Consider the following 61,035-nt stretch of genomic DNA (forward strand, 5'->3'; position numbering starts at 1 on the left):
CAATATGTCATCAATATTGTGTCTCTAGACTTCTATAACCGTAGATAGACTCAATACGTCATCAATATTGTGTCTCTAGACTTCTATACCCGTAGATAGACTCAATATGTCATCAATATTGTGTCTCTAGACTTCTATAACCGTAGATAGCCTCAATATGTCATCAATATTGTGTCTCTAGACTTCTATAACTGTAGATAGCCTCAATATGTCATCAATATTGTGTCTCTAGACTTCTATAACCATAGATAGACTCAATATGTCAACAATATTGCCTCTTCCCAATCTGGAACACCGACATCAGAAGCACAAAGGGAACACGGCGGAGGATGACATTAAACTGACTGACAGACTAACAGCTACATCAACTGAATGTCTCTGACCGACAGATTAACAGCTACATCAACTGAATGTCTCTGACTGACTGGACAGACTAACAGCTACATCAACTGAATGTCTCTGACTGACAGACTAACAGCTACATCAACTGAATGTCTCTTTATCTGACCGACAGACTAACAGCTACATCAACTGAATGTCTCTTTATCTGACTGACAGACTAACAGCTACATCAACTGAATGTCTCTTTATCTGACTGACAGACTAACAGCTACATCAACTGAATGTCTCTTTATCTGACTAACAGCTACATCAACTGAATGTCTCTGACCGACAGACTAACAGCTACATCAACTGAATGTCTCTTTATCTGACTGACTGACTAACAGCTACATCAACTGAATGTCTCTGACCGACAGACTAACAGCTACATCAACTGAATGTCTCTTTATCTGACCGACAGACTAACAGCTACATCAACTGAATGTCTCTTTATCTGACTGACAGACTAACAGCTACATCAACTGAATGTCTCTTTATCTGACTGACAGACTAACAGCTACATCAACTGAATGTCTCTGACCGACAGACTAACAGCTACATCAACTCAATGTCTCTGACTGACTGACAGACTAACAGCTACATCAACTGAATGTCTCTGACTGACAGACTAACAGCTACATCAACTGAATGTCTCTGACTGACAGACTAACAGCTACATCAACTGAATGTCTCTTTATCTGACTGACAGACTAACAGCTACATCAACTGAATGTCTCTGACTGACAGACTAACAGCTACATCAACTGAATGTCTCTGACCGACAGACTAACAGCTACATCAACTGAATGTCTCTTTATCTGACTGGCAGACTAACAGCTACATCAACTGAATGTCTCTGACTGACAGACTAACAGCTACATCAACTGAATGTCTCTTTATCTGACTGACTGACTAACAGCTACATCAACTGAATGTCTCTTTATCTGACTGACAGACTAACAGCTACATCAACTGCATGTCTCTGACTGACAGACTAACAGCTACATCAACTGAATGTCTCTGACTGACAGACTAACAGCTACATCAACTGCATGTCTCTGACTGACAGACAGACTAACAGCTACATCAACTGAATGTCTCTTTATCTGACTGACAGACTAACAGCTACATCAACTGAATGTCTCTTTATCTGACTGACAGACTAACAGCTACATCAACTGAATGTCTCTTTATCTGACTGACAGACTAACAGCTACATCAACTGAATGTCTCTGACTGACAGACCAACAGCTACATCAACTGAATGTCTCTGACTGACAGACTAACAGCTACATCAACTGAATGTCTCTGACTGACAGACTAACAGCTACATCAACTGAATGTCTCTTTATCTGACTGACAGACTAACAGCTACATCAACTGAATGTCTCTTTATCTGACTGACAGACTAACAGCTACATCAACTGAATGTCTCTTTATCTGACTGACAGACTAACAGCTACATCAACTGAATGTCTCTGACTGACAAACTAACAGCTACATCAACTGAATGTCTCTTTATCTGACTGACAGACTAACAGCTACATCAACTGATTGTCTCTATCTGACTGACAGACTAACAGCTACATCAACTGAATGTCTCTTTATCTGACTGGCAGACTAACAGCTACATCAACTGAATGTCTCTTTATCTGACTGACAGACTAACAGCTACATCAACTGATTGTCTCTATCTGACTGACAGACTAACAGCTACATCAACTGAATGTCTCTTTATCTGACTGACAGACTAACAGCTACATCAACTGAATGTCTCTTTATCTGACTGACAGACTAACAGCTACATCAACTGAATGTCTCTGACCGACAGACTAACAGCTACATCAACTCAATGTCTCTGACTGACAGACTAACAGCTACATCAACTGAATGTCTCTGACTGACAGACTAACAGCTACATCAACTGAATGTCTCTTTATCTGACTAACAGCTACATCAACTTAATGTCTCTGACCGACAGACTAACAGCTACATCAACTGAATGTCTCTTTATCTGACTGACTGACTAACAGCTACATCAACTGAATGTCTCTGACCGACAGACTAACAGCTACATCAACTGAATGTCTCTTTATCTGACCGACAGACTAACAGCTACATCAACTGAATGTCTCTGACCGACAGACTAACAGCTACATCAACTGAATGTCTCTTTATCTGACCGACAGACTAACAGCTACATCAACTGAATGTCTCTTTATCTGACTGACAGACTAACAGCTACATCAACTGAATGTCTCTTTATCTGACTGACAGACTAACAGCTACATCAACTGAATGTCTCTGACTGACAGACTAACAGCTACATCAACTGAATGTCTCTGACTGACAGACTAACAGCTACATCAACTGAATGTCTCTTTATCTGTCTGACAGACTAACAGCTACATCAACTGAATGTCTCTGACTGACAGACTAACAGCTACATCAACTGAATGTCTCTTTATCTGACTGACAGACTAACAGCTACATCAACTGAATGTCTCTGACTGACAGACTAACAGCTACATCAACTGAATGTCTCTGACTGACTGACAGACTAACAGCTACATCAACTGAATGTCTCTTTATCTGACTGACAGACTAACAGCTACATCAACTGAATGTCTCTGACTGACTGACAGACTAACAGCTACATCAACTGAATGTCTCTTTATCTGACTGACAGACTAACAGCTACATCAACTGAATGTCTCTTTATCTGACTGACAGACTAACAGCTACATCAACTGAATGTCTCTTTATCTGTCTGACAGACTAACAGCTACATCAACTGAATGTCTCTGACTGACAGACTAACAGCTACATCAACTGAATGTCTCTTTATCTGACTGACAGACTAACAGCTACATCAACTGAATGTCTCTGACTGACAGACTAACAGCTACATCAACTGAATGTCTCTTTATCTGACTGACAGACTAACAGCTACATCAACTGAATGTCTCTTTATCTGACTGACAGACTAACAGCTACATCAACTGAATGTCTCTTTATCTGACTGACAGACTAACAGCTACATCAACTGAATGTCTCTGACTGACAGACTAACAGCTACATCAACTGAATGTCTCTCTATCTGACTGACAGACTAACAGCTACATCAACTGAATGTCTCTTTATCTGACTGACAGACTAACAGCTACATCAACTGAATGTCTCTGACTGACAGACTAACAGCTACATCAACTGAATGTCTCTTTATCTGACTGACAGACTAACAGCTACATCAACTGAATGTCTCTGACTGACAGACTAACAGCTACGTCAACTGAATGTCTCTTTATCGCTGACTTCTCACCAGTGATGTCATCATATCATAACCAGTCACCGTGTCTATTTTTGCTCCAGGCCTGACTTGACCCTGACATCCTGATCCTTTAGTTCTCCAGAACCCGATACGTGTTTGAGGAGTGCCAGTTCATTAGTAGACAAACGGAAGATGGTCCTCCTCCTCCATCGCCTCCTTTTGGCGATGAAGCACAAGTGTATCCTCCTACGTCCTTCAAGGAAGAGTTTTGAAATCTGTCAAAAGCCATTTAAATCAAGGACAAAAGCATGCAAGCATTTTAAAAGGATAAGTCATCAATATCACTGCAGGTGTCATATCTGTCTCTAACTGGGGCGCCACTGAGCGAAACAAGCCTACTGTCATGAAGAGAGGAAAACACTGCTGGGCTATATGACTCCTATGTCATTATGTCTTTGACGCGAGAAACTTCTTAGCAACTTATCTTGGATCGGTGGTTGAACCCAGCGACCGACATCAAACTGATCTGTTTTGAAAACCCCAACAGGAAGCTGATGACAGAGCAGCAACATTTCACATAGTGTGCTAAAATATCTTCTGGTATTATTAGTGCATGACTTGGGGAAAGTCTGGGGGTAGAAGCTAGAGGTCTGCTGCTAACCTGAGTGTCTTCTACAGAGGAGAGTGGTCAGGTCTATGTTCTAGGTGGTGGAGCATGAGAGAGAGACTAAGGTTGTGTGTCGAGAGCTGGACTGTGGGAATCCTGTCGCTGAATCGAGAGTTCTGATTGAAGAGGAAGAGGAGGAGTCAGACTAAGTGGTTGCTATGGAAATGAGTCTTCTATTAGACAGTGTGACCTCATAGGAGGACGTGGTGTCTGTAATGGTGAATATTATGGTCATGTGATCTGTTCAGGTAAGAGACTGGTCACATTGAGAGATTTATTTGTACATTATACAATATTTCCATGTATCATGTCTTATGATCTCTTGTATTGTTCCAGAAAGCCTGTGTTGTGTGGTCAACTGCATTACTACACAATAGACCCACACACTACCAACACAAGATAGGATTTCAAGGGCTGTGTCATCATTTAGATCGTGTTAAAGGGAATTTTCTCAAATGTTCAACTTCATATTCATCATCAACATCAACATATGTGAAAATGGCACGTTTCTATATTTAGTAGTAAACAGGATTGCATATAAGCGTTTCCAATGACATCATCAACCAATGGGTAGAACATTAATACGTGATTAGTAGGCCATGCCTACATGTAATTGGTTAAAAATCACACTATGCACACTGATGATGTCATTGGAAACACTTATCTTCCTCTGTCTTGTTTACTACTAAACAAAGAAACACCATTTTGACGTATGTTGATGTTGCTGGAGAGGATGAATATGAAGTTGGAAAACATCTGAAATTTGTCTTCGACTGCCTTTCCTGTTTACTTACAGCTCTCTCTCCAACCCTACAGCTACTCAGAATGACTACAACTATGTTAAGGTATGGAACCCATCGACCCCCACCTCTGTTAAACCCAGCTTGGCTACTTCCACCCAGGATCCCAGCGGTCGTCTGACCAGCCAGGTTTCAGACACCTCAGCCAGACTCCAAGAGAGAGACATCACCTCTGATCCTACCATCAACACCTCAGCCAGACTCCAAGAGAGACATCACCTCTGATCCCACCATCAACACCTCAGCCAGACTCCAAAGAGAGACATCACCTCTGATCCCACCATCAACACCTCAGCCAGACTCCAAGAGAGAGACATCACCTCTGATCCCACCATCAACACCTCAGCCAGACTCCAAGAGAGTGACATCACCTCTGATCCCACCATCAACACCTCAGCCAGACTCCAAGAGAGAGACATCACCTCTGATCTAACCATCAACACCTCAGCCAGACTCCAAGAGAGAGACATCACCTCTGATCCTACCATCAACACCTCAGCCAGACTCCAGAGAGACATCACCTCTGATCTAACCATCAACACCTCAGCCAGACTCCAAAGAGAGACATCACCTCTGATCCTACCATCAACACCTCAGCCAGACTCCAAGAGAGAGACATCACCTCTGATCCCCCATCAACACCTCAGCCAGACTCCAAGAGAGAGACATCACCTCTGATCCCACCATCAACACCTCAGCCAGACTCCAGAGAGACATCACCTCTGATCCCACCATCAACACCTCAGCCAGACTCCAAGAGAGAGACATCACCTCTGATCCCACCATCAACACCTCAGCCAGACTCCAAGAGAGAGACATCACCTCTGATCCCACCATCAACACCTCAGCCAGACTCCAAGAGAGAGACATCACCTCTGATCCCACCATCAACACCTCAGCCAGACTCCAAGAGAGAGACATCACCTCTGATCCCACCATCAACACCTCAGCCAGACTCCAAGAGAGTCTACTCACCTCTGATCCTACCATCAACACCTCAGCCAGACTCCAAGAGAGTGACATCACCTCTGATCCCACCATCAACACCTCAGCCAGACTCCAAGAGAGAGACATCACCTCTGATCCCACCATCAACACCTCAGCCAGACTCCAAGAGAGAGACATCACCTCTGATCCTACCATCAACACCTCAGCCAGACTCCAAGAGAGAGACATCACCTCTGATCCTACCATCAGCACTTCAGCCAGACTCCAAGAGAGTGACATCACCTCTGATCCTACCATCAACACCTCAGCCAGACTCCAAGAGAGTGACATCACCTCTGATCCTACCATCAACACCTCAGCCAGACTCCAAGAGAGAGACATCACCTCTGATCCTACCATCAACACCTCAGCCAGACTCAAAGAGAGTGACATCACCTCTGATCCTACCATCAACACCTCAGCCAGACTCCAAGAGAGAGACATCACCTCTGATCCTACCATCAACACCTCAGCCAGACTCCAAGAGAGACATCACCTCTGATCCTACCATCAACACCTCAGCCAGACTCCAAGAGAGAGACATCACCTCTGATCCTACCATCAACACCTCAGCCAGACTCCAAGAGAGAGACATCACCTCTGATCCCACCATCAACACCTCAGCCAGACTCCAAGAGAGTGACATCACCTCTGATCCTACCATCAACACCTCAGCCAGACTCCAAGAGAGACATCACCTCTGATCCTACCATCAACACCTCAGCCAGACTCCAAGAGAGAGACATCACCTCTGATCCCACCATCAACACCTCAGCCAGACTCCAAAGAGAGACATCACCTCTGATCCTACCATCAACACCTCAGCCAGACTCCAAGAGAGAGACATCACCTCTGATCCTACCATCAACACCTCAGCCAGACTCCAAGAGAGAGACATCACCTCTGATCCTACCATCAACACCTCAGCCAGACTCCAAGAGAGAGACATCACCTCTGATCCTACCATCAACACCTCAGCCAGACTCCAAGAGAGAGACATCACCTCTGATCCCACCATCAACACCTCAGCCAGACTCCAAGAGAGAGACATCACCTCTGATCCTACCATCAACACCTCAGCCAGACTCCAAGAGAGAGACATCACCTCTGATCCCACCATCAACACCTCAGCCAGACTCCAAGAGAGTGACATCACCTCTGATCCTACCATCAACACCTCAGCCAGACTCCAAGAGAGAGACATCACCTCTGATCCTACCATCAACACCTCAGCCAGACTCCAAGAGTGACATCACCTCTGATCCTACCATCAACACCTCAGCCAGACTCCAAGAGAGTGACATCACCTCTGATCCCACCATCAGCACCTCAAGTCTACCTCGTACCACACCAACCCAATCAACACCATCACAGGGTGACTGTATACACTACGTACCTGTTCAACAGGAGTACTTAAATCAAATACAACTTAAATATCCCAGAATGCTTTTGTATGTGAGTGTTATCTCACTACCACTGTCACATGTCATGTTATTGTCACATCTAAATGAGGAGAGTAGTTGAGGAGCTACGTTTTCTTTTTCTCTCCTCTTGTTCCAGATGTCCTGCTTCAGCCTGATATCAACATATGTTGTCTCAGTGACTGTAGGCCCACTACTCATGTTGCCCTGTGAGGGAGGGTGGCTGGCTCTGTTACATGCTGATGTTATTGTCATATCTATAGGAAACTAGTTGAAGAGGTTTTCTTGTTCTCTTTTATTGTTACAGATCTCCTGGTCCAGCCTGATATCTTCCTGACTGACCCAATGGGGAGGGGTCTTCAGGGGCCACCAGGGGCCCGAGATGTTCAGGGGCTACAACTTCACCATCACCTGCTCCACTCAGCCACAGTACCCAGAAGGCTCCTTCCTCCTCACGTTCACCGCTCCAACAGAACCCAGACCCAGCCAGCTGTCAATCACTCTGCTGCCTTCCTCTTCCCTGCTGCAGATGACTCCCACCAAGGGAACTACAGCTGTGTTTATGAGAATGATGTTTTCTCTCACAACTTCTCCTCTGAGAGTGAGCTCCTCTTTCTCACCATCACAGGTAACTGAACATGAACCAGACTTATAACTTTGTCATTGACAGATTTCCCATCTATGTGATGATGATCAGTCCCCTCATCAAAGGTGTTTCTGTTTGCAGCCTCTCCTCTGCCAGCCTTCATCATCAGACACGTTGTAGTGCTGCTGATCCTACTGACAACAATCACCACCTCCTACCTGTACTACAAGGTAAAGACATTTACTCAGACGTTACAAGTCATTTAAACTAGAGGGAGAGGGTGAGGGGGAGAGAGAATGGAGATACGAGAGAGTAAATGTCTGACTGTTGGTGCTGTGTCTCCCTAGCCCACCAGGAGGCAGAAGAGAGTGAACAGGGTGAGCAGCATGGATCTTTATGTCAATGCCATAGAGATGGTCTCTCTGAGCTCCAGAGCTGAAGCTGGACCGGGAGAGGAGAGAGCAGCCCAGGGACGGAGTAGGAGTAGAATGAATCTGACCCTACATGCTGATCTTAGGTCAGTTTTGTATTTTAAATCGATGGTCAGAAGTTGACTGGTGTTTAAAATGTGGTGACAAACCTGAAGTGATTCTAATTTTAATAACAAGTTCAGAATTAGTTTATTTTTCTAGAACCTTGTAAGAAATCTAAAAGGAGTGACTGCAACCACCATTATTCATTTAGTTTGTTTTTTTACCACCAGAGAAACATGGGGTTATGGGTAACATGGGGTTTTGGGTAACATGGGGTTCTGGGTAACATGGGGTTTTGGGTAACATGGGGTTCTGGGTAACATGGGGTTTTAATTATTTTAAGAGAGTAGCTCAATTACATCTGTTTTGTGTCCAGAATGTATTGATTTTTGTTTTTCTATTTATCTTATTTAGTGTCTCTTAGATTCTTTATCTTATTTAGTGTCTCTTAGATTCTTCATCTTATTTAGTGTCTCTTAGATTCTTTATCTTATTTAGTGTCTCTTAGATTCTTTATCTTATTAAGGGTTCTAGAAAACCCCATGTGTATCAAGAATGGTCCACCACCCAAAGGACATCCAGCCAACTGGACACAAGTGTAGGAAGCTTTGGAGTCAACATGTTCTGGGGTCAAAAGGTCCAACTGAATATCAGGAAGGCGTTCCTAATGTTTAGTCAACTCAGTGGACAGTTGATGTGAGTTCAGATGATGTTGCTGTTCTGCTGTTTACTCTTTCCAGATAAACACCTGTTGGTCTCTAAACTGTCATGGAGTCTCTGAATGTTTTAATAAACTCCCAGGCTGTCAGTCTTGTGTGATTTCCCCTCCTGTGTTTTATTTCCCAGTGGTCAAAGGGTTATGGATCATTAGTGATTCCATCAGTGACACCTGATATCAGCTCAGCCCAGAACCTTGACCCTTAGTGACCTCTCAGACAGACAGACAGGCCTACTAGTCACCCCTCCACAGAGACCTACCTACCTAACTAACTAACTAACTAACTAACTAGTCACCCCTCCACTCTCTGCCTGAGTCCAGGCCCCAGACACACAGACAGACAGACAGGCCTACTAGTCACCCCTCCACAGAGACCTACCTACCTACCTAACTAACTAACTAACTAACTAACTAACTAACTAACTAACTAACTAACTAGTCACCCCTCCACTCTCTCCCTGAGTCCAGGCCCCAGACAGACAGACAGGCCTACTAGTCACCCCTCCACAGAGACCTACCTACCTAACTAACTAACTAACTAGTCACCCCTCCACTCTCTCCCTGAGTCCAGGCCCCAGACAGACAAACAGACCTAGTAGTCACCCCTCCACAGAGACCTACCTACCTAACTAACTAACTAACTAGTCACACCTCCACTCTCTCCCTGAGTCCAGGCCCCAGACAGACAGAACAGCAACACATTCAGAACTATAGCAGTCTTCATTCTGAAATGACTCTGGTCTTCTTCAGAAGTAGTGCAGTCGTCTACAGGGTTCAGAACTCACCTTTTTAAACACTTCTTATCACTCACATCATGAGGTTTCACATGTGTTTGGGGCGGCAGGGTAGCCTAGTGGTTAGAGCGTTGGATTAATAACCGAAAGGTTGGAAGTTCAAACCCCGAGCTGACAAGGTACAGATCTGTCGTTCTGCCCTGAACAGGCAGTTAACCCACTGTTCCCAGGCCGTCATTGAAAATAAGAATTTGTTCTTAACTGACTTGCCTGGTTAAAGAAAGGTAAAATTAAACATAGTTCCCAATGTGTCACACCTGCTCCCCAGCATTATGCAGTCCTGCACCATCATTACACACAAACAATAAGAGTGTTTACTTATCCGACCCACATATATAATAAATATACTGTAATATACTATATTCATGTGCTTTTAGTACTCACACATGAATCATATCCTGTTTGCAGGTCATGTGTTGTTTTTGAGCCAGCAGTAAAAACACACTGACAGGACAGTTCCTCTTATGGCCACTAGGTGGTAATCTGGTGTCACAGACGCAGGACTGGAGACCAGAAGGAATCATTGTCCCAATTATCTCTCCTTTCTCCTGAAGTGTGCACTTGTTCCCTTCACAGAAATGACTGGTAAACTAAATATAGTGGAAATGCCCACTTGAGTGGAACGGTGGGAGACAAACAGTACCTCCTCCCCTTCTCCCATTCTCCTCTTATCTCTCTCCTCTTTTCTACCCCTCTCTCCTCTCCTCTCCTCTCCTCCCCTTCCCTCCCCATCAAATTAATATATTTTCATTAGTGACTTCTCACCAGTGATGCCATCATAACCAGTAACCTGTTCCTCTCTTGGCCCAGCCCAGCCTGACCCTGACATATAGCATCAGGCCTGTTGAGTTGACTTGGGTAACAGACCTCTAGCTTCTACACCACATCCCCCCTTCTCCTGCTCTAACATGAGACCTCATCAGTACTCATTTTGGGTGCTGGTACTGTTTCTATTTAGGTGCTGGAACATTAAGCCAATATTCTATAAGAGGTGAACTCAAGCAGTAGAAAGATAGAGGTGATATTATAGGACACTATGTGTAACGTTGCTGCTCTGTCAGCAGTTTCCTGTGGAGTTTTTTTTAACATATCAGTTTGCTGTAGTGTGTTCAACCACTGATCCAAGATAAGTTGCTAAGAAGTTAATCTCACATCATTGAAGTTAGGACGTAATGAGAGAGAAGTCATATAGCCTAGCAGTATTTTCCACTCTTCAGTCCAAATGTCAGTTAAGTTGTGATGGTGTCAAGCATCTGACAGTTTTATATTCAGCGTGTCAATGATTGATTGTATCTGTCTCTATGTAAATGCATGAGAGTATATATTATGTATTATATATTATATTGGTGTTAAGTTAGAGTAGGAGAAGGGAGGGGTGTAGATGCTAGAGGTCTATGAGCTGAGTCAAGAATCAACAGGTCCAACACTATATGTCAAGAAGAGAGAGAGATGAGCAGAGGGACAGGGAGGAGAGAGGAGGAGTGGGGAGAGCAGAGAGTAGTGGAGGGGAGGAGAGAGGAGAGTAGAGAGTAGTGGAGGGGAGAGCAGAGTAGAGAGTAGTGGAGGGGGACAGAGGAGGGGAGAGCAGAGTAGAGAGTAGTGGAGGGGGAGGGGACAGAGGAGGGGGTGGAGAGAGCAGAGTAGAGAGTAGTGGAGGGGGACAGAGGAGGGGAGAGCAGAGTAGAGAGTAGTAGAGGGGAGGGGGACAGAGGAGTGGAGGGGAGAGCAGAGTAGAGAGTAGTGGAAGGGAGGGAGACAGAGGAGTGGAGGGGAGAGCAGAGTAGAGAGTAGTGGAGTGGAGGTGGACAGAGGAGGAGTGGGGAGAGCAGAGTAGAGAGTAGTGGAGGGGAGGGGGACAGAGGAGGGGAGGGGATGGGAGAGCAGAGTAGAGAGTAGTGGAGGGGAGGGGGACAGAGGAGGGGGAGAGAAAAGGGGAGGGGAGAGAGAGATTTGTGGAGGAAAGAGAAAGAGAGAGAAGGGGAGAGGAAAGAGAAGAGGAGAGAGATATACTGACATACACTATATGATATACACGATATGTCAGGATGAAAGGGAAAGATGAGCAGAGCAACAGGGAGGAGAGAGGAGGGGTGGGGAGAGCAGAAGGGGAGAGGAGAGAGATTTGTGGCAGAGAGTAATAGTAAGGGAAGGGCTCCACTATGGCCCTCTCAGCCACCTGGCTCCACTAGGGCCCTCTCAGCCACCTGGCTCCACTAGGGCCCTCTCAGCCACCTGGCTCCACTAGGGCCCTCTCAGCCACCTGGTTCCACTAGGGCCCTCTCAGCCACCTGGTTCCACTATGGCCCTCTCAGCCAGCCTGCTCCTCCCGGGCCCTCACAGCCAGCCTGCACCACTAGGGCCCTCTCAGCCACCTGGTTCCACTAGGGCCCTCTCAGCCACCTGGCTCCACTAGGGCCCTCTCAGCCACCTGGCTCCACTAGGGCCCTCTCAGCCACCTGGCTCCACTAGGGCCCTGTCAGCCACCTGGCTCCACTAGGGCCCACTCAGTCAGCTGGTTCCACTAGGGCTCTCTCAGTCAGCTGGTTCCACTAGGGCCCTCTCAGCTAGCTGGCTCCACTAGGCCCTCTCAGCCACCTGGCTCCACTAGGGCCCACTCAGTCAGCTGGTTCCACTAGGGCTCTCTCAGTCAGCTGGTTCCACTAGGGCCCTCTCATCCATCTGGTTACACTAGGGCCCACTCAGTCAGCTGGTTCCTCTTAGGCCCTCTTAGCCAAGCTGGCTCCTCTAGGGCTCTCTCCAGCCAAGCTGGCTCCTCTTGGGCCCTCACAGCCAGCCTGCACCACTAGGGCCCTCACAGCCATCCTGCACCACTAGGGCCCACTCAGCCATCTGGTTACACTAGGCCCACTCAGTCAGCTGGCTCCTCTAGGGCCCTCACAGCCATCCGGCACCACTCGGGCCCTCCTCTTATCTCTCTCCTCTTTCCTCTCCACCATCTCCTCTCCTCTCCTCCCTCCTCTTCATCCTTTTACCACTGACCTCTCACCAGTGATGTCATCATAACCAGTAACCTGTTCCTCTCTTGGCCCAGCCCAGCCTGACCCTGACATATAGCATCAGGCCTGTTGAGTTGACTTGGGTAACAGACTCTAGCTTCTACACCACATCCCCCTTCTCCTGCTCTAACATGAGACCTCATCAGTACTCATTTTGGGTGCTGGTACTGTTTATATTTAGGTGCTGGAACATTAAGCCAATATTCTATAAGAGGTGAACTCAAGCAGTAGAAAGTTAGAGGTGATATTATAGGACACTATGTGAAATGTTGCTGCTTTGTCAGCAGTTTCCTGTGGAGTTTTTTTAACATATCAGTTTGCTGTAGTGTGTTCAACCACTGATCCAAGATAAGTTGCTAAGAAGTTAATCTCACATCATTGACGTTAGGACGTAATGAGAGAGAAGTCATATAGCCTAGCAGTATTTTCCACTCTTCAGTCCACTCTTTATGACAGCAGACTGTGGAGCCCCAGTTAGAGACAGACATGATACCTGCAGTGGTACTGATGACCCTGTTGTGGAGCACAGGTAGGATGCTGTTATACTGATATACACTTGTGACAGTGACTGAGATATGATTTGATATTGTAAGATATATTATAATTTATTATAATTATAACATTCAACTGGAAGCAGACAGTAAAACTGTGTCTCAAAGCAGGACAATGATGTGATCACCTGTAAATGTACTTTACTGTAGTCTAACTCTCCATCTGGGGACAGGCACGAATGTCAGTTAAGTTGTGATGGTGTCATGTATCTGACTGTTGTATATTCAGTGTGTCAATGATTGATTGTATCTGTCTCTATGTAAATGAATGAGATCATATATTATGTATTATATATTATATTGGTGTTATGTTAGAGTAGGAGAAGGGAGGGGTGTAGATGCTAGAGGTCTATGAGCTGAGTCAAGATCAACAGGTCCAAACCTATATGTCACGAAAAGAGAGAGAATGAGAGAGAGAACATGTGCGCAAGACAGAGATGAGCAGAGCGAGAGGGAGGAGAGAGGAGGGGTGGGGAGAGCAGAGGATGGGAGGGGACAGAGGAGGGACGGGGAGAAAGGAGGGTAGGGGGAGGGAGGAGGGTAATGGAAAGAACGGGAGAGGGGGAGAGAGATTTGCGGAAGAAAGAGAAGAAGAGAGAAATAGTAAAGGAAGAGCTCTACTGGGCCCTCTCAGCCAGCAGGCTCCACTAGGGCCCTCTCACCCAGCAGGCTCCACTATGGCCCTCTCAGCCACCTGGCTCCACTAGGGCCCTCTCACCCAGCAGGCTCCACTATGGCCCTCTCACCCAGCAGGCTCCACTATGGCCCTCTCAGCCACCTGGCTCCACTAGGGCCCTCTCAGCCACCTGGCTCCACTAGGGCCCTCTCACCCAGCAGGCTCCACTAGGGCCCTCTCAGCCAGGCGGCTCCACTAGGGCCCTCTCAGCCAGGCGGCTCCACTGGGCCCTCTCAGCCAGGCGGCTCCACTAGGGCCCTCTCAGCCAGGCGGCTCCACTAGGGCCCTCTCAGCCAGGCGGCTCCACTAGGGCCTTCTCAGCCAGGCGGCTCCACTAGGGGCCTCTCAGCCAGACGGCTCCACTAAGGCCCTCTCAGCCAGGCGGCTCCACTAGGGCTCTCTCAGCCAGACGGCTCCACTAGGGCCCTCTCAGCCAGCCGGCTCCACTAGGGCCCTCTCAGCCAGACGGCTCCACTAAGGCCCTCTCAGCCAGGCGGCTCCACTAGGGCCCTCTCAGCCAGGCGGCTCCACTAGGGCCCTCTCAGCCAGGCGGCTCCACTAGGGCTCTCTCAGCCAGACGGCTCCACAAGGGCCCTCTCAGCCAGACGGCTCCACTAAGGCCCTCTCAGCCATGCGGCTCCACTAGGGCTCTCTCAGCCAGACGGCTCCACAAGGGCCCTCTCAGCCAGACGGCTCCACTAAGGCCCTCTCAGCCAGACGGCTCCACAAGGGCCCTCTCAGCCAGGCGGCTCCACTAAGGCCCTCTCAGCCAGGCGGCTCCACTAGGGCTCTCTCAGCCAGGCGGCTCCACTAGGGCCCTCTCAGCCAGCCGGCTCCACTAGGGCCCTCTCAGCCAGCCGGCTCCACTAGGGCCCTCTCAGCCAGGCGGCTCCACTAGGGCCCTCTCAGCCAGGCGGCTCCACTAGGGCCCTCTCAGCCAGGCGGCTCCACTAGGGCCCTCTCAGCCAGGCGGCTCCACTAGGGCCCTCTCAGCCAGACGGCTCCACTAGGGCCCTCTCAGCCAGGCGGCTCCACTAGGGCCCTCTCAGCCAGGCGGCTCCACTAGGGCCCTCTCAGCCAGGCGGCTCCACTAGGGCTCTCTCAGCCAGGCGGCTCCACTAGGGCCCTCTCAGCCAGCCGGCTCCACTAAGGCCCTCTCAGCCAGGCGGCTCCACTAGGGCCCTCTCAGCCAGACGGCTCCACTAGGGCCCTCTCAGCCAGCCGGCTCCACTAAGGCCCTCTCAGCCAGGCGGCTCCACTAGGGCTCTCTCAGCCAGGCGGCTCCACTAGGGCCCTCTCAGCCAGGCGGCTCCACTAGGGCCCTCTCAGCCAGCCGGCTCCACTAGGGCTCTCTCAGCCAGACGGCTCCACTAGGGCCCTCTCAGCCAGGCGGCTCCACTAGGGCCCTCTCAGCCAGGCGGCTCCACTAGGGCCCTCTCAGCCAGACGGCTCCACTAGGGCCCTCTCAGCCAGACGGCTCCACTAGGGCCCTCTCAGCCAGGCGGCTCCACTAGGGCCCTCTCAGCCAGGCGGCTCCACTAGGGCCCTCTCAGCCAGACGGCTCCACTAGGGCCCTCTCAGCCAGACGGCTCCACTAAGGCCCTCTCAGCCAGCCGGCTCCACTAGGGCCCTCTCAGCCAGGCGGCTCCACTAAGGCCCTCTCAGCCAGGCGGCTCCACTAGGGCCCTCTCAGCCAGGCGGCTCCACTAGGGCCCTCTCAGCCAGACGGCTCCACAAGGGCCCTCTCAGCCAGACGGCTCCACTAGGGCCCTCTCAGCCAGGCGGCTCCACTAGGGCCCTCTCAGCCAGCCGGCTCCACTAGGGCCCTCTCAGCCAGACGGCTCCACTAGGGCCCTCTCAGCCAGGCGGCTCCACTAGGGCCCTCTCAGCCAGCTGGCTCCACTAAGGCCCTCTCAGCCAGCCGGCTCCACTAGGGCCCTCTCAGCCAGCCGGCTCCACTAGGGCCCTCTCAGCCAGACGGCTCCACTAAGGCCCTCTCAGCCAGGCGGCTCCACTAAGGCCCTCTCAGCCAGCCGGCTCCACTAAGGCCCTCTCAGCCAGGCGGCTCCACTAAGGCCCTCTCAGCCAGGCGGCTCCACTAGGGCCCTCTCAGCCAGCCGGCTCCACTAAGGCCCTCTCAGCCAGGCGGCTCCACTAAGGCCCTCTCAGCCAGGCGGCTCCACTAGGGCTCTCTCAGCCAGACGGCTCCACTAGGGCTCTCTCAGCCAGACGGCTCCACTAAGGCCCTCTCAGCCAGGCGGCTCCACTAAGGCCCTCTCAGCCAGCCGGCTCCGCTAAGGCCCTCACAGCCAGGCGGCTCCACTAAGGCCCTCTCAGCCAGCTGGTGTTTAGGAGAGTGTGAGCTGTGTGTAGAAAAAGTAGAAGTACAAATGTCAAGGGAAATGTCCTGAAGTGATAAATCTAGTCCTCGGTTTTATTTACTGTGGTGTTTGTTCTCCACTGGTTCCCCTGTTCTCATCACAACAGGTCACACATTCTGCTGACATGATTACACACTGTGGTATTTCACCTAACAGATACAGGAGTTGTCAATATTATATTTGTTTGTGGGCAGTGGGCACACAGTGGGCTCAATAGCAAGGCCATGCTCACTGAGTCTGTACATTGTCCATTTCTTCTCTGGAGAAGGGGAGAGGGGAGGAGATGAGGGGGAAAAGAGGAGGAGAAGATGGGAGAAGAGGAGAGACGAGTATAATTGAAAGGGGAGAAGAGGGAGAGGGGGAGAGGGGAGAGGGGGAGGAGAGGGAGAGAAGAGGAGATTAGGAGAAGAGAGAGGGGGAGATGATAAGAAGGGCGGAGGAGAGGAGAGGGTGGAGAAGAGGGAATGGGAGAGGAGGAGGTGAGTAGATGGGAAAGTAGAGGGGGAGAGGAGAGGGGAGAAGGCGAGAAGATGAGGGGGAGAAGAGGAAGAGAAGATAAGAGACGGGGAGAAGAGGAGAGACGGGGATAAGAGGAGAGGAAGAGACGGGGATAAGAGGAGAGGAAGAGACGGGGATAAGAGGAGAGGAAGAGACGGGGATAAGAGGAGAGGAAGAGAGAGGATAAGAGGAGAGGAAGAGACGGGGAGAAGAGGAGAGGAAGAGACGGGGAGAAGAGGAGAGGAAGAGAGAGGATAAGAGGAGAGGAAGAGACGGGGATAAGAGGAGAGGAAGAGAGAGGATAAGAGGAGAGGAAGAGACGGGGATAAGAGGAGAGGAAGAGACGGGGAGAAGAGGAGAGGAAGAGAGAGGATAAGAGGAGAGGAAGAGAGAGGATAAGAGGAGAGGAAGAGACGGGGATAAGAGGAGAGGAAGAGACGGGGATAAGAGGAGAGGAAGAGAGAGGATAAGAGGAGAGGAAGAGACGGGGATAAGAGGAGAGGAAGAGACGGGGATAAGAGGAGAGGAAGAGACGGGGATAAGAGGAGAGGAAGAGAGGATAAGAGGAGAGGAAGAGACGGGGATAAGAGGAGAGGAAGAGAGAGGATAAGAGGAGAGGAAGAGACGGGGATAAGAGGAGAGGAAGAGAGGATAAGAGGAGAGGAAGAGACGGGGATAAGAGGAGAGGAAGAGACGGGGATAAGAGGAGAGGAAGAGACGGGGATAAGAGGAGAGGAAGAGACGGGGAGAAGAGGAGAGACGGGGATAAGAGGAGAGGAAGAGACGGGGATAAGAGGAGAGGAGAGACGGGGATAAGAGGAGAGACGGGGATAAGAGGAGAGGAAGAGACGGGGATAAGAGGAGAGGAAGAGACGGGGAGAAGAGGAGAGACGGGGATAAGAGGAGAGGAAGAGAGAGGATAAGAGGAGAGGAAGAGACGAGGATAAGAGGAGAGGAAGAGAGAGGATAAGAGGAGAGGAAGAGACGAGGATAAGAGGAGAGGAAGAGACGGGGATAAGAGGAGAGGAAGAGACGGGGATAAGAGGAGAGGAAAGAGAGGATAAGAGGAGAGGAAGAGACGGGGGAGAAGGAGAGGAAGAGACGGGGAGAGAGAGGGAGAGGAAGAGACGGGGATAAGAGGAGAGGAAGAGACGGGGATAAGAGGAGAGGAAGAGACGGGGAGAAGAGGAGAGGAAGAGAGGATAAGAGGAGAGGAAGAGACGGGGATAAGAGGAGAGGAAGAGACGGGGATAAGAGGAGAGGAAGAGAGAGGATAAGAGGAGAGGAAGAGACGGGGGGAGAAGGAGAGGAAGAGACGGGGATAAGAGGAGAGGAAGAGACGGGGAGAAGAGGAGAGGAAGAGACGGGGAGAAGAGGAGAGGAAGAGACGGGGATAAGAGGAGAGGAAAGAGAGGATAAGAGGAGAGGAAGAGGCGGGGATAAGAGGAGAGGAAGAGGCGGGGATAAGAGGAGAGACGGGGAGAAGAGGAGAGGAAGAGACGGGGAGAAGAGGAGAGGAAGAGACGGGGGATAAGAGGAGAGGAAGAGGGCGGGGATAAGAGGAGAGACGGGGATAAGAGGAGAGACGGGGATAAGAGGAGAGGAAGAGAAGAGGAGAGGAAGAGACGGGGATAAGAGGAGAGGAAGAGACGGGGATAAGAGGAGAGGAAGAGACGGGGAGAAGAGGAGAGGAAGAGACGGGGGAGAAGAGGAGAGGAAGAGACGGGGATAAGAGGAGAGACGGGGGATAAGAGGAGAGGAAGAGACGGGGAGAAGAGGAGAGGAAGAGACGGGGAGAAGAGGAGAGGAAGAGACGGGGATAAGAGGAGAGGAAGAGACGGGGGAAGAGGAGAGACGGGGGATAAGAGGAGAGGAAGAGACGGGGGAGAAGAGGAGAGGAAGAGACGGGGAGAAGAGGAGAGGAAGAGACGGGGATAAGAGGAGAGGAAGAGACGGGGAGAAGAGGAGAGGAAGACGGGGGATAAGAGGAGAGGAAGAACGGGGATAAGAGGAGAGGAAGAGACGGGGATAAGAGGAGAGGAAGAGACGGGGATAAGAGGAGAGGAAGAGAGAGGATAAGAGGAGAGGAAGAGACGGGGATAAGAGGAGAGGAAGAGACGGGGATAAGAGGAGAGGAAGAGACGGGGGAGAAGAGGAGAGGAAGAGACGGGGATAAGAGGAGAGGAAGAGACGGGGATAAGAGGAGAGGAAGAGACGGGGATAAGAGGAGAGGAAGAGACGGGGATAAGAGGAGAGGAAGAGACGGGGATAAGAGGAGAGGAAGAGACGAGGATAAGAGGAGAGGAAAAGAGACGGGGATAAGAGGAGAGGAAGAGACGGGGATAAGAGGAGAGGAAGAGAGAGGATAAGAGGAGAGGAAGAGACGGGGATAGAGGAGAGGAAGAGACGGGGATAAGAGGAGAGGAAGAGAGAGGATAAGAGGAGAGGAAGAGACGGGGATAAGAGGAGAGGAAGAGACGGGGAGAAGAGGAGAGGAAGAGACGGGGATAAGAGGAGAGGAAGAGACGGGGATAAGAGGAGAGGAAGAGACGGGGATAAGAGGAGAGGAAGAGAGAGGATAAGAGGAGAGGAAGAGACGGGGATAAGAGGAGAGGAAGAGACGGGGATAAGAGGAGAGGAAGAGACGGGGAGAAGAGGAGAGGAAGAGACGGGGATAAGAGGAGAGGAAGAGACGGGGATAAGAGGAGAGGAAGAGACGGGGATAAGAGGAGAGGAAGAGACGGGGATAAGAGGAGAGGAGAGACGGGGATAAGAGGAGAGGAAGAGACGGGGGAGAAGAGGAGAGGAAGAGACGGGGATAAGAGGAGAGGAGAGAGAGGATAAGAGGAGAGGAAGAGACGGGGATAAGAGGAGAGACGGGGATAAGAGGAGAGGAAGAGACGGGGATAAGAGGAGAGGAAGAGAGAGGATAAGAGGAGAGGAAGAGACGGGGATAAGAGGAGAGGAAGAGACGGGGATAAGAGGAGAGGAAGAGAGAGGATAAGAGGAGAGGAAGAGACGGGGAGAAGAGGAGAGGAAGAGACGGGGATAAGAGGAGAGGAAGAGACGGGGGGAGAAGAGGAGAGGAAGAGACGGGGATAAGAGGAGAGGAAGAGACGGGGATAAGAGGAGAGGAAGAGACGGGGATAAGAGGAGAGGAAGAGAGAGGATAAGAGGAGAGGAAGAGACGGGGAGAAGAGGAGAGGAAGAGACGGGGATAAGAGGAGAGGAAGAGACGGGGATAAGAGGAGAGGAAGAGAGAGGATAAGAGGAGAGGAAGAGACGGGAGAAGAGGAGAGGAAGAGACGGGGATAAGAGGAGAGGAGAGACGGGGATAAGAGGAGAGGAAAGAGACGGGGATAAGAGGAGAGGAAGAGAGAGGATAAGAGGAGAGGAAGAGACGGGGGAGAAGAGGAGAGGAAGAGACGGGGATAAGAGGAGAGGAGAGACGGGGATAGAGGAGAGGAAGAGACGGGGATAAGAGGAGAGGAAGAGAGAGGATAAGAGGAGAGGAAGAGACGGGGATAAGAGGAGAGGAAGAGAGAGGATAAGAGGGAGAGGAAGAGAGAGGATAAGAGGAGAGGAAGAGAGAGGATAAGAGGAGAGGAAAGAGAGGATAAGAGGAGAGGAAGAGACGGGGAGAAGAGGAGAGGAAGAGAGAGGATAAGAGGAGAGGAAGAGACGGGGATAAGAGGAGAGGAAGAGACGGGGATAAGAGGAGAGGAAGAGACGGGGATAAGAGGAGAGACGGGGAGAAGAGGAGAGGAAGAGACGGGGAGAAGAGGAGAGGAAGAGACGGGGATAAGAGGAGAGGAAGAGACGGGGAGAAGAGGAGAGGAAGAGAGAGGATAAGAGGAGAGGAAGAGAGAGGATAAGAGGAGAGGAAGAGAGGATAAGAGGAGAGGAAGAGAGAGGATAAGAGGAGAGGAAGAGACGGGGAGAAGAGGAGAGGAAGAGAGAGGATAAGAGGAGAGGAAGAGACGGGGATAAGAGGAGAGGAAGAGACGGGGATAAGAGGAGAGGAAGAGACGGGGATAAGAGGAGAGGAAGAGACGGGGAGAAGAGGAGAGGAAGAGACGGGGAGAAGAGGAGAGGAAGAGACGGGGATAAGAGGAGAGGAAGAGACGGGGATAAGAGGAGAGGAAGAGAGGGGATAAGAGGAGAGGAAGAGACGGGGATAAGAGGAGAGGAAGAGACGGGGATAAGAGGAGAGGAAGAGACGGGGATAAGAGGAGAGGAAGAGAGGATAAGAGGAGAGGAAGAGACGGGGATAAGAGGAGAGGAAGAGACGGGGATAAGAGGAGAGGAAGAGAGAGGATAAGAGGAGAGGAAGAGAGAGGATAAGAGGAGAGGAAGAGAGAGGATAAGAGGAGAGGAAGAGAGAGGATAAGAGGAGAGGAAGAGACGGGGATAAGAGGAGAGGAAGAGAGAGGATAAGAGGAGAGGAAGAGAGAGGATAAGAGGAGAGGAAGAGACGGGGATAAGAGGAGAGGAAGAGAGAGGATAAGAGGAGAGGAAGAGACGGGGAGAAGAGGAGAGGAAGAGACGGGGATAAGAGGAGAGGAGAGACGGGGATAAGAGGAGAGGAAGAGACGGGGATAAGAGGAGAGGAAGAGAGAGGATAAGAGGAGAGGAAGAGACGGGGATAAGAGGAGAGGAAGAGAGAGGATAAGAGGAGAGGAAGAGAGAGGATAAGAGGAGAGGAAGAGAGAGGATAAGAGGAGAGAGGAAGAGAGAGGATAAGAGGAGAGGAAGAGACGGGGAGAAGAGGAGAGGAAGAGACGGGGATAAGAGGAGAGGAAGAGACGGGGAGAAGAGGAGAGGAAGAGACGGGGATAAGAGGAGAGGAAGAGACGGGGAGAAGAGGAGAGGAAGAGACGGGGATAAGAGGAGAGGAAGAGACGGGGAGAAGAGGAGAGGAAGAGACGGGGATAAGAGGAGAGGAAGAGACGGGGATAAGAGGAGAGGAAGAGACGGGGATAAGAGGAGAGACGGGGATAAGAGGAGAGGAGAGAGAGAGGATAAGAGGAGAGGAAGAGACGGGGATAAGAGGAGAGGAAGAGACGGGGAGAAGAGGAGAGACGGGGATAAGAGGAGAGGAAGAGAGAGGATAAGAGGAGAGGAAGAGACGGGGATAAGAGGAGAGGAAGAGACGGGGAGAAGAGGAGAGACGGGGATAAGAGGAGAGGAAGAGACGGGGATAAGAGGAGAGGAAGAGACGGGGATAAGAGGAGAGGAAGAGACGGGGAGAAGAGGAGAGACGGGGATAAGAGGAGAGGAAGAAAGAGGATAAGAGGAGAGGAAGAGACGGGGATAACAGGAGAGGAAGAGAGAGGATAAGAGGAGAGACGGGGAGAAGAGGAGAGGAAGAGACGGGGATAAGAGGAGAGGAAGAGAGAGGATAAGAGGAGAGACGGGGATAAGAGGAGAGGAAGAGAGAGGATAAGAGGAGAGGAAGAGACGGGGATAAGAGGAGAGGAAGAGACGGGGATAAGAGGAGAGACGGGGATAAGAGGAGAGGAAGAAAGAGGATAAGAGGAGAGGAAGAGACGGGGATAAGAGGAGAGGAAGAGAGAGGATAAGAGGAGAGGAAGAGACGGGGATAAGAGGAGAGGAAGAGACGGGGATAAGAGGAGAGACGGGGATAAGAGGAGAGGAAGAGACGGGGATAAGAGGAGAGACGGGGATAAGAGGAGAGACGGGGATAAGAGGAGAGGAAGAGACGGGGAGAAGAGGAGAGGAAGAGACGGGGAGAAGAGGAGAGGAAGAGACGGGGATAAGAGGAGAGACGGGGATAAGAGGAGAGGAGAGAGAGGATAAGAGGAGAGGAAGAGACGGGGATAAGAGGAGAGGAAGAGACGGGGATAAGAGGAGAGGAAGAGAGAGGATAAGAGGAGAGGAAGAGACGGGGAGAAGAGGAGAGGAAGAGACGGGGATAAGAGGAGAGGAAGAGACGGGGATAAGAGGAGAGGAAGAGACGGGGAGAAGAGGAGAGGAGAGAGAGAGGATAAGAGGAGAGGAAGAGACGGGGATAAGAGGAGTGGAAGAGACGGGGAGAAGAGGAGAGGAAGAGACGGGGATAAGAGGAGAGACGGGGATAAGAGGAGAGGAAGAGACGGGGATAAGAGGAGAGGAAGAGACGGGGAGAAGAGGAGAGGAAGAGAGAGGATAAGAGGAGAGGAAGAGACGGGGATAAGAGGAGAGACGGGGATAAGAGGAGAGGAATAGACGGGGATAAGAGGAGAGGAAGAGACGGGGAGAAGAGGAGAGGAAGAGAGGATAAGAGGAGAGGAAGAGACGGGGAGAAGAGGAGAGGAAGAGACGGGGATAAGAGGAGAGGAAGAGACGGGGATAAGAGGAGAGGAAGAGACGGGGATAAGAGGAGAGGAAGAGACGGGGATAAGAGGAGAGGAAGAGAGAGGATAAGAGGAGAGGAAGAGAGAGGATAAGAGGAGAGGAAGAGACGGGGAGAAGAGGAGAGGAAGAGAGAGGATAAGAGGAGAGGAAGAGACGGGGATAAGAGGAGAGGAAAGAGAGAGGGATAAGAGGAGAGGAAGAGACGGGGAGAAGAGGAGAGGAAGAGACGGGGATAAGAGGAGAGGAAGAGACGGGGAGAAGAGGAGAGGAAGAGACGGGGATAAGAGGAGAGGAAGAGACGGGGAGAAGAGGAGAGGAAGAGACGGGGATAAGAGGAGAGGAAGAGACGGGGATAAGAGGAGAGGAAAGACGGGGAGAAGAGGAGAGGAAGAGACGGGGGAGAAGAGGAGAGGAAGAGACGGGGAGAAGAGGAGAGGAAGAGACGGGGATAAGAGGAGAGGAAGAGACGGGGAGAAGAGGAGAGGAAGAGACGGGGAGAAGAGGAGAGGAAGAGACGGGGATAAGAGGAGAGGAAGAGACGGGGATAAGAGGAGAGGAAGAGACGGGGATAAGAGGAGAGGAAGAGAGAGGATAAGAGGAGAGGAAGAGACGGGGAGAAGAGGAGAGGAAGAGAGAGGATAAGAGGAGAGGAAGAGAGAGGATGTACTGTTTGTCTCTACTGTTATCAAGTGGGCGTTTCCACCATATTTAGTTTACCAGTCATTTCAGTGAAGGGAACAAGTGCACACTTCAGGAGAAAGGAGAGATAATTGGGACAATGATTCCTTCTGGTCTCCAGTCCTGCGTCTGTGACACCAGATTACCACCTAGTGGCCATAAGAGGAACTGTCCTGTCAGTGTGTTTTTACTGCTGGCTCAAAACAACACATGACCTGCAAACAGGATATGATTCATGTGTGAGTACTAAAAGCACATGAATATAGTATATTATAGTATATTTATTATATATTTGGGTCTGATAAGTAAACACTCTTAATGGTAAATGTGTTATAACTCAGGAGAACATTGGACACTATGTAACCAAACACATGTGAAACCTCATGATAAGAGTGTCTTCCCATCACATCATGAAAGGTCATGTTGATGTTCATTTAACCTCTGTCTTTCTCTTCCTCTGACTCCTCTCTTTCTCCTCTGTCTCTCTCTTCCTCTGACTCCTCCCTTTCTCATTTGTTTCTCTCTATCTCTCTGTCTCTTTCTCCTCTGTCTCTCTCTTTCTCCTCAGATCTCCAGGCTCAAAGCGTCAGTCCACCAGGTAGGTAGAGTATAAATCTACAGTGATTATAGCAGTTCAATATTAGTCAACTTTATTATCCCACATGGAGAAATTCATGTGTCCATACAAACCATTCTAAACCCCAATAACAAGTAGTGTTTTATGGAACTACTAATACTTGTCAACCACAAAGCATCACTGCTGTTAGAATAACAGAATCACTGTCATCATCTGTCCTCACCACTGTGTTTTCCTCTCTGCTGTTTACAGCTTACCTCTCAGTCAGACTGGTGGATGGGACCACTTCCTGTTCTGGGACAATGGAAGTCTTCTTCAGAGGAGAGTGGTCACGTCTATGTTTTGGGTGGCTGGGCATGATGAGAAAGACTAAGGTTTTGTGTAGAGAGCTGAACTGTGGGAATGTTGTAGGTGAATCTAGAGGACGTCTGGTTGAAGATGGAAGAAGAGGAGTCTTCCTATCTAGAAGATGTAGTGGAAATGAGTCTTCTATTAGACAGTGTGACAACATAGAAGGACCTGGTGGCTGTGATGGTGGATATTATCATCATGTGACCTGTTCAGGTAAGAGACTGGTCATATTGAGATATTTATTTATACATTATACAATATTACCATGTATCTTGTTTTATGTGTTTTTATTTCATTTAAATAGAGGGAGAGACGTCAGATGTATTTAAACATTATATTTGTGTTTGTCATATTGGTTTATGGGAGATGTTCATGGGCAGATCATTGTAGTTCAGATGGTACTGAAGTGAAGCTGCCTGATGGATGTCCAGCTGTTTATTTTCTATAAAGTGAAGTGAACTTATTCCTGTCTCCTGCCTGCATTATTCCCAACCCGATCCTGAGTTACTAAGAACCCATTTCTACCTCTTACAGTATCAAACATAGCAAACTACAATCTTTTATCCAACATATTTGTGTTTAGTCCTCGACAGTGTCATCAACAAAACTGATTGAATGTTCAACCAACTCTTTTTCTCCAGAGTCTGTGCGGCTTGTGGATGGAGCTGGTCTCTGCTCTGGGAGAGTGGAGGTGAAGTCCAATCAGTCCTGGGCCTCAGTGTGAAGCTGACTTTGACCGGCAGGATGCAGAGGTAGTCTGTAGGGATCTTGGCTGTGGGGCTCCTGCAGCTCTACAGGGGGCTCTATGGAGAAGGTGAGGGTCAGACCTGGGATAAAGAGTTCCAGTGTAAAGGCAAAGAGTCCCTTCTCCTGGACTGTGACACCTCAGACAGAGAGAACAACACCTGCCTACCTGGTAATGCTGTTGGACTCACCTGCTCAGGTAAGAAACAGTTTGTCACTCAATCAACATTGTTTCTCACCTGGAGTGAAGAATATGAGACAATATAGGTGTGTTTTAGTGAGAAAATATTAAGATTACTGTCTCTCTCTTTTCTTTTCTCAGAGCCTGATGATGTGAGGCTGGTGGGAGGAGGCAGTCGCTGTGCTGGTGGAGTGGAGTGGTACGACCAGGGAGAGTGGAGGATTGTGGGAGCTGATGACTGGGACCAGAGGGATGTAGCTGCAGTAGTGTGTAGACAGCTGGGTTGTGGCTCCACTGTTTCAGCACTACGTGGAGACACCACTGGAGGGATTAGAGTTTCCTGTTCTGGGTCTGAGTCTTCACTGAGGGAATGTTCCAGAGGTTATGATCTCCTTCCTGGACTCACAGTGATCTGCTCAGGTAATAACAAAACACACTATAGTATGTGGACATACAGTGCCTTGCGAAAGTATTCTTGAACTCTCCCCCTTGAACTTTGCGACCTTTTGCCACATTTCAGGCTTCAAACATAAAGATATAAAACTGTATTTTTTTGTGAATAATCAACAACAAGTGGGACACAATCATGAAGTGGAACGACATTTATTGGATATTTCAAACTTTTTTTTTTTTGGTCTGATACTCCTTCCATTTCAATATTATCGCTTGCACAGTGCTCCTTGGGATGTTTAAAGCTTGGGAAGTCTTTTTGTATCCAAATCCGGCTTTAAACTTCTTCACAACAGTATCTCGGACCTGCCTGGTGTGTTCCTTGTTCTTCGTGATGCTCTCTGCGCTTTTAACGGACCTCTGAGACTATCACAGTGCAGGTGCATTTATACGGAGACTTGATTACACACAGGTGGATTGTATTTATCATCATTAGTCATTTAGGTCAACATTGGATCATTCAGAGATCCTCACTGAACTTCTGGAGAGAGTTTGCTGCACTGAAAGTAAAGGGGCTGAATAATTTTGCAAAATCTGGCCTTTATGGAAGAGTGGCAAGAAGAAAGACATTTCTTAAAGATATCCATAAAAAGTGCTGTTTAAAGTTTGCCACAAGCCACCTGGGAGACACACCAAACATGTGGAAGAAGGTGCTCTGGTCAGATGAAACCATAATTGAACTTTTTGGCAACAATGCAAAACATTATGTTTGGCGTAAAATCAACACAGCTCATCACCCTGAACACCATCCCCACTGTCAAACATGGTGGTGGCAGCATCATGGTTTGGGCCTGCTTTTCTTCAGCAGGGACAGGGAAGATGGTTCAAATTGATGGGAAGATGGATCGAGCCAAATACAGGACCATTCTGGAAGAAAACCTGATGGAGTCTGCAAAAGACCTGAGACTGGGACAGAGATTTGTCTTCCAACAAGACAATGATCCAAAACATAAAGCTAAATCTACAATGGAATGGTTCAAAAATAAACATATCCAGGTGTTAGAATGGCCAAGTCAAAGTCCAGACCTGAATCCAATCGAGAATCTGTGGAAAGAACTGAAAACTGCTGTTCACAAATGCTCTCCATCCAACCTCACTGAGCGCGAGCTGTTTTGCAAGGAGGAATGGGAAAAAATTTCAGTCTCTCGATGTGCAAAACTGATAGAGACATACCCCAAGCGACTTACAGCTGTAATCGCAGCAGAAGGTGGCGCTACAAAGTATTAACTTAAGGTGGCTGAATAATTTTGCACGCCCAATTTTTCAGTTTTTGATTTGTTAAAAAAGTTTGAAATATCCATTAAATGTCGTTCCACTTCATGATTGTGTCCCACTTGTTGTTTATTCTTCACAAAAAAATACAGTTTTATATCTTTATGTTTGAAGCCTGAAATGTGGCAAAAGGTCGCAAAGTTCAAGGGGGCCGAATACTTTCGCAAGGCACTGTATGTGGATTCTGCTATTTCAGCCACACCCATCTGCTTCCGGGTTGGAGCGAGCGGTCGCATCTACACTTCGGTCTTATACTTAAATACTTAGCGTATTTCGTCATCCTAACGTAGTCTACACTGCTATCTGCCTAGCAGCTAGCTAACGTCCACCGTCTACCAGCACTGTAGAAACTATTACACTCAACTGAACGACTTGATTAGTGTAGTGTTAGCTAGCTACATAGTTGTCTTTGCTGTCTTCGTATCCAAGATAATTGTGTAGTTTAGAGTGTGTAGACTTAGAGTGATTATCTTAATTTACCGAGGTTAGCTAGCCAGCTATCTGTCGTCCTTAACGTAGGAGATACTGCTAGCTAGCTAGCCAACAGCTAGCCAACGTCTACCGAATAGAACTTCAACAACCCGGTCAACATTCCGCTTCGCTCCACAGGTAGTATCACATTTTCATTTCACTTCATTACAGTACAACGGTTTGATTTGTTTGATCGTAGCTAGCTAGCTACATAGCCGTCTTTGTATCAAAGACAATTGTGTAGTCTAGAGCGATTTTCTAGGTTAGCTAGCCAGCTATTGTCGTTCTTTTAACGTAACGTAACGTAATCAACACTGCTAGCTAGCCAGCTAGCCCCCGAATAGCAGCACTGTAGAAACTATTACACTCAACGGAACGACTTGATTAGTGTAGTGTCAACAACGCAGCCACTGCCAGCTAGCCTACAAAGTCAACAACGCAGCCACTGCCAGCTAGCCTACTCCAGCAGTACTGTATCATTTCAATCATTTTAGTCAATAAGATTCTTGCTACGTAAGCTTAACTTTCTGAACATTCGAGACGTGTAGTCCACTTGTCATTCCAATCTCCTTTGCATTAGCGTGGCCTCTTCTGTAGCCTGTCAACTATGTGTCTATCTATCCCTGTTCTCTCCTCTCTGCACAGACCATACAAACGCTCCACACCGCGTGGCCGCGGCCACCCTAATCTGGTGGTCCCAGCGCGCACGACCCACGTGGAGTTCCAGGTCTCCGGTAGCCTCTGGAACTGCCGACAAGGCAGAGTTCATCTCAGCCTATGCCTCCCTCCAGTCCCTCGACTTCTTGGCACTGACGGAAACATGGATCACCACAGATAACACTGCTACTCCTACTGCTCTCTCTTCGTCCGCCCACGTGTTCTCGCACACCCCGAGAGCTTCTGGTCAGCGGGGTGGTGGCACCGGGATCCTCATCTCTCCCAAGTGGTCATTCTCTCTTTCTCCCCTTACCCATCTGTCTATCGCCTCCTTTGAATTCCATGCTGTCACAGTTACCAGCCCTTTCAAGCTTAACATCCTTATCAATTATCGCCCTCCAGGTTCCCTCGGAGAGTTCATCAATGAGCTTGATGCCTTGATAAGCTCCTTTCCTGAGGACGGCTCACCTCTCACAGACCTGGGCGACTTTAACCTCCCCACGTCTACCTTTGACTCATTCCTCTCTGCCTCCTTCTTTCCACTCCTCTCCTCTTTTGACCTCACCCTCTCACCTTCCCCCCTACTCACAAGGCAGGCAATACGCTCGACCTCATCTTTACTAGATGCTGTTCTTCCACTAACCTCATTGCAACTCCCCTCCAAGTCTCCGACCACTACCTTGTATCCTTTTCCCTCTCGCTCTCATCCAACACTTCCCACACTGCCCCTACTCGGATGGTATCGCGCCGTCCCAACCTTCGCTCTCTCTCCCCGCTACTCTCTCCTCTTCCATCCTATCATCTCTTCCCTCTGCTCAAACCTTCTCCAACCTATCTCCTGATTCTGCCTCCTCAACCCTCCTCTCTTCCCTTTCTGCATCCTTTGACTCTCTATGTCCCCTATCCTCCAGGCCGGCTCGGTCCTCCCCTCCCGCTCCGTGGCTCGACGACTCATTGCGAGCTCATAGAACAGGGCTCCGGGCAGCCGAGCGGAAATGGAGGAAAACTCGCCTCCCTGCGGACCTGGCATCCTTTCACTCCCTCCTCTCTACATTTTCCTCCTCTGTCTCTGCTGCTAAAGCCACTTTCTGCCTCTAACCCTAGGAAGCTCTTTGCCACCTTCTCCTCCCTCCTGAATCCTCCTCCCCCTCCCCCCTCCTCCCTCTCTGCAGATGACTTCGTCAACCATTTTGAAAAGAAGGTCGACGACATCCGATCCTCGTTTGCTAAGTCAAACGACACCGCTGGTTCTGCTCACACTGCCCTACCCTGTGCTCTGACCTCTTTCTCCCCTCTCTCTCCAGATGAAATCTCGCTTCTTGTGACGGCCGGCCGCCCAACAACCTGCCCGCTTGACCCTATCCCCTCCTCTCTTCTCCAGACCATTTCCGGAGACCTTCTCCCTTACCTCACCTCGCTCATCAACTCATCCCTGACCGCTGGCTACGTCCCTTCCGTCTTCAAGAGAGCGAGAGTTGCACCCCTTTTGAAAAAACCTACACTCGATCCCTCCGATGTCAACAACTACAGACCAGTATCCCTTCTTTCTTTTCTCTCCAAAACTCTTGAACGTGCCGTCCTTGGCCAGCTCTCCCGCTATCTCTCTCAGAATGACCTTCTTGATCCAAATCAGTCAGGTTTCAAGACTAGTCATTCAACTGAGACTGCTCTTCTCTGTATCACGGAGGCGCTCCGCACTGCTAAAGCTAACTCTCTCTCCTCTGCTCTCATCCTTCTAGACCTATCGGCTGCCTTCGATACTGTGAACCATCAGATCCTCCTCTCCACCCTCTCCGAGTTGGGCATCTCCGGCGCGGCCCACGCTGGATTGCGTCCTACCTGACAGGCCGCTCCTACCAGGTGGCGAGAATCTGTCTCCTCACCACGCGCTCTCACCACTGGTGTCCCCCAGGGCTCTGTTCTAGGCCCTCTCCTATTCTCGCTATACACCAAGTCACTTGGCTCTGTCATAACCTCACATGGTCTCTCCTATCATTGCTATGCAGACGACACACAATTAATCTTCTCCTTTCCCCCTTCTGATGACCAGGTGGCGAATCGCATCTCTGCATGTCTGGCAGACATATCAGTGTGGATGACGGATCACCACCTCAAGCTGAACCTCGGAAAGACGGAGCTGCTCTTCCTCCCGGGGAAGGACTGCCCGTTCCATGATCTCGCCATCACGGTTGACAACTCCATTGTGTCCTCCTCCCAGAGCGCTAAGAACCTTGGCGTGATCCTGGACAACACCCTGTCGTTCTCAACTAACATCAAGGCGGTGGCCCGTTCCTGTAGGTTCATGCTCTACAACATCCGTCGAGTACGACCCTGCCTCACACAGGAAGCGGCGCAGGTCCTAATCCAGGCACTTGTCATCTCCCGTCTGGATTACTGCAACTCGCTGTTGGCTGGGCTCCCTGCCTGTGCCATTAAACCCCTACAACTCATCCAGAACGCCGCAGCCCGTCTGGTGTTCAACCTTCCAAGTTCTCTCACGTCACCCCCGCTCCTCCGCTCTCTACACTGGCTTCCAGTTGAAGCTCGCATCCGCTACAAGACCATGGTGCTTGCCTACGGAGCTGTGAGGGGAACGGCACCGCAGTACCTCAGGCTCTGATCAGGCCCTACACCCAAACAAGGGCACTGCGTTCATCCTCCTCTGGCCTGCTCGCCTCCCTACCACTGAGGAAGTACAGTTCCCGCTCAGCCCAGTCAAAACTGTTCGCTGCTCTGGTCCCCCAATGGTGGAACAAACTCCCTCACGACGCCAGGACAGCGGAGTCAATCACCACCTTCCGGAGACACCTGAAACCCCACCTCTTTAAGGAATACCTAGGATAGGATAAAGTAATCCTTCTCACCCCCCCCCTTAAATGATTTAGATGCACTATCGTAAAGTGGCTGTTCCACTGGATGTCATAAGGTGAATTCACCAATTTGTAAGTCGCTCTGGATAAGAGCGTCTGCCAAATGACTTAAATGTAAATGTAAATGCTGACAGGTGTTTAAAATTGAGCACACAGCCATGCGATCTCCATAGACAAACATTGCCAGTAGATTGGACTTACTGAAGATCTCAGTGACTTAACGTGGAACGTCTAGGAGCAACAACGGCTCAGCCGTGAAGTGGTAGACAACACAAGCTCACAGAGCGGACCACCGAGTGTTGAACCACGTAGAGCGTAAAAATAAAACTCACTGCTGAGTTCCACATACTTTAGTCCATGTATTATATCTCCTTCCTGGACTCACAGTGACCTGCTCAGGAAACAACAACATATTATAATTATATTCAACTGATTTCCTTCATTCATACAACTTCCTCTGCACCTCTCATGATGACTGTTTAGCTTGTCAGTCTGCTTTACTAAATAGATCCCTCAGTCAAGTAGGAATCAAATACAACTTAAATATCCCAGAATGCTTTTGTATTTGATTGTCATCTCAGTGAACGTCTCTACTCACTACCACATGTCATGTTATTGTCACTTCTAAATGAGGAAAGTAGTTGAGGAGCGGCAGGGTAGCCTAGTGGTTAGAGCGTTGGACTAGTAACCGGAAGGTTGCGAGTTCAAACCCCGAGCTGACAAGGTACAAATCTGTCGTTCTGCCCCTGAACAGGCAGTTAACCCACTGTTCCCAGGTCGTCATTGAAAATAAGAATTTCTTCTTAACTGAAAAAAAAGGGAGCTACGTTTTCTTTTTCTCTCCTCTTGTTCCAGATGTCCTGCTTCAGCCTAATATCAACATATGTTGTCTCAGTGACTGTAGGCCCACTACTCATGTTGCCCTGTGAGGGAGGGTGGCTGGCACTGTTACATGCTGATGTTATTGTCATATTTATAGGAAACCAGTTGAAGAGGTTTTTCTTGTTCTCTTTTATTGTTACAGATCTCCTGGTCCAGCCTGATATCTCCCTGACTGACCCAATGGGAGGGGTCTCCAGGGGCCACCAGGGGCCCGAGATGTTCAGGGGCTACAACTTCACCATCACCTGCTCCACTCAGCCACAGTACCCAGGAGGCTCCTTCCTCCTCACGTTCACCGGCTCCAACAGAACCCAGACCCAGCCAGCTGTCAATCACTCTGCTGCCTTCCTCTTCCCTGCTGCAGATGACTCCCACCAAGGGAACTACAGATGTGTTTATGACAATTATGTTTTCTCTCATAACTTCTCCTCTGAGAGCGAGCTCCTCTCCCTCACCATCACAGGTAACTGAACATGAACCAGACTTATAACTTTGTCATTGACAGATTTCCCACAGATCTATGTGATGATGATCAGTCCCCTCATCAAAGGTGTTTCTGTTTGCAGCCTCTCCTCTGCCAGCCTTCATCATCAGACACGTTGTAGTGCTGCTGATCCTACTGACAGCCATCACCACCTCCTACCTGTACTACAAGGTAAAGACATTTACTCAGACGTTACAAGTCATTTAAACTAGAGGGAGAGGGTGAGGGGGAGGGAGGAGATACTAGAGAGTAAATGTCTGACTGTTGGTGCTGTGTCTCCCTAGCCCACCAGGAGGCAGAAGAGAGTGAACAGGGTGAGCAGCATGGATCTTTATGTCAATGCCATGGAGATGGTCTCTCTGAGCTCCAGAGCTGAAGCTGGACCGGGAGAGGAGAGAGCAGCCCAGGGGACGGAGTAGGAGTAGAATGAAGCTGACTCTACATGCTGATCTTAGGTCAGTTTTGTGTTTTAAATCGATGGTCAGCAGTGGACTGGTGTTTAAAATGTGGTGACAAACCTGAAGTGGTTCTAATTTTAATAACAAGTTCAGAATTAGTTTCTCTTTCTAGAACCTTGTAAGAAATCTAAAAGGAGTGACTGCAACCACCATTATTCATTTAGTTTGTTTTTACCACCAGAGAAACATGGGGTTCTGGGTAACATGGGGTTTTGGGTAACATGGGGTTCTGGGTAACATGGGGTTTTAATTATTTTAAGAGAGTAGCTCAATTACATCTGTTTTGTGTCCAGAATGTATTGATTTTTGTTTTTCTATTCATCTTATTTAGTGTCTCTTAGATTCTTTATCTTATTTAGTGTCTCTTAGATTCGTTATCTTATTTAGTGTCTCTTAGATTCTTTATCTTATTTAGTGTCTCTTAGATTCTTTATCTTATTTAGCGTCTCTTAGATTCTTTATCTTATTTAGTGTCTCTTAGATTCTTTATCTTATTTAGCGTCTCTTAGATTCTTTATCTTATTTAGTGTCTCTTAGATTCTTTATCTTATTTAGTGTCTCTTAGATTCTTTATCTTATTTAGTGTCTCTTAGATTCTTTATCTTATTTAGTGTCTCTTAGATTCTTTATCTTATTTAGTGTCTCTTAGATTCTTTATCTTATTAAGGGTTCTAGAAAACCCCATGTGTATCAAGAATGGTCCACCACCCAAAGGACATCCAGCCAACTGGACACAAGTGTAGGAAGCTTTGGAGTCAACATGTTCTGGGGTCAAAAGGTCCAACTGAATATCAGGAAGGCGTTCCTAATGTTTAGTCAACTCAGTGGACAGTTGATGTGAGTTCAGATGATGTTGCTGTTCTGCTGTTTACTCTTTCCAGATAAACACCTGTTGGTCTCTAAACTGTCATGGAGTCTCTGAATGTTTTAATAAACTCCCAGGCTGTCAGTCTTGTGTGATTTCCCCTCCTGTGTTTTATTTCCCAGTGGTCAAAGGGTTATGGATCATTAGTGATTCCATCAGTGACACCTGATATCAGCTCAGCCCAGAACCTTGACCCTTAGTGACCTCTCAGACAGACAGAACTACTAGTCACCCCTCCACAGAGACCTACCTACCTACCTACCTACCTAACTAACTAGTCACCCCTCCACAGAGACCTACCTACCTACCTACCTAACTAACTAGTCACCCCTCCACAGAGACCTACCTACCTACCTACCTACCTACCTAACTAACTAGTCACCCCTCCACAGAGACCTACCTACCTACCTACCTACCTACCTACCTACCTACCTACCTAACTAACTAGTCACCCCTCCACAGAGACCTACCTACCTACCTACCTACCTACCTACCTACCTACCTACCTACCTACCTAACTAACTAACTAGTCACCCCTCCACTCTCTGCCTGAGTCCAGGCCCCAGACACACAGACAGACAGACAGGCCTACTAGTCACCCCTCCACAGAGACCTACCTACCTACCCTAACTAACTAACTAACTAGTCACCCCTCCACTCTCTCCCTGAGTCCAGGCCCCAGACAGACAGACAGGCCTACTAGTCACCCCTCCACAGAGACCTACCTACCTAACTAACTAACTAACTAGTCACCCCTCCACTCTCTCCCTGAGTCCAGGCCCCAGACAGACAGACAGACAGACAGGCCTACTAGTCACCCCTCCACAGAGACCTACCTACCTACTTACTTACTAACTAACTAACTAACTAACTAGTCACCCCTCCACTCTCTCCCTGAGTCTAGGCCCCAGACAGACAGACAGACAAACAGACCTAGTAGTCACCCCTCCACAGAGACCTACCTACTAACTAACTAACTAACTAGTCACCCCTCCACAGAGACCTACCTACTAACTAACTAACTAACTAGTCACCCCTCCACTCTCTCCCTGAGTCCAGGCCCCAGACAGACAGACAGACAAACAGACCTAGTAGTCACCCCTCCACAGAGACCAAACCTACCTACCTACTTACTTACTAACTAACTAACTAACTAACTAACTAACTAGTCACCCCTCCAGTCTCTCCCTGAGTCCAGGCCCCAGACAGACAGAACAGCAACACATTCAGAACTATAGCAGTCTTCATTCTGAAATGACTCTGGTCTTCTTCAGAAGTAGTGCAGTCGTCTACAGGGTTCAGAACTCACCTTTTTAAACACTTCTTATCACTCACATCATGAGGTTTCACATGTGTTTGGGGCGGCAGGGTAGCCTAGTGGTTAGAGCGTTGGATTAGTAACCGAAAGGTTGCAAGTTCAAACCCCCGAGCTGACAAGGTACAACTCTGTCGTTCTGCCCCTGAACAGGCAGTTAACCCACTGTTCCCAGGCCGGCATTGAAAATAAGAATTTGTTCTTAACTGACTTGCCTGGTTAAAGAAAGGTCAAATGAAACATAGTTCCCAATGTGTCACACCTGCTCCCCAGCATTATGCAGTCCTGCACCATCATTACACACAAACAATAAGAGTGTTTACTTAACCGACCCACATATATAATAAATATACTATATTCATGTGCTTTTAGTACTCACACATGAATCATATCCTGTTTGCAGGTCATGTGTTGTTTTGAGCCAGCAGTAAAAACACACTGACAGGACAGTTCCTCTTACGGCCACTAGGTGGTAATCTGGTGTCACAGACGCAGGACTGGAGACCAGAAGGAATCATTGTCCCAATTATCTCTCCTTTCTCCTGAAGTGTGCACTTGTTCCCTTCACTGAAATGACTGGTAAACTAAATATAGTGGAAATGCCCACTTGAGTGGAACGGTGGGAGACAAACAGTACCTCCTCCCTTTCTCCTCTTATCTCTCTCCTCTTTTCTATATCTCCTCTCCTCTCCTCTCCTTCCTCTCCTCCCTCCTCTCCTCTCCTCTCCTCTCCTCTCCTCTCCTCTCCTCCCCATCAAATTAATATCTTTTCATTAGTGACTTCTCACCAGTGATGTCATCAGAACCAGTAACCTGTTCCTCTCTTGGCCCAGCCCAGCCTGACCCTGACATACAGCATCAGGCCTGTTGAGTTGACTTGGGTAACAGACCTCTAGCTTCTACACCACATCCCCCCCTTCTCCTGCTCTAACATGAGACCTCATCAGTACTCATTTTGGGTGCTGGTACTGTTTCTATTTAGTTGCTGGAACATTAAGCCAATATTCTATAAGAGGTGAACTCAAGCAGTAGAAAGTTAGAGGTGATATTATAGGACACTATGTGTAACTTTGCTGCTCTGTCAGCAGTTTCCTGTGGAGTTTTTTTAACATATCAGTTTGCTGTAGTGTGTTCAACCACTGATCCAAGATAAGTTGCTAAGAAGTTAATCTCACATCATTGAAGTTAGGACGTAATGAGAGAGAAGTCATATAGCCTAGCAGTATTTTCCACTCTTCAGTCCAAATGTCAGTTAAGTTGTGATGGTGTCAAGCATCTGACAGTTTTATATTCAGCGTGTCAATGATTGATTGTATCTGTCTCTATGTAAATGCATGAGAGTATATATTATGTATTATATATTATATTGGTGTTAAGTTAGAGTAGGAGAAGGGAGGGGTGTAGATGCTAGAGGTCTATGAGCTGAGTCAAGAATCAACAGGTCCAACACTATATGTCAAGAGAGAGAGATGAGCAGAGGGACAGGGAGGAGAGAGGAGGAGTGGAGAGAGCAGAGAGTAGTGGAGGGGAGGAGAGAGGAGAGTAGAGAGTAGTGGAGGGGAGAGCAGAGTAGAGAGTAGTGGAGGGGGACAGAGGAGGGGAGAGCAGAGTAGAGAGTAGTGGAGGGGAGGAGGGCAGAGGAGGGGAGGGGAGAGCAGAGTAGAGAGTAGTGGAGGGGGACAGAGGAGGGGAGAGCAGAGTAGAGAGTAGTGGAGGGGGGAGGAGGGCAGAGGAGGGGAGAGCAGAGTAGAGAGTAGTGGAGGGGGACAGAGGAGGGGAGAGTAGTGGAGGGGAGGAGGACAGAGGAGGGGAGGGGAGAGCAGAGTAGAGAGTAGTGGAGGGGAGGGGGACAGAGGAGGGGAGAGCAGAGAAGAGAGTAGTGGAGGGGAGGGGGACAGAGGAGGGGTGGGAGAGCAGAGTAGAGAGTAGTGGAGGGGAGGGGGACAGAGGAGGGAGAGCAGAGTAGAGAGTAGTAGAGGGGAGGGGGACAGAGGAGTGGAGGGGAGAGCAGAGTAGAGAGTAGTGGAAGGGAGGGAGACAGAGGAGTGGAGGGGAGAGCAGAGTAGAGAGTAGTGGAGTGGAGGTGGACAGAGGAGGAGTGGGGAGAGCAGAGTAGAGAGTAGTGGAGGGGAGGGGGACAGAGGAGGGGGAGAGAAAAGGGGAGGGGAGAGAGAGATTTGTGGAGGAAAGAGAAAGAGAGAGAAGGGGAGAGGAAAGAGAAGAGGAGAGAGATATACTGACATACACTATATGATATACACGATATGTCAGGATGAAAGGGAAAGATGAGCAGAGCAACATGGAGGAGAGAGGAGGGGTGGGGAGAGCAGAAGGGGAGGGAGAGAGATTTGTGGCAGAGAGTAATAGTAAGGAAGGGCTCCACTATGGCCCTCTCAGCCACCTGGCTCCACTAGGGCCCTCTCAGCCACCTGGCTCCACTAGGGCCCTCTCAGCCACCTGGCTCCACTATGGCCCTCTCAACCACCTGGCTCCACTAGGGCACTCTCAGCCAGCCTGCTCCTCCCGGGCCCTCACAGCCAGCCTGCACCACTAGGGCCCTCTCAGCCACCTGGTTCCACTAGGGCCCTCTCAGCCACCTGGCTCCACTAGGGCCCTCTCAACCACCTGGCTCCACTAGGGCCCTCTCAGCCACCTGGCTCCACTAGGGCCCTCTCAGCCAGCCTGCTCCTCCCGATCCCTCACAGCCAGCCTGCACCACTAGGGCCCTCTCAGCCACCTGGTTCCACTAGGGCCCTCTCAGCCAGCCTGCTCCTCCCGATCCCTCACAGCCAGCCTGCACCACTAGGGCCCTCTCAGCCACCTGGTTCCACTAGGGCCCTCTCAGCCACCTGGCTCCACTAGGGCCCTCTCAGCCACCTGGTTCCACTAGGGCCCTCTCAGCCACCTGGCTCCACTAGGGCCCACTCAGTCAGCTGGTTCCACTAGGGCCCTCTCAGTCAGCTGGTTCCACTAGGGCCCTCTCAGCTAGCTGGCTCCACTAGGGCCCTCTCAGCCACCTGACTCCACTAGGGCCCACTCAGTCAGCTGGTTCCACTAGGGCTCTCTCAACCACCTGGCTCCACTAGGGCCCTCTCAGCCACCTGGCTCCACTAGGGCCCACTCAGTCAGCTGGTTCCACTAGGGCCCTCTCAGTCAGCTGGTTCCACTAGGGCCCTCTCAGCTAGCTGGCTCCACTAGGGCCCTCTCAGCCACCTGGCTCCACTAGCCCACTCAGTCAGCTGGTTCCACTAGGGCCCACTCAGTCAGCTGGTTCCTCTTAGGCCCTCTTAGCCAAGCTGGCTCCTCTTGGGCCCTCACAGCCAGCCTGCACCACTAGGGCCCTCACAGCCAGCCTGCACCACTAGGGCCCACTCAGCCATCTGGTTCCACTAGGGCCCACTCAGTCAGCTGGTTCCACTAGGGCCCTCTCAGTCAGCTGGTTCCACTAGGGCCCTCTCAGCTAGCTGGCTCCACTAGGGCCCTCTCAGCCACCTGACTCCACTAGGGCCCACTCAGTCAGCTGGTTCCACTAGGGCCCACTCAGTCAGCTGGTTCCTCTTAGGCCCTCTTAGCCAAGCTGGCTCCTCTTGGGCCCTCACAGCCAGCCTGCACCACTAGGGCCCTCACAGCCAGCCTGCACCACTATGGCCCTCTCAGCCACCTGGCTCCACTAGGGCCCACTCAGTCAGCTGGTTCCACTAGGGCCCTCTCAGTCAGCTGGTTCCACTAGGGCCCTCTCATCCATCTGGTTACACTAGGGCCCACTCAGTCAGCTGGTTCCTCTTAGGCCCTCTTAGCCAAGCTGGCTCCTCTAGGGCCCTCTCAGCCAAGCTGGCTCCTCTTGGGCCCTCACAGCCAGCCTGCACCACTAGGGCCCTCACAGCCATCCTGCACCACTAGGGCCCACTCAGCCATCTGGTTACACTAGGGCCCACTCAGGCAGCTGGCTCCTCTAGGGCCCTCACAGCCATCCGGCACCACTCGGGCCCTCCTCTTATCTCTCTCCTCTTTCCTCTCCTCTCCTCTCCCCTCCTCTTCATCCTTTTACCACTGACTTCTCACCAGTGATGTCATCATAACCAGTAACCTGTTCCTCTCTTGGCCCAGCCCAGCCTGACCCTGACATATAGCATCAGGCCCGTTGAGTTTACTTGGGTAACAGACCTCTAGCTTCTACACCACATCCCCCCTTCTCCTGCTCTAACATGAGACCTCATCAGTACTCATTTTGGGTGCTGGTACTGTTTATATTTAGGTGCTGGAACATTAAGCCAATATTCTATAAGAGGTGAACTCAAGCAGTAGAAAGTTAGAGGTGATATTATAGGACACTATGTGAAATGTTGCTGCTTTGTCAGCAGTTTCCTGTGGAGTTTTTTTAACATATCAGTTTGCTGTAGTGTGTTCAACCACTGATCCAAGATAAGTTGCTAAGAAGTTAATCTCACATCATTGAAGTTAGGACGTAATGAGAGAGAAGTCATATAGCCTAGCAGTATTTTCCACTCTTCAGTCCACTCTTTATGACAGCAGACTGTGGAGCCCCAGTTAGAGACAGACATGATACCTGCACTGGTACTGATGACCCTGTTGTGGAGCACAGGTAGGATGCTGTTATACTGATATACACTTGTGACAGTGACTGAGATATGATTTGATATTGTAAGATATATTATAATTTATTATAATTATAACATTCAACTGGAAGCAGACAGTAAAACTGTGTCTCAAAGCAGGACAATGATGTGATCACCTGTAAATGTACTTTACTGTAGTCTAACTGTCCATCTGAGGACAGGCACTAATGTCAGTTAAGTTGTGATAGTGTCATGTATCTGACTGTTGTATATTCAGTGTGTCAATGATTGATTGTATCTGTCTCTATGTAAATGAATGAGAGTATATATTATGTATTATATATTATATTGGTGTTATGTTAGAGAAGGAGAAGGGAGGGGTGTAGATGCTAGAGGTCTATGAGCTGAGTCAAGATCAACAGGTCCAAACCTATATGTCACAAGAGAGAGAGAATGAGAGAGAGAACATGTGCGCAAGACAGAGATGAGCAGAGCGAGAGGGAGGAGAGAGGAGGGGTGGGGAGAGCAGAGGATGGGAGGGGACAGAGGAGGGACGGGGAGAAAGGAGGGTAGGGGAGGGAGGAGGGTAATGGAAAGAACGGGAGAGGGGAGAGAGAGATTTGCGGAAGAAAGAGAAGAAGAGAGAAATAGTAAAGGAAGAGCTCTACTCGGGCCCTCTCAGCTAGCTGGCTCCATTAGGGCCCTCTCAGCCAACAGGCTCTACTATGGCCCTCAGCCACCTGGCTCCACTAGGGCCCTCTCAGCCAGCCTGCTCCACTAGGGCCCTCTCAGCCAGCCTGCTCAACTAGGGCCGTCTCAACCACCTGGCTCCACTAGGGCCCTCTCACCCAGCAGGCTCCACTAGGGCCCTCTCACCCAGCAGGCTCCACTAGGGCCCTCTCACCCAGCAGGCTCCACTATGGCCCTCTCAGCCAACAGGCTCTACTATGGCCCTCAGCCACCTGGCTCCACTAGGGCCCTCTCAGCCACCTGGCTCCACTAGGGCCCTCTCAGCCACCTGGCTCCACTAGGGCCCTCTCACCCACCAGGCTCCACTAGGGCCCTCTCAGCCACCTGGCTCCACTAGGGCCCTCTCACCCAGCAGGCTCCACTATGGCTCTCTCACCCAGCAGGCTCCACTATGGCCCTCTCAGCCACCTGGCTCCACTATGGCCCTGTCAGCCACCTGGCTCCACTAGGGCCCACTCAGTCAGCTGGTTCCACTAGGGCTCTCTCAGTCAGCTGGTTCCACTAGGGCCCTCTCATCCATCTGGTTACACTAGGGCCCACTCAGTCAGCTGGTTCCTCTTAGGCCCTCTTAGCCAAGCTGGCTCCTCTAGGGCCCTCTCAGCCAAGCTGGCTCCTCTTGGGCCCTCACAGCCAGCCTGCACCACTAGGGCCCTCACAGCCATCCTGCACCACTAGGGCCCACTCAGCCATCTGGTTACACTAGGGCCCACTCAGGCAGCTGGCTCCTCTAGGGCCCTCACAGCCATCCGGCACCACTCGGGCCCTCCTCTTATCTCTCTCCTCTTTCCTCTCCTCTCCTCTCCCCTCCTCTTCATCCTTTTACCACTGACTTCTCACCAGTGATGTCATCATAACCAGTAACCTGTTCCTCTCTTGGCCCAGCCCAGCCTGACCCTGACATACAGCATCAGGCCTGTTGAGTTGACTTGGTTAACAGACCTCTAGCTTCTACACCACATCCCCCTTCTCCTGCTCTAACATGAGACCTCATCAGTACTCATTTTGGGTGCTGGTACTGTTTATATTTAGGTGCTGGAACATTAAGCCAATATTCTATAAGAGGTGAACTCAAGCAGTAGAAAGTTAGAGGTGATATTATAGGACACTATGTGAAATGTTGCTGCTTTGTCAGCAGTTTCCTGTGGAGTTTTTTAACATATCAGTTTGCTGTAGTGTGTTCAACCACTGATCCAAGATAAGTTGCTAAGAAGTTAATCTCACATCATTGAAGTTAGGACGTAATGAGAGAGAAGTCATATAGCCTAGCAGTATTTTCCACTCTTCAGTCCACTCTTTATGACAGCAGACTGTGGAGCCCCAGTTAGAGACAGATATGATACCTGCACTGGTACTGATGACCCTGTTGTGGAGCACAGGTAGGATGCTGTTATACTGATATACACTTGAGACAGTGACTGAGATATGATTTGATATTGTAAGATATATTATAATTTATTATAATTATAACATTCAACTGGAAGCAGACAGTAAAACTGTGTCTCAAAGCAGGACAATGATGTGATCACCTGTAAATGTACTTTACTGTAGTCTAACTGTCCATCTGGGGACAGGCACGAATGTCAGTTAAGTTGTGATGGTGTCATGTATCTGACTGTTGTATATTCAGTGTGTCAATGATTGATTGTATCTGTCTCTATGTAAATGAATGAGATCATATATTATGTATTATATTTTATATTGGTGTTATGTTAGAGTAGGAGAAGGGAGGGGTGTAGATGCTAGAGGTCTATGAGCTGAGTCAAGATCAACAGGTCCAAACCTATATGTCACAAAGAGAGAGAGAATGAGAGAGAGAACATGTGCGCAAGACAGAGATGAGCAGAGCGAGAGGGAGGAGAGAGGAGGGGTGGGGAGAGCAGAGGATGGGAGGGGACAGAGGAGGGACGGGGAGAAAGGAGGGTAGGGGAGGGAGGAGGGTAATGGAAAGAACGGGAGAGGGGGAGAGAGATTTGCGGAAGAAAGAGAAGAAGAGAGAAATAGTAAAGGAAGAGCTCTACTCGGGCCCTCTCAGCTAGCTGGCTCCATTAGGGCCCTCTCAGCCAACAGGCTCTACTATGGCCCTCAGCCACCTGGCTCCACTAGGGCCCTCTCAGCCAGCCTGCTCCACTAGGGCCCTCTCAGCCACCTGGCTCCACTAGGGCCCTCTCAGCCAGCCTGCTCAACTAGGGACGTCTCAACCACCTGGCTCCACTAGGGCCCTCTCACCCAGCAGGCTCCACTAGGGCCCTCTCAGCAGGCTCCACTAGGGCCCTCTCACCCAGCAGGCTCCACTATGGCCCTCTCAGCCAGGCTCTACAGCCCTCAGCCACCTGGCTCCACTAGGGCCCTCTCAGCCACCTGGCTCCACTAGGGCCCTCTCAGCCACCTGGCTCCACTAGGGCCCTCTCACCCAGCAGGCTCCACTAGGGCCCTCTCAGCCACCTGGCTCCACTAGGGCCCTCTCACCCAGCCAGGCTCCACTAGGGCCCTCTCACCCAGCAGGCTCCACTATGGCCCTCTCAGCCACCTGGCTCCACTATGGCCCTCTCAGCCACCTGGCTCCACTAGGGCCCTCTCAGCCACCTGGCTCCACTAGGGCCCTCTCAGCCACCTGGCTCCACTAGGACCCTCTCAGCTAGCCGGCTCGACTAGGGCCCTCTCATCCACCTGGCTCCACTAGGACCCTCTCAGCTAGCCGGCTCCACTAGGGCCCTCTCAGCTAGCCGGCTCCACTAGGACCCTCTCAGATAGCCGGCTCCACTAGGACCCTCTCAGCTAGCCGGCTCCACTAGGACCCTCTCAGATAGCCGGCTCCACTAGGACCCTCTCAGCTAGCCGGCTCCACTAGGACCCTCTCAGATAGCCGGCTCCACTAGGACCCTCTCAGCCACCTGGCTCCACTAGGACCCTCTCAGCTAGCCGGCTCCACTAGGGCCCTCTCAGCTAGCCGGCTCCACTTGGACCCTCTCAGATAGCCGGCTCCACTAGGACCCTCTCAGATAGCCGGCTCCACTAGGACCCTCTCAGACAACTGGCTCCACTAGGACCCTCTCAGCTAGCCGGCTCCACTAGGACCCTCTCAGATAGCCGGCTCCACTAAGGCCCTCTCAGCTAGCCGGCTCCACTAGGGCCCTCTCAGCTAGCCGGCTCCACTAGGGCCCTCTCAGCCACCTGGCTCCAATAAGGCCCTCTCAGCCAAGCTGGCTCCACTAGGGCCCTCTCAGCCACCTGGCTCCAATAAGGCCCTCTCAGCCAAGCTGGCTCACTAGGGCCCTCTCAGGCACCTGGCTCCACTAGGGTCCTCTCAGCCAGCCTGCACCACTAGGGCCCACTCAGTCACCTGGCTCCACTAGGGTCCTCTCAGGCAGCCTGCACCACTAGGGCCCACTCAGTCACCTGGCTCCACTAGGGTCCTCTCAGCCAGCCTGCACCACTAGGGCCCACTCAGTCACCTGGCTCCACTAGGGTCCTCTCAGCCAGCCGGCTCCACTAAGGCCCTCTCAGTCAGCCGGCTCCACTAGGGCTCTCTCAGCCAGGCGGCTCCACTAGGGCCCTCTCAGCCAGCCGGCTCCACTAAGGCCCTCTCAGCCAGGCGGCTCCACTAGGGCCCTCTCAGCCAGCCGGCTCCACTAAGGCCCTCTCAGCCAGGCGGCTCCACTAGGGCTCTCTCAGCCAGGCGGCTCCACTAAGGCCCTCTCAGCCAGGCGGCTCCACTAGGGCCCTCTCAGCCAGGCGGCTCCACTAAGGCCCTCTCAGTCAGCTGGCTCCACTAGGGCTCTCTCAGCCAGCCGGCTCCACTAAGGCCCTCTCAGTCAGCTGGCTCCACTAGGGCCCTCTCAGCCAGACGGCTCCACTAGGGCCCTCTCAGCCAGGCGGCTCCACTAGGGCCCTCTCAGCCAGCCGGCTCCACTAAGGCCCTCTCAGCCAGGCGGCTCCACTAGGGCTCTCTCAGCCAGGCGGCTCCACTAAGGCCCTCTCAGCCAGGCGGCTCCACTAGGGCCCTCTCAGCCAGCCGGCTCCACTAGGGCCCTCTCAGCCAGGCGGCTCCACTAGGGCCCTCTCAGCCAGCCGGCTCCACTAGGGCTCTCTCAGCCAGCCGGCTCCACTAAGGCCCTCTCAGCCAGCCGGCTCCACTAGGGCCCTCTCAGCCAGACGGCTCCACTAAGGCCCTCTCAGCCAGGCGGCTCCACTAGGGCCCTCTCAGCCAGACGGCTCCACTAGGGCTCTCTAAGCCAGACGGCTCCACTAGGGCCCTCTCAGCCAGGCGGCTCCACTAGGGCTGTCTCAGCCAGACGGCTCCACTAAGGCCTCTCAGCCAGCCGGCTCCACAGCCCTCTCAGCCAGGCGGCTCCACTAGGGCCCTCTCAGCCAGCCGGCTCCACTAGGGCCCTCTCAGCCAGCCGGCTCCACTAAGGCCCTCTCAGCCAGGCGGCTCCACTAGGGCCCTCTCAGCCAGACGGCTCCACTAGGGCCCTCTCAGCCAGACGGCTCCACTAGGGCTCTCAGCCAGACGGCTCCACTAGGGCCCTCTCAGCCAGGCGGCTCCACTAGGGCTGTCTCAGCCAGACGGCTCCACTAAGGCCCTCTCAGCCAGGCGGCTCCACTCAGGCCCTCTCAGCCAGGCGGCTCCTCTTGGGCCCTCTCAGCCAGGCGGCTCCACTAGGGCCCTCTCAGCCAGGCGGCTCCACTAGGGCCCTCTCAGCCAGGCGGCTCCACTAGGGCCCTCGCAGCCAGGCGGCTCCACTAGGGCCCTCTCAGCCAGCCGGCTCCACTAGGGCCCTCTCAGCCAGGCGGCTCCACGGCCCTCTCAGCCAGCGGCTCCACTAAGGCCCTCTCAGTCAGCTGGCTCCACTAGGGCCCTCTCAGCCAGCCGGCTCCACTAAGGCCCTCTCAGTCAGCTGGCTCCACTAGGGCCCTCTCAGCCAGACGGCTCCACTAGGGCCCTCTCAGCCAGGCGGCTCCACTAGGGCCCTCTCAGCCAGCCGGCTCCACTAGGGCCCTCTCAGCCAGGCGGCTCCACTAGGGCCCTCTCAGCCAGGCGGCTCCACTAGGGCCCTCTCAGCCAGCCGGCTCCACTAGGGCCCTCTCAGCCAGCCGGCTCCACTAGGGCCCTCTCAGCCAGCCGGCTCCACTAGGGCCCTCTCAGCCAGGCGGCTCCACTAGGGCCCTCTCAGCCAGCCGGCTCCACTAGGGCTCTCTCAGCCAGCCGGCTCCACTAAGGCCCTCTCAGTCAGCTGGCTCCACTAGGGCCCTCTCAGCCAGGCGGCTCCACTAGGGCCCTCTCAGCCAGCCGGCTCCACTAGGCCCTCTCAGCCAGACGGCTCCACTAGGGCTCTCTAAGCCAGACGGCTCCACTAGGGCCCTCTCAGCCAGACGGCTCCACTAGGGCTCTCTAAGCCAGACGGCTCCACTAGGGCCCTCTCAGCCAGGCGGCTCCACTAGGGCTGTCTCAGCCAGACGGCTCCACTAAGGCCCTCTCAGCCAGCCGGCTCCACTAGGGCCCTCTCAGCCAGGCGGCTCCACTAGGGCCCTCTCAGCCAGCCGGCTCCACTAGGGCCCTCTCAGCCAGACGGCTCCACTAAGGCCCTCTCAGCCAGGCGGCTCCACTAGGGCCCTCTCAGCCAGACGGCTCCACTAGGGCTCTCTAAGCCAGACGGCTCCACTAGGGCTCTCTAAGCCAGACGGCTCCACTAGGGCCCTCTCAGCCAGGCGGCTCCACTAGGGCTGTCTCAGCCAGACGGCTCCACTAAGGCCCTCTCAGCCAGCCGGCTCCACTAAGGCCCTCTCAGCCAGCCGGCTCCACTAGGGCCCTCTCAGCCAGCCGGCTCCACTAAGGCCCTCTCAGCCAGGCGGCTCCACTAGGGCCCTCTCAGCCAGGCGGCTCCACTAGGGCTGTCTCAGCCAGGCGGCTCCACTAGGGCCCTCTCAGCCAGGCGGCTCCACTAGGGCCCTCTCAGCCAGGCGGCTCCACTAGGGCCCTCTCAGCCAGGCGGCTCCACTAGGGCCCTCTCAGCCAGCCGGCTCCACTAAGGCCCTCTCAGCCAGGCGGCTCCACTAAGGCCCTCTCAGCCAGCCGGCTCCACTAAGGCCCTCTCAGCCAGGCGGCTCCACTAGGGCTCTCTCAGCCAGACGGCTCCACTAGGGCCCTCTCAGCCAGGCGGCTCCACTAGGGCTCTCTCAGCCAGACGGCTCCACTAGGGCTCTCTCAGCCAGACGGCTCCACTAGGGCCCTCTCAGCCAGCTGGTGTTTAGGAGAGTGTGAGCTGTGTGTACAAAAAGTAGAAGTACAAATGTCAAGGGAAATGTCCTAAAGTGATAAATCTAGTCCTCGGTTTTATTTACTGTGGTGTTTGTTCTCCACTGGTTACCCTGTTCTCATCACAACAGGTCACACATTCTGCTGACATGATTACACACTGTGGTATTTCACCTAACAGATACAGGAGTTGTCAATATTATATTTGTTTGTGGGCAGTGGGCACACAGTGGGCTCAATAGCAAGGCCATGCTCACTGAGTCTGTACATTGTCCATTTCTTCTCTGGAGAAGGGGAGAGGGGAGGAGATGAGGGGGAAAAGAGGAGGAGAAGATGGGAGAAGAGGAGAGACGAGTATAATTGAAAGGGGGAGAAGAGGAGAGGGGAGAGGGAGGAGATTAGGAGAGAGGGGAGATGATAAGAAGGGCGGAGGAGATGAGGGTGGAGAAGAGGGAATGGGAGGGAGAGGAGGAGGTGAGTAGATGGGAAAGTAGAGGGGGAGAGGAGAGGGGAGAAGGCGAGGGGGAGAAGATGAGGGGGAGAAGAGGAGAGAAGATAAGAGACGGGGGAGAAGAGGAGAGACGGGGATAAGAGGAGAGGAAGAGACGGGGATAAGAGGAGAGGAAGAGACGGGGATAAGAGGAGGGAAGAGACGGGGATAAGAGGAGAGGAAGAGATGGGGATAAGAGGAGAGGAAGAGAGAGGATAAGAGGAGAGGAGAGACGGGGATAAGAGGAGAGGAAGAGACGGGGATAAGAGGAGAGGAAGAGACGGGGATAAGAGGAGAGGAGAGACGGGGATAAGAGGAGAGGAAGAGACGGGGAGAAGAGGAGAGGAAGAGACGGGGATAAGAGGAGAGGAAGAGACGGGGATAAGAGGAGAGGAAGAGACGGGGAGAAGAGGAGAGGAAGAGACGGGGATAAGAGGAGAGGAAGAGACGGGGATAAGAGGAGAGGAAGAGACGGGGATAAGAGGAGAGGAAGAGAGAGGATAAGAGGAGAGGAAGAGACGGGGATAAGAGGAGAGGAAGAGATGGGGATAAGAGGAGAGGAAGAGACGGGGATAAGAGGAGAGGAAGAGACGGGGAGAAGAGGAGAGGAAGAGACGGGGATAAGAGGAGAGGAAGAGATGGGGATAAGAGGAGAGGAAGAGACGGGGAGAGGAGAGGAAGAGACGGGGAGAAGAGGAGAGACGGGGATAAGAGGAGAGGAAGAGACGGGGAGAAGAGGAGAGGAAGAGACGGGGATAAGAGGAGAGGAGAGACGGGGAGAAGAGGAGAGGAAGAGATGGGGATAAGAGGAGAGGAAGAGACGGGGAGAAGAGGAGAGGAAGAGACGGGGATAAGAGGAGAGGAGACGGGGATAAGAGGAGAGGAAGAGACGGGGATAAGAGGAGAGGAAGAGACGGGGAGAAGAGGAGAGGAAGAGATGGGGATAAGGGGAGAGGAAGAGACGGGGATAAGAGGAGAGGAAGAGACGGGGATAAGAGGAGAGGAAGAGACGGGGATAAGAGGAGAGGAAGAGATGGGGATAAGAGGAGAGGAAGAGACGGGGAGAAGAGGAGAGGAAGAGACGGGGGATAAGGAGAGGAAGAGACGGGAGAAGAGGAGAGGAAGAACGGGGAGGAGAGGAAGAGACGGGGGAGAGGAGAGGAAGAGACGGGGATAAGAGGAGAGGAAGAGACGGGGATAAGAGGAGAGGAGAGACGGGGATAAGAGGAGAGGAGAGACGGGGATAAGAGGAGAGGAAGAGACGGGGATAAGAGGAGAGGAAGAGACGGGGATAAGAGGAGAGGAAGAGAGAGGATAAGAGGAGAGGAAGAGGACGGGGATAAGAGGAGAGGAAGAGATGGGGATAAGAGGAGAGGAAGAGACGGGGATAAGAGGAGAGGGAAGAGACGGGGAGAAGAGGAGAGACGGGGATAAGAGGAGAGGAAGAGACGGGGAGAAGAGGAGAGAGGAAGAGACGGGGATAAGAGGAGAGGAGAGACGGGGAGAAGAGGAGGAAGAGATGGGGATAAGAGGAGAGGAAGAGACGGGGATAAGAGGAGAGGAAGAGACGGGGATAAGAGGGAGAGGAAGAGACGGGGATAAGAGGAGAGGAAGAGAGAGGATAAGAGGGAGAGGAAGAGACGGGGATAAGAGGAGAGGAAGAGACGGGGATAAGAGGAGAGGAGAGAGGGATAAGAGGAGAGGAAGAGACGGGGATAAGAGGAGAGGAAGAGACGGGGATAAGAGAAGAGACGGGGATAAGAGGAGAGGAAGAGACGGGGATAAGAGGAGAGGAAGAGAGGGATAAGAGGAGAGGAAGAGACGGGGATAAGAGGAGAGGAAGAGACGGGGAGAAGGAGAGGAGAGAGGGATAAGAGGAGAGGAAGAGACGGGGATAAGAGGAGAGGAAGAGACGGGGAGAAGAGGAGAGGAAGAGACGGGGATAAGAGGAGAGGAAGAGGGGGGAAGAGGAGAGGAAGAGACGGGGAGAAGAGGAGAGGAAGAGACGGGGATAAGAGGAGAGGAAGAGACGGGGATAAGAGGAGAGGAAGACGGGGATAAGAGGAGAGGAAGAGACGGGAGAAAGAGGAGAGGAAGGGGATAAGAGGAGAGGAAGAGACGGGGATAAGAGGAGAGGAAGAGACGGGGATAAGAGGAGAGGAAGAGACGGGGAGAAGAGGAGAGGAAGAGAGAGGATAAGAGGAGAGGAAGAGACGGGGAGAAGAGGAGAGGAAGAGACGGGGAGAAGAGGAGAGGAAGAGAGGGATAAGAGGAGAGGAAGAGACGGGGATAAGAGGAGGAAGAGACGGGGATAAGAGGAGAGGAAGAGACGGGGAGAAGAGGAGAGGAAGAGACTGGGAGAAGAGGAGAGGAAAGAGACGGGGATAAGAGGAGAGGAAGAGACGGGGATAAGAGGAGAGGAAGAGACGGGGAGAAGAGGAGAGGAAGAGACGGGGATAAGAGGAGAGGAAGAGACGGGGATAAGAGGAGAGGAAGAGAGAGGATAAGAGGAGAGGAAGAGACGGGGAGAAGAGGAGAGGAAGAGACGGGGATAAGAGGAGAGGAAGAGACGGGGATAAGAGGAGAGGAAGAGACGGGGGGAGAAGAGGAGAGGAAGAGACGGGGAGAAGAGGAGAGGAAGAGACGGGGATAAGAGGAGAGGAAGAGACGGGGGAGAAGAGGAGAGGAAGAGACGGGGATAAGAGGAGAGGAAGAGACGGGGAGAAGAGGAGAGGAAAGAGACGGGGATAAGAGGAGAGGAAGAGACGGGGATAAGAGGAGAGGAAGAGACGGGGAGAAGAGGAGAGGAAGGGGATAAGAGGAGAGGAAGAGACGGGGAGAAGAGGAGAGGAAGAGACGGGGATAAGAGGAGAGGAAGAGACGGGGATAAGAGGAGAGGAAGACACGGGGATAAGAGGAGAGGAAGAGACGGGGATAAGAGGAGAGGAAGAGACGAGGATAAGAGGAGAGGAAGAGACGGGGATAAGAGGGAGAGGAAGAGACGGGGATAAGAGGAGAGGAAGAGACGGGGAGAAGAGGAGAGGAAGAGACGGGGATAAGAGGAGAGGAAGAGACGGGGAGAAGAGGAGAGGAAGAGACGGGGAGAAGAGGAGAGGAAGAGACGGGGATAAGAGGAGAGGAAGAGACGGGGGAGAAGAGGAGAGGAAGAGGCGGGGATAAGAGGAGAGGAAGAGACGGGGATAAGAGGAGAGGAAGAGACGGGGATAAGAGGAGAGGAAGAGACGGGGATAAGAGGAGAGGAAGAGACGGGGATAAGAGGAGAGGAAGAGACGGGGAGAGAGGAGAGGAAGAGACGGGGGAGAAGAGGAGAGGAAGAGACGGGGAGAGAGGAGAGGAAGAGACGGGGATAAGAGGAGAGGAAGAGACGGGGAGAAGAGGAGAGGAAGAGAGAGGATGTACTGTTTGTCTCTACTGTTATCAAGTGGGCGTTTCCACCATATTTAGTTTACCAGTCATTTCAGTGAAGGGAACAAGTGCACACTTCAGGAGAAAGGAGAGATAATTGGGACAATGATTCCTTCTGGTCTCCAGTCCTGCGTCTGTGACACCAGATTACCACCTAGTGGCCATAAGAGGAACTGTCCTGTCAGTGTGTTTTTACTGCTGGCTCAAAACAACACATGACCTGCAAACAGGATATGATTCATGTGTGAGTACTAAAAGCACATGAATATAGTATATTATAGTATATTTATTATATATTTGGGTCTGATAAGTAAACACTCTTAATGTTAAATGTGTTATAACTCAGGAGAACATTGGACACTATGTAACCAAACACATGTGAAACCTCATGATAAGAGTGTCTTCTCCATCACATCATGAAAGGTCATGTTGATGTTCATTTAACCTCTGTCTCTCTTCCTCTGACTCCTCCCTTTTCTCCTCTGTCTCTCTCTTCCTCTGACTCCTCTCTGTCTCATTTGTTTTTCTCCTCTGTCTGTCTCTTTCTCCTCTGTCTCTCTTTCTCCTCAGATCTCCAGGCTCAAAGCGTCAGTCCACCAGGTAGGTAGAGTATAAATCTACAGTGATTATAGCAGTTCAATATTAGTCAACTTTATTATCCCACATGGAGAAATTCATGTGTCCATACAAACCCTTCTAAACCCCAATAACAAGTAGTGTTTTATGGAACTACTTATACTTGTCAACCACAAAGCATCACTGCTGTTAGAATAACAGAATCACTGTCATCATCTGTCCTCACCACTGTGTTTTCCTCTCTGCTGTTTACAGCTGAAGACTCAGTCAGACTGGTGGATGGGACCACTTCCTGTTCTGGGACAATGGAAGTCTTCTACATTAGAGAGTGGTCACGTCTATGTTTTGGGTGGCTGGGCATGATGAGAAAGACTAAGGTTTTGTGTAGAGAGCTGAACTGTGGGAATGTTGTAGGTGAATCTAGAGGACGTCTGGTTGAAGATGGAAGAAGAGGAGTCTTCCTATCTAGAAGATGTAGTGGAGATGAGTCTTCTATTAGACAGTGTGACAACAGACCTGGTTTGGCTGTGATGGTGGATATTATCATCATGTGACCTGTTCAGGTAAGAGACTGGTCATATTGAGATATTTATTTATACATTATACAATATTACCATGTACCATGTTTTATGTGTTTTTATTTCATTTAAATAGAGGGAGAGATGTCAGATGTATTTAAACATTATATTTGTGTTTGTCATATTGGTTTATGGGAGATGTTCATGGGCAGATTATTGTAGTTCAGATGTTATTGAAGTGAAGCTGCCTGATGGATGTCCAGCTGTTTATTTTCTATAAAGTGAAGTGAACTTATTCCTGTCTCCTGCCTGCATTATTCCCAACCCGATCCTGAGTGACTAAGAACCCATTTCTACCTCTTACAGTATCAAACAGAGCAAACTACAATCTTTTATCTAACATATTTGTGTTTAGTCCTTGACAGTGTCATCAACAAAACTGATTGAATGTTCAACCAACTCTTTTTCTCCAGAGTCTGTGCGGCTTGTGGATGGAGCTGGTCTCTGCTCTGGGAGAGTGGAGGTGAAGTCCAATCAGTCCTGGGCCTCAGTGTGTGAAGCTGACTTTGACCGGCAGGATGCAGAGGTAGTCTGTAGGGATCTTGGCTGTGGGGCTCCTGCAGCTCTACAGGGGGGGCTCTATGGAGAAGGTGAGGGTCAGACCTGGGATAAAGAGTTCCAGTGTAAAGGTAATGAGTCCCTTCTCCTGGACTGTGACACCTCAGACAGAGAGAACAACACCTGCCTACCTGGTAATGCTGTTGGACTCACCTGCTCAGGTAAGAAACAGTTTGTCACTCAATCAACATTGTTTCTCACCTGGAGTGAAGAATATGAGACAATATAGGTGTGTTTTAGTGAGAAAATATTAAGATTACTGTCTCTCTCTTTTCTTTTCTCAGAGCCTGATGATGTGAGGCTGGTGGGAGGAGGCAGTCGCTGTGCTGGTGGAGTGGAGTGGTACGACCAGGGAGAGTGGAGGACTGTGGGAGCTGAGTACAGGGACCAGAGGGATGTAGCTGCAGTAGTGTGTAGACAGTTGGGTTGTGGCTCCACTGTTTCAGGACTACCTGGAAACACCACTGGAGGGACTAGATTTTCCTGTCCTGGGTCTGAGTCTTCACTGAGGGAGTGTAGAAGAACGTATTATCTCCTTCCTGGACTCACAGTGATCTGCTCAGGTAATAACAAAACACACTATATTATGTGGACATACAGTGCCTTGCGAAAGTATTCTTGAACTCTCCCCCTTGAACTTTGCGACCTTTTGCCACATTTCAGGCTTCAAACATAAAGATATAAAACTGTATTTTTTTGTGAATAATCAACAACAAGTGGGACACAATCATGAAGTGGAACGACATTTATTGGATATTTCAAACTTTTTTTTTTTGGTCTGATACTCCTTCCATTTCAATATTATCGCTTGCACAGTGCTCCTTGGGATGTTTAAAGCTTGGGAAGTCTTTTTGTATCCAAATCCAGCTTTAAACTTCTTCACAACAGTATCTCGGACCTGCCTGGTGTGTTCCTTGTTCTTCGTGATGCTCTCTGCGCTTTTAACGGACCTCTGAGACTATCACAGTGCAGGTGCATTTATACGGAGACTTGATTACACACAGGTGGATTGTATTTATCATCATTAGTCATTTAGGTCAACATTGGATCATTCAGAGATCCTCACTGAACTTCTGGAGAGAGTTTGCTGCACTGAAAGTAAAGGGGCTGAATAATTTTGCAAAATCTGGCCTTTATGGAAGAGTGGCAAGAAGAAAGACATTTCTTAAAGATATCCATAAAAAGTGCTGTTTAAAGTTTGCCACAAGCCACCTGGGAGACACACCAAACATGTGGAAGAAGGTGCTCTGGTCAGATGAAACCAAAATTGAACTTTTTGGCAACAATGCAAAACATTATGTTTGGCGTAAAATCAACACAGCTCATCACCCTGAACACCATCCCCACTGTCAAACATGGTGGTGGCAGCATCATGGTTTGGGCCTGCTTTTCTTCAGCAGGGACAGGGAAGATGGTTAAAATTGATGGGAAGATGGATGGAGCCAAATACAGGACCATTCTGGAAGAAAACCTGATGGAGTCTGCAAAAGACCTGAGACTGGGACAGAGATTTGTCTTCCAACAAGACAATGATCCAAAACATAAAGCTAAATCTACAATGGAATGGTTCAAAAATAAACATATCCAGGTGTTAGAATGGCCAAGTCAAAGTCCAGAACTGAATCCAATCGAGAATCTGTGGAAAGAACTGAAAACTGCTGTTCACAAATGCTCTCCATCCAACCTCACTGAGCTCGAGCTGTTTTGCAAGGAGGAATGGGGAAAAAATTTCAGTCTCTCGATGTGCAAAACTGATAGAGACATACCCCAAGCGACTTACAGCTGTAATCGCAGCAGAAGGTGGCGCTACAAAGTATTAACTTAAGGGGGCTGAATAATTTTGCACGCCCAATTTTTCAGTTTTTGATTTGTTAAAAAAGTTTGAAATATCCAATAAATGTCGTTCCACTTCATGATTGTGTCCCACTTGTTGTTGATTCTTCACAAAAAAATACAGTTTTATATCTTTATGTTTGAAGCCTGAAATGTGGCAAAAGGTCGCAAAGTTCAAGGGGGCCGAATACTTTCGCAAGGCACTGTACCTATTCTGCTATTTCAGCCACACCCATCTGTATCCGGGTTGGATAAAGTCTACAATGAAATGCATTACACTTCGGTCTTATACTTAAATTTTTGCGTATTTCGTCATCCTAACGTAGTCTACACTGCTATCTGCCCAGCGATGGCTAGCTTTCTTCCACTTTTCTTCTACCAGCACTGTAGAAACTATTACACTCAACTGAACGACTTGATTAGTGTAGTGTTAGCTAGCTCCATAGTTGTCTTTGCTGTTTTCGTATCCAAGATAATTGTGTAGTTTAGAGTGTGTAGACTTAGAGTGATTATCTTAATTTACCGAGGTTAGCTAGCCAGCTATCTGTCGTCCTTAACGTAGGAGATACTGCTAGCTAGCTAGCCAACAGCTAGCCAACGTCTACCGAATAGAACTTCAACAACCCGGTCAACATTTAGCTTGACTCCACAGGTAGTATCACATTTTCATTTCACTTCATTACAGTACAACGGTTTGATTTGTTTGATCGTAGCTAGCTAGCTACATATCTTTATCTTTGTATCAAAGACAATTGTGTAGTCTAGAGCGATTTTCTAGGTTAGCTAGCCAGCTATTGTCGTTCTTTTAACGTAATTAACGTAATCAACACTGCTAGCTAGCCAGCTAGCCCCCGAATAGCAGCACTGTAGAAACTATTACACTACTTAGCGATTTGATTAGTGTAGTGTCAACAACTGCACCACTGCCAGCTAGCCTACAAAGTCAACAACGCAGCCACTGCCAGCTAGCCTACTCCAGCAGTACTGTATCATTTCAATCATTTTAGTCAATAAGATTCTTGCTACGTAAGCTTAACTTTCTGAACATTCGTATCCGTGTAGTCCACTTGTCATTCAATCTCCTTTGCATTAGCGTGGCCTCTTCTGTAGCCTGTCAACTATGTGTCTATCTATCCCTGTTCTCTCCTCTCTGCACAGACCATACAAACGCTCCACACCGCGTGGCGCGGCCACCCTAATCTGGTGGTCCCAGCGCGCATGACCCACGTGGAGTTCCAGGTCTCCGGTAGCCTCTGGAACTGCCGATCTGCGGCCAACAAGGCAGAGTTCATCTCACCCTATGCCTCCCTCCAGTCCTCGACTTCTTGGCACTGACGGAAACATGGATCACCACAGATAACACTGCTACTCCTACTGCTCTCTCTTCGTTCGCCCACGTGTTCTCGCACACCCCGAGAGCTTCTGGTCAGCGGGGTGGTGGCACCGGGATCCTCATCTCTCCCAAGTGGTCATTCTCTCTTTCTCCCCTTACCCATCTGTCTATCGCCTCCTTTGAATTCCATGCTGTCACAGTTACCAGCCCTTTCAAGCTTAACATCCTTATCATTTATCGCCCTCCAGGTTCCCTCGGAGAGTTCATCAATGAGCTTGATGCCTTGATAAGCTCCTTTCCTGAGGACGGCTCACCTCTCACAGTCCTGGGCGACTTTAACCTCCCCACGTCTACCTTTGACTCATTCCTCTCTGCCTCCTTCTTTCCACTCCTCTCCTCTTTTGACCTCACCCTCTCACCTTCCCCCCTACTCACAAGGCAGGCAATACGCTCGACCTCATCTTTACTAGATGCTGTTCTTCCACTAACCTCATTGCAACTCCCCTCCAAGTCTCCGACCACTACCTTGTATCCTTTTCCCTCTCGCTCTCATCCAACACTTCCCCACTGCCCCTACTCGGATGGTATCGCGCCGTCCCAACCTTCGCTCTCTCTCCCCCGCTCTCTCTCCTCTTCCATCCTATCATCTCTTCCCTCTGCTCAAACCTTCTCCAACCTATCTCCTGATTCTGCCTCCTCAACCCTCCTCTCTTCCCTTTCTGCATCCTTTGACTCTCTATGTCCCCTATCCTCCAGGCCGGCTCGGTCCTCCCCTCCCGCTCCGTGGCTCGGCGACTCATTGCGAGCTCACAGAACAGGGCTCCGGGCAGCCGGCGGAAATGGAGGAAAACTCGCCTCCCTGCGGACCTGGCATCCTTTCACTCCCTCCTCTCTACATTTTCCTCCTCTGTCTCTGCTGCTAAAGCCACTTTCTACCACTCTAAATTCCAAGCATCTGCCTCTAACCCTAGGAAGCTCTTTGCCACCTTCTCCTCCCTCCTGAATCCTCCTCCCCCTCCCCCCTCCTCCCTCTCTGCAGATGACTTCGTCAACCATTTTGAAAAGAAGGTCGACGACATCCGATCCTCGTTTGCTAAGTCAAACGACACCGCTAGTTCTGCTCACACTGCCCTACCCTGTGCTCTGACCTCTTTCTCCCCTCTCTCTCCAGATGAAATCTCGCTTCTTGTGACGGCCGGCCGCCCAACAACCTGCCCGCTTGACCCTATCCCTCCTCTCTTCTCCAGACCATTTCCGGAGACCTTCTCCCTTACCTCACCTCGCTCATCAACTCATCCCTGACCGCTGGCTACGTCCCTTCCGTCTTCAAGAGAGCGAGAGTTGCACCCCTTTTGAAAAAACCTACACTCGATCCCTCCGATGTCAACAACTACAGACCAACTATCCCTTCTTTCTTTTCTCTCCAAAACTCTTGAATGTGCCGTCCTTGGCCAGCTCTCCCGCTATCTCTCTCAGAATGACCTTCTTGATCCAAATCAGTCAGGTTTCAAGACTAGTCATTCAACTGAGACTGCTCTTCTCTGTATCACGGAGGCGCTCCGCACTGCTAAAGCTAACTCTCTCTCCTCTGCTCTCATCCTTCTAGACCTATCGGCTGCCTTCGATACTGTGAACCATCAGATCCTCCTCTCCACCCTCTCCGAGTTGGGCATCTCCGGCGCGGCCACGCTTGGATTGTGTCCTACCTGACAGGCCGCTCCTACCAGGTGGCGTGGCAAGAATCTGTCTCCTCACCACGCGCTCTCACCACTGGTGTCCCCCAGGGCTCTGTTCTAGGCCCTCTCCTAGTCTCGCTATACACCAAGTCACTTGGCTCTGTCATAACCTCACATGGTCTCTCCTATCATTGCTATGCAGACGACACACAATTAATCTTCTCCTTTCCCCCTTCTGATGACCAGGTGGCAAATCGCATCTCTGCATGTCTGGCAGACTTATCAGTGTGTATGACGGATCACCACCTCAAGCTGAACCTCGGCAAGACGGAGCTGCTCTTCCTCCCGGGAAGGACTGCCCGTTCCATGATCTCCCCATCACGGTTGACAACTCCATTGTGTCCTCCTCCCAGAGCGCTAAGAACCTTGGCGTGATCCTGGACAACACCCTGTCGTTCTCAACTAACATCAAGGCGGTGGCCCGTTCCTGTAGGTTCATGCTCTACAACATCCGCCGAGTACGACCCTGCCTCACACAGGAAGCGGCGCAGGTCCTAATCCAGGCACTTGTCATCTCCCGTCTGGATTACTGCAACTCGCTGTTGGCTGGGCTCCCTGCCTGTGCCATTAAACCCCTACAACTCATCCAGAACGCCGCAGCCCGTCTGGTGTTCAACCTTCCAAGTTCTCTCACGTCACCCCGCTCCTCCGCTCTCTCCACTGGCTTCCAGTTGAAGCTCGCATCCGCTACAAGACCATGGTGCTTGCCTACGGAGCTGTGAGGGGAACGGCACCGCAGTACCTCCAGGCTCTGATCAGGCCCTACACCCAAACAAGGGCACTGCGTTCATCCTCCTCTGGCCTGCTCGCCTCCCTACCACTGAGGAAGTACAGTTCCCGCTCAGCCCAGTCAAAACTGTTCGCTGCTCTGGCCCCCCAATGGTGGAACAAACTCACTCACGACGCCAGGACATTGGAGTCAATCACCACCTTCCGGAGACACCTGAAACCCCACCTCTTTAAGGACTACCTAGGATAGGATAAAGTAATCCTTCTCACCCCCCTTAAATTATTTAGATGCACTATTGTAAAGTGGCTGTTCCACTGGATGTCATAAGGTGAATTCACCAATTTGTAAGTCGCTCTGGATAAGAGCGTCTGCCAAATGACTTAAATGTAAATGTAGACAGGTGTTTAAAATTGAGCACACAGCCATGCGATCTCCATAGACAAACATTGCCAGTAGATTGGACTTACTGAAGATCTCAGTGACTTAACGTGGAACGTCTAGGAGCAACAACGGCTCAGCCGTGAAGTGGTAGACAACACAAGCTCACAGAACGGACCACCGAGTGTTGAACCACGTAGAGCGTAAAAATAAAACTCACTGCTGAGTTCCACATACTTTAGTCCATGTATTATATCTCCTTCCTGGACTCACAGTGACCTGCTCAGGAAACAACAACATATTATAATTATATTCAACTGATTTCCTTCATTCATACAACTTCCTCTGCACCTCTCATGATGACTGTTTAGCTTGTCAGTCTGCTTTACTAAATAGATCCCTCAGTCAAGTAGGAATCAAATACAACTTAAATATCCCAGAATGCTTTGTATTTGATTGTCATCTCAGTGAACGTCTCTACTCACTACCACATGTCATGTTATTGTCACTTCTAAATGAGGAAAGTAGTTGAGGAGCGGCAGGGTAGCCTAGTGGTTAGAGCGTTGGACTAGTAACTGGAAGGTTGCGAGTTCAAACCCCCGAGCTGACAAGGTACAAATCTGTCGTTCTGCCCATGAACAGGCAGTTAACCCACTGTTCCCAGGTCGTCATTGAAAATAAGAATTTGTTCTTAACTGAAAAAAAAGGGAGCTACGTTTTCTTTTTCTCTCTTGTTCCAGATGTCCTGCTTCAGCCTAATATCAACATATGTTGTCTCAGTGACTGAAGGCCCACTACTCATGTTGCCCTGTGAGGGAGGGTGGCTGGCACTGTTACATGCTGATGTTATTGTCATATCTATAGGAAACTAGTTGAAGAGGTTTTTCTTGTTCTCTTTTATTGTTACAGATCTCCTGGTCCAGCCTGATATCTTCCTGACTGACCCAATGGGAGGGGTCTTCAGGGGCCACCAGGGGCCCGAGATGTTCAGGGGCTACAACTTCACCATCACCTGCTCCACTCAGCCACAGTACCCAGGAGGCTCCTTCCTCCTCACGTTCACCGGCTCCAACAGAACCCAGACCCAGCCAGCTGTCAATCACTCTGCTGCCTTCCTCTTCCCTGCTGCAGATGACTCCCACCAAGGGAACTACAGCTGTGTTTATGACAATTATGTTTTCTCTCACAACTTCTCCTCTGAGAGTGAGCTCCTCTCCCTCACCATCACAGGTAACTGAACATGAACCAGACTTATAACTTTGTCATTGACAGATTTCCCACAGATCTATGTGATGATGATCAGTCCCCTCATCAAAGGTGTTTCTGTTTGCAGCCTCTCCTCTGCCAGCCTTCATCATCAGACACGTTGTAGTGCTGCTGATCCTACTGACAACAATCACCACCTCCTACCTGTACTACAAGGTAAAGACATTTACTCAGACGTTACAAGTCATTTAAACTCGAGGGAGAGGGTGAGGGGGAGAGAGAATGGAAATACTAGAGAGTAAATGTCTGACTGTTGGTGCTGTGTCTCCCTAGCCCACCAGGAGGCAGAAGAGAGTGAACAGGGTGAGCAGCATGGATCTTTATGTCAATGCCATGGAGATGGTCTCTCTGAGCTCCAGAGCTGAAGCTGGACCGGGAGAGGAGAGAGCAGCCCAGGGGACGGAGTAGGAGTAGAATGAATCTGACCCTTCATGCTGATCTTAGGTCAGTTTTGTGTTTTAAATCGATGGTCAGCAGTGGATTGGTGTTTAAAATGTGGTGACAAACCTGAAGTGGTTCTAATTTTAATAAGTTCAGAATTAGTTTATTTTTCTAGAACCTTGTAAGAAATCTAAAAGGAGTGACTGCAACCACCATTATTCATTTAGTTTGTTTTTTTACCACCAGAGAAACATGGGGTTATGGGTAACATGGGGTTCTGGGTAACATGGGGTTCTGGGTAACATGGGGTTTTGGGTAACATGAGGTTCTGGGT

At 50.6% G+C, this 61,035-nt stretch overlaps 1 long non-coding RNA gene and 1 pseudogene across 1 annotated transcript; both read left to right on the forward strand.

The window, feature by feature from the left end:
* Positions 1-13,574: 13,574 nt before the first annotated feature.
* On the forward strand, positions 13,575-60,292 carry LOC135530497 (CD5 antigen-like; annotated as a pseudogene).
* On the forward strand, positions 42,458-52,192 carry LOC135530501 (uncharacterized). Its single transcript, XR_010453859.1, has 3 exons — positions 42,458-42,536; positions 51,903-51,932; positions 52,164-52,192. It is a non-coding gene; the product is annotated as an uncharacterized LOC135530501 (long non-coding RNA).
* Positions 60,293-61,035: the final 743 nt, after the last annotated feature.

The sequence above is a fragment of the Oncorhynchus masou genome, unplaced genomic scaffold (genome assembly GCF_036934945.1).
Source record: "Oncorhynchus masou masou isolate Uvic2021 unplaced genomic scaffold, UVic_Omas_1.1 unplaced_scaffold_1355, whole genome shotgun sequence".
Classification (NCBI taxonomy): Eukaryota; Metazoa; Chordata; class Actinopteri; order Salmoniformes; family Salmonidae; genus Oncorhynchus; species Oncorhynchus masou.